General features: G+C 48.5%; 1 protein-coding gene across 1 annotated transcript; it reads right to left on the bottom strand.

Annotated features, from left to right (window-relative positions):
* Window positions 1–10,980: 10,980 nt before the first annotated feature.
* ZC3H12D (zinc finger CCCH-type containing 12D) lies at window positions 10,981–49,391 on the bottom strand. The gene is made up of 6 exons (XM_003732757.6): window positions 49,221–49,391; window positions 39,160–39,534; window positions 23,827–23,966; window positions 17,459–17,693; window positions 13,810–13,916; window positions 10,981–12,797 (listed from the first exon to the last, which is right to left on the bottom strand). The coding sequence occupies exons 1-6, from the start codon at window positions 49,265–49,267 to the stop codon at window positions 11,905–11,907; spliced, it is 1,797 nt and encodes a 598-aa protein (XP_003732805.5). The 5' UTR covers window positions 49,268–49,391; the 3' UTR covers window positions 10,981–11,904.
* Window positions 49,392–60,834: the final 11,443 nt, after the last annotated feature.

Below are 60,834 nucleotides of genomic sequence, written 5' to 3' on the forward strand. Positions count from 1 at the left end.
TGTTTTGCTGAGATCAGTGGGGAGAGGCAGCTCAGAGGCTGAAAAGCAGCCTGGAATCCTAGGTCCACCAACCCCTTGCTTTCCCCCAATGTAGCCCAGGCTCAGTTCATTCTCCCAGCAAAAGAAAGAGACCAGGCTGGGCATGGTGGCTGACGCTGGTAATCCCAACACTTTGGGAGGCTGAGGCAGGTGGATCACAAGGTCAGGAGATCAAGACTATCTTGGCCAACATGGTGAAACCCTGTCTCCACTAAAAATACAAAAAGTAGCTGGGCATGGTGGCTTGTGCCTGTAGTCCCAGCTGCTCGAGAGGCTGAGGCAGGAGAGTTGCTTGACCCCGGGAGGTGGAGGCTGCAGTGAGCCGAGATCACACCACTATACTCCAATGTGGGCGACAGAGTGAGATGAAAGAAAGAAAAAAAGAAGGAAGGAAGGAAAGGGAAGGAAGGGAGGGAGGGAGAGAGGAAGGAAGGAAGGAAGGGAGGGAAGGAGGGAGGGAGGGAGAGAGGGAGGGAGGGAGGGAGAGAAGGAGGGAGGGAGGGAAGGAAGGGACCAAAACACTGCTGGCAGGCATTCACAGATTCGTGCATAGGTCTGAGGCCTGTGCCAACTAAGCACATATTTTGAATATCCCTCTTTTCAACAATTAAAACTTATTTATCTTGTCCTTTCTGCTAATTGACAAGATTCTAGCATCTATTTCTGTAACAATTATTAGGCCACCAAGGTCCCTCCTCTGGAGAGAAACCCCAATTAGGGGCCTTCAAATGCTAACCAACCAACCTTTCATGCAAATTAGATTTCCTTTTTTTAAATTTTATTTTCTTCCTTAGCCATGCATGAGCATTTTTTTTTTTTTAAGTTGGAGTTTTGTTCTTATTGCCCAGGCTGGAGTACAATGGCACAATCTCGGCTCACTGCAACCTCTGACTTCTAGGTTCAAGTGATTCTCCTGCCTCAGCCTCAGAGTAGCTGGGATTATGGGCACCTGCCACCACACCCAGCTAATTTTGTATTTTTAGTAGAGACAAGGTTTCTCCATGTTGGTCAGGCTGGTCTTGAACTCCCAACCTCAGGTGATCTGCCTGCTTCAGCCTCCCAAAGTGCTAGGACTACAGGCATGAGCCACCACGCCCGGCTCCTAGATTTACTTACAAATTCATGTATACTACTATTTACACTGAATTCTTTTTAGCTTAAGTAGCCATAAGGACAGTACAAAACCGACCTTGAGCAAGTGTCTTCCGGCACCTCTTCTGTGAGATGGAATGAACGGTGCGCATCCCAAAGGCTGTTGTGGGGGTCCCAGGGTGATTCAGACGGCAGGGCACGAGGAATGTGCACAATAAACCCAAGCTTTGCTTTGAGCCAGAAGGCAAGCTCTGTGATGGCAGCATTGTCCCCAGGTCCTAGAACGGAGGGCACATAGCAAGGGCCTAAAGTAGCGTGCTAGATACATGAATGAATGAACCAGGACATTTTTTCAGAAATTCATAAACTGACAGAAAGGCCCCGGGGCCACAAAATCCCCCTGTGCCTTGAGCAAGTGACTCGGCCTCCCAGGACAGGTGTCTCCTCAGGACCTCTGAGTTTCCTCCAGTCTCTATTCCACCGTGAATGGACAAAGGCACGCACAAAAGTAACCGCCCTCACCCACTGGCCCGAAGAACAAGGCCCAGGATGGTTCAGGACCGCTAAACCTGCCCCACCAGCCCTCCTTCCCTGCAAACCAGCCCAGCTGCCCACGGGTGCTGTGGCACCAGCTGCACTCACAGACCGTAAGGAGGCTGTCTCGTCAGAATTAATGGTAATAATAATTCATCCGCCCTTCCTCAGCCCCTTAGCTGTGGAGAGCCAGGAGCCCAAAAGCGGGTGGGAAGAGGCCAGGCGGTGGACGGCAGGGCAGAGTGAGACAGGCAGCTCTGGGGACTCTCCCCCCGGGATTCTCAATGAGGACTGCAGGCCAAGGAATATGAATGACACGGCCCAGGGCGTCCAAGGGATAACTGCCATTCTGTATGAAATACGAGGCTGAGCCCCTCCCAGGGTGTGAACCCTGATGGCAGGGGCCAGGCGGTCAGGTCTTACTAAGGAAGAAATAAGGAAACCTCTTGGCACTGAGGCTCCTAAAGCACTCTGGGTAAATAAACAAAGGAAAACCTCCCCACGACCCCAGGCAGAGCTTTGACAACAAATCAAAGGTCAGCAAAGCCATAAATCAACTGCCTCTGCCACAAACAGATCATGAAGAGCTATTTAAAAATGCTGGGCCAAAAACAAAAAAACAACAAAAAAAAATTCCCTGGAGCCGAATCAATTCAAAGAGCTCAAACAGAGAACAGGGAAATCTTCCTCCTCCTCTCCCAAGAGACAGACCATGAGGCCCCGGTGCCAAGTACCCACACTGAGGGCTGCCTCCTTGCCCTGGTGAGAGCACAATCCCTAATGCCAGACCCCGGACAGTGTTCGTGGCCTTGGGGGCTGCAGGGTGACAGGTCTTCCTTCAATAGCCCCTGTAGCTTGCAGGCAGGCAGCTTCCGAGAGAAGCCTCCCAAGATGCTTCACTCCCCACCCTAGGAGCCAGGGCCCGCACAGGATTTTCTAGCAGCGCAACCATGCGCGGTGGTCGCCTGGACTGTGCACGTGGGTTCAGGTCTGACAGCCCTGGTGCTACCCAGGGACCTGGCCCATGAGGAGTTTTTTTTTTTCTACGAAATATGCATGCGTACGTGCAGGTACATATGGAAAGCAGCCTGAAGGGATCCACGTTGGTATTATCAGGTGGCACTGTAAGATGCCTGCATTTTACAATGGCTGCATTCTGGCCAACAATGTTTGACAAAGATGACTGAATTTTCTGAATAATGAATGTGTATTTTATACTTTTAACTACAGCATTGTTTAGTAACAGTTTTTTCATGTTACCAAAGTTATTAAATACAGAGATTTAGAAAAATAGAGACCGAAAAGGGGAGAGTAACCATAATCCCACTCCCCGGATATCTTCTGATGATCTTTTAGTGAATTCCCTTGGTTTTTCTCTATAATAAACATTTTTAATAAAAAAGAGATTATATGGAATTTTTTTTTTTTTGAGATGGAGTTTTGTTCTTGTTGTCCAGGATGGAGTGCAATGATGAAATCTTGGTTCACTGCAATCTCTGCCTCCCAGTTTCAAGCAATTCTCCTGCCTCAGCCCCCTGAGTAGCTGGGAATACAGGCATGTGACACCACGCTCATCTAATTTTTTGTATTTTTAGCAGAGATGGGGAGCCTCCATATTGATCAGGCTGGTCTCGAACTCCCGACCTCAGGTGATACACCCACGTCAGCCTTCCAAAGTGTTGGGATTACAGGCGTGAGCCAAGGTGCCCAGCCAGGACATTCATTTTTATAGCCTACTTCTCTACTTCACAATACACGCTCAACACTTTCTAGCTCACCAACATCCTTCTGCAATATCACTTTAATGCCCTATGCTATTCCATTAAGTGGATGTACCATGCTTCGTTTAACCATTCATTCTTTCAGGACTTTCAATCGGCAAGTATTTCTCTCTAAGCCTCCAGAGGCGAATTGTCATGAGTTCTATTCTCCAAATGTTGACCACGTGCAAACAGTGGGATCGTGCTTTCTTGTCCCTAGAAGTTAGGTGTTGCCATGTGACTTGTTCGGGCCAATGAAACAGAAGCAGCAATGACCTCTGGGCAGAAGCTTCAGGGCCAGTGCACATTCCCTTTCTCAGTTGTAGCTCACTGCGAGGCTGGAGACAGAAACTGCTCCCACCCAGGTCTCTGCATGCAAGCCCCAGCCAACCTACAAGGGACATCCAGCACAAACCAATAACCAGCTCAGTGGTCTGACCCAGTGGGAGTCAGGGCTGCATTGTTTCTACGCATCTCACTTGTCCTGACTGACCAGCCTCAGGGCTGATGCAGGAACAAGGCTGAGACGGAATCCCGCCCCTCCAAGTGTGCATGGCCAAGATGGAAAGTCCTACATGCAAGGGAAGAGTTCAATAATGCACTATAGGGTCCCTTTCTACAGGTGTGGAGACAAAAAACTGTGAAAATAAAGACACAAGACATAGAGAAAAGAGAGTGTGGGCCCAGGGATCTACTGCCAACCAAAGCATGGAGTCTGGCATTGGCCCCGAGTGCCTGGACATTCTGACTTTTATTGAGTACAAAGCAGGTGGCAGGTAGGTAGGGGGAGGCAATGGTGGTCGGTGATAGGGTCAGGTAAGTCACGTGTCTTGGAGGCAGGGGCTCAGGATTTTCAAGTAGCCAAGGCAAGGAGAAAATCTAAAGTGTCAGCACTTATTTCATATTTGTCAAGAATATCAAGGCATTAAAATTTATATTACTATTACTAATTCTTATCTTAGAAGAAAGAGAGGCGCCAGATGCAGAAGCAGAGCATGAGAGTGGGCATGGAACGTGCACTGAAGCACAGCATCACGTAGAGACAATTAAGCCCCTGGATGTCGGCAGGCTTCCCTGACAGCTGCCAGGCCTACCACAAGAGCTTGGAGAAGTGGCGTTTTCTCCTAACTCCCCCGAGGAAGGAGACGTCTCGGCCATTTTGGATGCCTCCTTCCCTAGCTGGCTAAATGGCCGGTGTTTCCACAGCACTGGCGCAGCCGCTCAGCCAAGGTGCCCTCAGCAGCAGCCCTTACGCAGGCGTGACAGAGGACTTAGAGCATCTTGCCTTAGGGCCACCTCTTTCCCAATGCCACTTTAGATCCACACTTCATGACCTGAGACTTATTAGTAAAACTAAAGATTATATAATTATATATACGTCTATATTTATGCGTACATGTGAATAGCTATGGGATTATGATTATATATAAGAATAACTATGTAACTATATCTCTAATTCTTTTCTAATTCAATATTTATATGAGAACAGACAGGCCTCAGACCCTTGCCTCAGCTCTTGCAGGGTTTCCCCCCAACAATGCACAACAAGTAACCGTTAAAGCAAAACTGTAGCCAGGGAGCCACAGAGCAGTTCTGCCCTGAAAGGACAGAAGCATTCTGAGAAGAAGTGGGGCTCCTGGCGCTGGAATGGCCTGGACAGACGCGCTGGAGGAAGGCTCAAGGGGAGGGCTCTGAAGGATGGGGAGGCTCTAGGGGCATGGGGATTACAGATGGAGAAGGTGGGAGAGCAGAGGGGACATGTTGGAGCAAAACACAGCCCAGAGGATTGCAGAGGGGGCAACTGGTGTGAAGTCAGAGCTCCGGAAAACTGAGCTGGAGACAGCCCCTGTCTGTGAGAGAACAAGGGGCCAGATGGGAAATCACCCCTGTTAGAGGAGGAACCTCAGCCCCTCCTGTGCTTCTTTTTGGGGGAAATGCTCTGTAACTGCTTCATTCAAGAATGGTCTCCATGAAGCCTAACTTTGGAGGCTTACTATGGCTTGGTGTCATCACACTTATTTTACATTCTGGAGTAAGACTGATGGCAAAGTCAAAACCATTGCAATTTGCTAATTCTATTTGAGTAATCGCTCTCAATAGCCAGCCACAGGTCCTGACCACACTTCAGCCTTGTCAGCCAGTGCCACTCAGCCAGTGTCAGTCAGTGAGTGTCAGCCAGTGTCAGCCAGCCAGTGTGTCAGTCAGCCGGTGTGTCAGTCAGCCAGTGTCAGTCAGCCAGTGTGTCAGTCAGTGTGTCAGCCAGTCAGCCAGTGTCACTGACTTTGTCTGTCAGTCTTACTCCTGAATGTCACTCAGCCAGTGTGTCAGTCAGCCGGTGTGTCAGTCAGCCAGTGTCAGTCAGCCAGTGTGTCAGTCAGCCGGTGTGTCAGTCAGCCAGTGTCAGCCAGCCAGTGTGTCAGTCAGCCAGTGTGTCAGCCAGTGTCAGTCAGCCAGTGTGTCAGTCAGTGTGTCAGCCAGTCAGCCAGTCAGCCAGTGTCACTGACTTTGTCTGTCAGTCTTACTCCTGAATGTCACTCAGCCAGTGTGTCAGTCAGCCCATGTCAGTCAGCCAGTGTCAGTCAGCTACTGTCAGTTGGCCAGTGTGTCAGTCAGTGTCAGCCAGTGTCAATGTCAGCCAGAGTCAGCCAGTGTAAGTCAGCCAGCATGTCAGTCAGCCCTTGTCAGTCAGCCGGTGTCAGTGTCAGCTAGTGTCAACCACTGTCAGTCAGCCAGTGTCAGTCAGTGTCAGCCAGTGTCAAAGTCAGCCAGTGCCAGCCAGTGTCAGAGTCAGCCAGTGTCAGCCAGTATCAGTCAGTTTCTGTCAGCCAGTGTGTCAGTGTCAGCCAGTGTCACTCAGACAGTATCAGCCAGTGTCAGCTAGTATCAGTCCACCAGTGTCAGTCCACCCATTTCAGTCTGCCAGTGTCAGTCAGCCAATGTGAGTCAGTGTCAGTTGGCCAACATTGTAAGAGTCTGTCAGCCAGTTGGTCAGTGTTCACCAAGCAGTCTGTCAGTGTCAGTCAATTAGTGTCAGCCAGCCAGTCATTGTCAACTGGTCAGACAGGGTCAGTGAATCAGTATCAGCCAGGCAGCCCATCACAGTCAGTCAGTCCATGTCACCCAGCCAGTTAACAAGCACAGTGTTCAGATGGCTTCTGAGCACTGGGCCCATTTGCCTTTCTGTTCATTTACCTAGCACCTTTCCTGTTTCTGGGCATTGGGATAGGTGTGCCATCCCTCCATGAGGACAGAGAGCTGTCCCCAAGAACTCAGGACAAATTAATTGCCCAGCTGGGTCAGGCCCCCAGCCCCATTAATGTGATTCCAGGAGCTTCTTGATCTTAGAGGGCATCTGTTCAGAAGTGACTCAAAGTCACCTTCTGACTCTGCAGAGCCTCTTCCTCCCCGACAGGGGTTTTTGGTGGTATGCCACCGGAGGGGTCCTCTGACCACAGTCCCCACATTGGCGAGGTTAACATGATGATAGCTCTGGCTCTGTGGCAGTGGCCCTTCCACTTTCCTCCCACAGGAGACCATGCTGTCTATGGATGGGCAAAAACAAGGGTTTCCTAACCTAGCTGCCCCTTTCTCAAATAGGACCAGGGTAGAGGGTGGAGGAGGGCGGGGGCCATCCTGAACCTTGTCGCAGTGCCCAGGTTTGCACATTGCTGTGGCCATGCATGTTGTCTGCTTAAACAGTGTCCCCGCTTCTTTGAGGGCACTGCTCCTCTCCCTTCCCCAAGCTCCCACCAGCCATGTGGGTTTGGCCATGAGGTGACAAGCCCAGATATGTCCTCATCCTAGCCAGAGGTGGGCCCGAAATCCGGGCTGAACCAATTGTAGTACTTCCTTGTCCCATGGTGATTGGTCCAGGATGGGCACGTGACCCAAGGCATGCCAATCAGAATCCTTCCCTGGGATCTTTCTGAAACCTTCTCTTGAGTCCTTTAGTTGGAAGAATGTGTGCTTCAGCCGACCAGGAGAATGGCTCTCATTGTGCAGGAAAAACCTTGGAAGGAGAGAATAAACAGAAGGAAACAGGTACAGGATTTAACAGACAAGAGTCCTGATGGTTTTGAGGCTCTAATTCCAGTCAGCTCCACAGCTGCCTTCCACCGCTGGCCTCCTGCCATTTGGTTTTGTGACCCACACTTGTAGCCAAGAGCCTTGGCTAATACAAACTAGAATAACTCTAGAGCTACCCCGACTGACAGAGCTCCCTCATTTGGAAGTGGACGATTCAGAGCGTGATTTGCCTGAGTCCCTTGATTTCTCCCCTCTATCCCCTTCCAGGAAAAGCCAAGGGAGACCCACTTAGTCCTCAGGTAGCTGCAGCAGGCAGACCCTCAGGTAGCAGTTGGGGACCAACACCTGCTCCGATGCCATGGCCTTTTCTAGCTATGAAGTACATGCGTCTTGGCCTCTGACTTCCTTCAGTTTTGTTCTGAGTATACTCAGCACTGAGAATGTTCTCTTGCTTGTCTTTTAGGTAACTCCAGGCAGGCTAGATTCCTAGGCATGTGACCTGTGCATTTGCACAGGGCCCTACACTTAGAAGGAACCCGTGTTTGGTTTCATACTCTGCTGGCATCGTGAAATTGTTACACATTTTGAACAGGGAGCCTTGCGTTTTGATTTTGCACAGAGTCCCACAGATTATGTCGCTGGTCCTGGCTCTGTACAATCCCTCCTGGTAGGCTCTGTGATTCCAAGGAATTGCTCCAGTTCCCAGAACCCCTCTCTTAATTGCCCCAATCTTGTGTCTTCTTTACCTTAATGCCTCCCTCCCCCCACCCCTGACTTCTATGGCCTTCTCTCCACCCCACCCCATAGGTGGACATTTTCCCCAGAAGCCAGAGCCTCTCTGGCCTCATCTCATGCCAGCTGCAGTTGGGGCACAGCTCCTCAGCTGAGCCCAATGTCAAACCAAAGCTGGATCCAAAGCTGGACCCATTTTATCTGGAAGAATGCCAACTAGAGTGGCTTGTCTTGCTTCTACCCTTCAACCCCTGACATTCTGCAGTTCTGCCCCAATCCCCCTTCCGGAGGCCTCTGGAAAGCTGCCCCAGGGCAAACCCAGGACAGCACAAGCCTCAGGTTTGATCAGTCGAGGAGAGCTCTGCAGCAGGTTTAAACTAGAAGAGCGGCTTCTATAAGAAGGCTTCATAGTTGTAATGAGGATTTTTGAAGTCTAGGAAATGGACAAGCAGCCTGAGTCCTTGGGAACAGCCTGCTGCAAATCCAGCAAAGGGAGGGCCTCGCTGTGGCCTCACTGCTTCCCCTGGAAAAGGTGGATTTGAGCCCCTCACATCCCCCCAGGTGGAACAGCACGGACCCACAACTGCTGAGACCAGTCACAGCCTCAGTCTTCTTCACACCCACTTTGTCTTTTTTTTTTTTTTTTTTTTTTTGAGACAGAGTCTCACTCTGTTGCCCAGGCTGGAGTGCAGTGGTGTAAGCTCAGCTCACTACAACCTCTACCTCCCAGGTTCAAGCAATTCTCCTCCCTCAACCTCCCAAGGAGCTGGGATTACAGGTGTGTGCCACCACACCCAGCTAATTTTTGTGTTTTTAGTAGGGACAGGGTCTTACCATGTTGACCAAGCTGGTCTCAAACTCCTGACCTCATGAACCAGCCAAAATGCTGGGATTGCAGACGTGAGCCACCGCGCCCAGCCTACACCCACAATTTTTAACAGGACAGACGAATCTAGAGGGAAAGCCAGTAGGAGAAACTAATAGACAATTTGACAATAAATAATCCAGCTGTGGTAAAACTGATTTATTTTTGAAGCACAGTAACAGCTATGCAACTAGGAACATTTTATTTACCTGTCCCATCTATGTTTTTGTGTCACAAAGACATATACTAAGACTTTGGAAAAATTCCAAAGGGGATTACACTTGAAACGTGCTGCGTTTTCACTTTTTTGTGTGTACTTGTCTTATTCACAGTGAACCAAATAAAATAGCTTTACAGCTTACTGAAACTCAGACTTATTCTCAAAGGAAGCAGTTTAAACATTTTCAACTGAAAATCAGCAACACAGTGATTCTACATCAGGAGACTGAGCCGGGAGACAAAAAACAGCTCTAATAGAAAGCGTGTCAAAAAGTTAAAAATAAAAATAAAGGCCCCATGCAGTGGCTCATGCCTGTAATCCCAACACTTTGGGTCTCTACAAAAAAATAGAAAAAATCAGCAGGATGTGGTGGTGCACCTGTAGACCCAGCTACTCAGAAGGCTGAGGCTTGAGGATTGCTTGAGCCCGGGGAAGTCGAAGCTGCAGTGAGCCCTGATCGCACTACTGCACTTCAGCCGGGGTGACAGAGCGGAACCCTGTCTCAAAAAAATAAAATTGAAATTTGAAAAAAAAGCCCACACATATCATGAGGAAAATCCAACTTATTTACAAAGAGTGGACCATCTTCAGGACTGAGATTCCAATATGATGTGGTAAAATTGTGGGTGCACCATCCTCTTTGGAAAAAAGGGGGTGAGAAACAGATCTGGCTCAAGCCATGCTAAGAATCTGGTTTAAAAAGATCAAAGGAGTCTCACAGAGAAACCTGACATCACTGTACTCCCCAGGGGTGTCATTTAGCGTGAATGAAAGGGCTAGGAACGCACTTTCCCTGCGGTGCCCCCCGGGCCTGCCAACATTTCATGAAATCTGGTAATAAACTGGCAAGAGTTCTCTCTGCACCAACAGGCTGCAGGGAGCTTGTGGGGCTGGGGGCTGATCTTCCCCTGGGTAGTGCCTTATGCTTGCCCCGAAACTGTCAAGCTACCAAGCTCTCTAGTGAACAAATTAGCCATAGTCTGGCTGGCATAGGGCTGGCATGGGGCTGGCATGGCCAGAATGGGTGGATACTGCCAGGAGCGGCCAGAGCCCCTGAGGATTCGGGGATTGACACTCTGGCAGCACCATCTCACTTCTTAGCCATTGCAAATGGGTAGGCCCCTTCTCTTCAAACTCAGAACAGGAGCTGACTGGAAGAAATGGCACCAGGAAGATGGCAGTAAACTCTATGACTGGGCTCATGTCAGCTTTCTGCTGACCTGTAGATTTCAGAACAAAAGTCCAGACTCACCCAACCCCAGTTTAGCTGTGAAGTGTGGCTCTCATGCTTACAGTCCCAGTTACTCAGGAGGCTGAGGCAGGAGGATTGCTTGAGTCCAGGAGTTTGAGGCTGCAGTGAGCTATGATCATACAACGGTACTCAAGAGTGAGACTCTTTTTTTTGGCTGTCTCACTCTGTTGCCCTGGCTGGAGTGCAGCAGGATAATCTCAACTCACTGCAAGAGATTCTGGGTTCAAGAGATTCTCCCACATCAGCCTCCTGAGTAGCTGGGACTACAGGCACATGCCACCATGCCTGGCTAATTTTCTATATTTTTAGTAGAGACAGGGTTTCACCATGTTGGCCAGGCTGGTCTTGAACTCCTGACCTCAAGTGATTTGCCTGCCTCGGCCTCCCAAAGTGCTGGGATTACAGACGTGAGCCACCGCACGAGGCTGAGGCTCTGTTTCTTTTGAAAAGAAGGAGGAGCAGGAGGAGGAAGTGGCGGCAGTGGATACTCAGTACAGTTGAAGGCTTGTTCTAGAAACTGCCATGATGAATGTCTAAAAAAAAAAAAAAAGGAAATACTTAATCCTGAGCCAAAAGATGTGGCTAAGTGATGTGTGTGCGTGTGTACATATGTGAGACTGCATACTTGTGTGTGCATGTATTTGTGTGGTGTGGTGTACGTGTGTGTGTGAAGGGGAGTGAAGGCCCCAGAAGGTGGCCTTGGGACAAAGCAATCCTACCACTCATCCCCAGCAAGATACAGCCATGCAATTCGGAGCACAGCAGAGCCCACACCTGAAGTCTGGGCTCCCCTTGCCGGTGGAGTTAGCAATAGCTAACAAGAAAACTTCCAGATGGCAAACCTCCGGTGGCCACCTGACTGCTGTTTCCAACATTATCTGATGTAATGAAATTCAAGACCATTCACCAGTCTTTGTCAAACTTCTGACCACGACCCACACTAAGGTTAGTTACATGACTGCCAAGGGGATAGGAACACAGGCTAGGTAACAAGAGTTCAGACTCGGCCTGATTGTGCAGGGTATGCTCTGACCTGTCCCAGTCTGCTGTATTTGTGGGGGTGACCCACTAAATTGATTTTGTGACCCACTTGTGGATTCCACTGCAGCTTGGAGCTGCAGTCTCCGTGCACGTGGAAAATCACTCCCTCTGCGGAAGTAGGGGGACCTCCCTGAAGCAGGCCCCAGCCTCAGTGAGGATCACCAAATGCCACCAGGCCCCCACCCAACCCCGCTAAGGAGAAGGAAGCAGGCGTCCCTGACCATCTTTAAAGAAACGGGGGCGCCACGGTGGGCCCACTCAGGTCAAGGCTGGCAACCACTGGTCCACCCGTCCAAGATGCAAGGTGAGGCCGGGTCATTCCCTGCAAGAGCGAGGTGGTCCTTTAGGGCTTGCCCAGGGATGCCCGCGTGCTTTGGGATCTCTGCACGAGGAGGATGAGCCTGGCGAAGTCGGAGAGCGTGGGGAACGCGGCCATCACGCGGTCCACGTGGTCGCGCGGAAAGACGCTGTAGAGCGCGAGGCGAGCCTGGGTGCGCGCATCCCCCTCGCCGTCCTTGGCAGAGTACCCTGAGAGTCCCCCAGTGGCGCCATCGCCCCAGGCCGGCTCCGCCCAAGCCAAGCACCCCGGGAAGCGGTCGGAGCTGGGCGGACGGGCCCATGGGTCGTCGGGCGGCCTGCGCCAGGGCAGCAGATCCCCCTGCAGATCCCTGGGGCGGTGTTCGCCCCGCGGCTGGAGCTGCAGGCCGGGCGGGGGCGGGAGGTCGCCCAGGGAGAACGGGTTCTGCGGGCTAGGGAGGCTGGGCGGGCCTGGCCCCGGCGCCCCAAGGCTGGGCAGCTCGGAGGTGGCAGCGCCGCCCGCCCGCGAAGACGGCGAGACCCGGGGCACCAGGCCACCCGCGGACATCCAGTCGGGCCCGCCCAGTCGGGGCGCGAGGCTGCAGGCAGGGCCCGGGGGAGGCGGCCCCAGGGTCCCCGGGTCAGGCGGCCCCAGGGTCCCCGGGTCGTCGCTGAAGGCCAGGCGAGAGAAGCTCCCCCGCAGGGCAGCGAGGTCCAGGGACCCCCGCGCTGGCGGGAGGCTGTGAGCAATCGGCTCCCGGGGGACCGCCCGGGCTCCTGCAGGGCCGCCCGGGGCGCTCGGAGGCCGCGGCTCCTCGGCGCCAGCGTCAGGCCGGGCCCCAGTCTTGGCGCGGAGCTCGTCGGCCACTGCCAGCTGCGCATGGTGCGGCCTCTCCGGGTGGTAGAACTTGCACTTGATGCCGTAGGTGCATTTCTTGCCTGAAAGGGGCAGGGACAGAGAGGGCGCGGCGTGAGGCCGGGGGCGCAGAAGGGCGGCACTGCCTGGTGCATCTAGAGAGTGCAGGCCCGCGGCCTCTCGGTGGAGATTCCTCCAGGCAGGCCCCCAGGCCGCCCGGGACTCCGGGCTGCTGGGCACACTAATCCCAGGGTCCGCAGAGGAGTGCCGATCCCAGGTCCCTTTGACCAGGGACTAAGACCAAATCTCTGGATTCAGACTTTAAGCCTCCACTTCCCCAGGGACCCCGTGGATAGGGCCAGGCTTAGGGAGAGGGCGGTAGGGCGTGGGTGCTCAGGGCATAGGACTGCGCATGCAGTGCCACCTCAGTCCCCAGCGTTCTCCATGTTCCCTGTGCTAACCCTTGCCCTCTCCCTGCACGCTGTTCTAACAGAGTCCTGAACAAATTATCAAGCGTTACCATCCAAACCCAGGGCTTCTGAGAGTGAAAGTGGGCAGGAGGAGCCAGCCTGAATGTATGTACGGTCACCTAATTATAAAAAGAAATGACTGAATGTCAACCAAGTCTTACTGAACTTGAAGACATCAGATAACTTGGTGAAGCACGTCACTGAAAGAGCTGGCTAGAAGACTGGCGTCCTCAGGACGCTGGGATAAATGCTTAACTCTCCATGGACAGCAGTGACCACAGTCCATAGGTGGAAGGGTGGGGAGCCGGGCAGAGTGAGGACAGAAGCTGCCAGGGGCCAGGTAAAGGGACTGAGACCTGGAGCTGGGTGTGAGTCCAGACTCCCCGTTTCTCAGACACAACTTTGCTATGTGTGAGACCCCTGTATCTGACCCTGGCAAGAGACCCTCGCCCCCGTGCCATCACCGGCCGGGATGTCAGTTCTACAATAACCCTGTCGGGAAAGTTAACTCTCCAGGGTGGCACAGCTGGAGGGCAGAATTCAGGCAAGTGCTTTTGTCTGTGCTTCTGTACTGCTCCCACACAGGGCCCTGAACAGGGCTGGCGAAGCACTGGGCATTACTCACCATAGGGACAATGCTGCCAGGATGGCTCTGGGGGCTTCGGCTTCCTGCTCAGGAAGTTGCTCAGGGTGGGTCCGTGGCGGCCCAGGGGGTCATCAGGAGGCATGAACCTGGAAAATAAGCACAGAGGCAACTGCAAGACCACCTGGGATTTGGTGCCAGCACCTGTACAAAGGGAGCAGGCCCAAGCTCCCTGAGAGCACCAGGAAGCATTCGGCCCGGGCCCACCATCACCCAACGGATGTCACAGCATCTTCAAGCAAAATCTCCCCTTCACACTGAACCCCATGCAGAGCACACAGCACAGCTCTGGGCCTCTTCGGGTGTTTCTCCTGCTGTGATTCAAGCCAGCAGTGTCAGAATCACCTAGCAACTTAAAAATGCAGTCAGCTGAGTGCAGTGGTTCATTCACATGGGTAGTCCCAACACTTTGGGAAGGACCCCTTGAGCTCAGGAGTTCAAGACCAGCCTGGGCAACATAGTGAAACCTTGTCTCTATAAAAAGTTTTTAAAAAGAGGCAGGGCACAGTGGCTCACGCCTGTAATCCCAGCACTTAGGGAGGCCGAGGCAGGCAGATCACCTGAGGTCAGGAGTTCAAAACCAGCCTGGCCAACATGGTGAAACTCCGTCTCTACTAAAAATACAAAAAATTAGTGGGCGTGGTGATGGGCGCCTGTAATCTCAGCTACTCCGGAGGCTGAAGCCGGAGAATCGTTTGAACCCAGGAGGTGGAGGTTGCAGTGAGCCACTATCGTGCCATTGAGCTCCAGCCTGGGCAACAAGAATGAATCTCTGTCTAAAAACATAATAATAAAAGATAATCAGCCAGGTGTCATAGTGAATGTCTTTAGATCCAGCTACTCGGGAGGCTGAGGTGGGAGGATGGCTGAGCCTGGGAGATGGAGGCTGCAGTGAGTCATGGCTCATGCCACTGCACTCCAGCCTAGGTGACAGAGTGAGATCCTGGCAAAAAAGTAAATACATAAATAAATTAATTTAATTAAATTAAAAACACAGCCTCAGAGCTTCACCCAAGACCTGCTTCATCGGAATCAAGTTGTTCAGGAATCTGCATTTGAAGAACTTCCCAGGTGATTTTTACCCAGGAAAATGGAAGCGTAATTGCTCTAAGGGCTCCTCTGGCTTCCCATTGTCCTCAGCAAAAGGTTAGAAACCTCTATGAGGTTAACAAGCAGTTCCAGAAAAGCTGGGCGTGGTGTCCTGTGCCTGTAGTCCCAGCTACTAGGGAGGAGAGAGGATCCCGGGAGGCCAGGAATCCACGCTGGACAACTCTATCTCTAAATAAACAAACAAAAAACCCAGTTCCAGAAGTTTCAGAGTTATATGGGCTCCTTGAGGCTTAGGTCTCATTTCTCCTGGGTTTCACCCGGTGCCAAACACAGCTCTGGGCTGTGAACCTCCAGGCGAAGAAGTTCAGTGGGAACAGGGAGTTTGGATCAGTGAGGAAGGTGCTGCCTGCACATACAGCCTCCTCACTGACTTAACCTCCTCCTCTGCAAACCCTGGGGGCACAGGGTCTGGTCTGCCCTTCACTCCTCCGTGGCATGGAGCCCTAATGAGGAAGGGAATGCACGCTCACGGGCTCAACAAGGAAAATCCAATTCCTCAGAAGGAAAACACCCCTCGCTGGGTAAGGTCCACTTTTTATATGAATGCTTTTGTTTCCAGAGACACTTCCAGGTCATACAAAGGTTCTGCAGAGAGGTTGGGATTATAAATCGGGGAGGAGATGCTTTTATGGGTGGCTGTCCTTCTAAAAGTCCAGAGTCATGCTGAAGGCTCACTCTGCAGGGAGCTGGATGATCCCCAGCCCTGTGTCACCTCTGCAGCTCAGCTCCCAGCTGCACAACTGGCTTCTCAGAGTTGGGCCTTGACCAAGAATCTGGGGAACCGCCCACTGTGGTTATTAAAAGTTCCCAAAGACTTCCTCTCCTGCTCTCTCAGGAGTAGGAGCTCTGCCAAGAGGGCCCTGTGGACGTGCCCAGGGCACAGGGGGGCGCCCCCGTTCACAAGTGGGCGGCAGGCCCTGCCTTCTGGCAGGCCCATAACGGAGGCCAGTGCATCAAAAGGACTTGGCCCTCGCCCCAGGCTGTCATCAGGACAGAGATGGCCATGCCCCTGAGAGCACAGTGAGGATTTCTGGAGCCCACAGTTACCAGACCAGCCAGTTGACTCCAGGCCACAGCTGGACAGTGAGAGCCACTGGCCTTTTGTAGCTGAAATGACAATGGGGGCTCCCACAAGGCGCTGCTGCCATGCCTCTGCCCCTCCACCTCCATGGCTGCACAAGCAGGTGGCTGTGGGGACCACAGTACCCCCTGGGGCACCAGGTCTCAAGAGCAGCTGCTACCACTCCTGGGGCACAAGTCTCTCTGGTCCTCACAGTGATCTCAGAGGTGCTATTACTATTCATCCCTTTTCCAAGTGAAGAACATTCAGCTCAGAGAGGTTGAGTGGTTCCCCCTTGATCTCAGATGGAAACCTCACCTGCCTGCTCCAAAGCCCCAGCTCCTTCTCAAACATCACACTGTGTCCCTGGATCAGAAGTCAGGAGCTGCTTGGCCGTGTGCAGGCAGCCTGAGCCCAGACCCCTCTCCCTATCCCCCTTCCCCGGGCCACAGCCATTCACTCAGGAGTTCCTCTACAACTAGTTGTTGCATGCCTGTGGGCCAGGCAGGATGGGGGCACCGCACATAAGACATACAGTTCCTGCCCCCAAGTTTGTCTCAAACTACGTTCTGAAAAGTCAGTCAGAGGGCCCAGAATGAGGGTCAGGCTAATGCTGCCTGGAACAGAAGTGGAAATGGGAGCAGCAGCTCCGCTGGCTGTGCTCTATCACGCACTGTTCTGGTCTCCAGACCCTCCCTCCTCGCCAGGGTTGGCCCTTGCCCCCTGCTGAGCGGTTTGTGCCTGTGGCCCTGGTGTCCTGCTCAGCCCCCAGCCATAGCCAGTTGGTCTGGGATGAACTGATGCAAGGGAACCTAACCAGCCAGGTTCTCTTGAACGTTTCAACCCAGAGGTATGGAGACAGTCAGGGCCAGGCAGGTGAAGGTCTTTACAGCCCAAAAGAAAAGATTCTGGGCAGGGCTCAGTGGCTCACACCTAAAATCTCAGCACTTTGGGAGGCTGAGGCAGGAGGATCGCTTGACCCCAGGTGTTCAAGGCTGCAGTGAGCCATGACTATGCCACCTCACTCCAACTGGGGCAACAGAGCAAGACCCTGTCTCAAAAAAAAACAAATTCCATTGCCCACTCCCATATGTAATTTAAAACTTTTTTCAAAAAAGACAAAAACCTGAAATAAGTGAAAAGCAAAACAGATTTTGTCCACAATGACTATTTCAGTATCCTGAAGCGTGCCATTCTGTTTTTTGAAGGTAGTGATGCCCTGAGCACATGCTCCTGTGCTCGGCCTCCACTTGGGCATCTCTGTGGTGAGTCAGGTGTGGCGCTGGGAACAGTTAAGGTCAGGGCAAAGCAGCTCCCCTACTGGGGAAGGCACCTGCAGAGAAAGCAGGCCTGGGGCAGCTCTGTCTGTGGGGTTGAGTGACCCCCAAGCCCTACTGCCTGGAAGCAGTGTCACCTCTGCCCCGTCCCCGCCCTCAGTGTCAGGATCCCTGCGGGCCATACCGGTCATTGACGAAGGAGAACATGAGCAGCCTCTGCTCGATGAACCATTTCCACTCGGGGTTCTCGCTCTGCAAGTCCCGGTAGTTGTCGTTGGAGACGATGACGCCGTCCTGCTCGTAGGCCACCTTCACGATGTAGCGGTCGTCGTAGCAGACCAGGCGCTTCCCGTGCACCTTGCGGGATGGCGTGTACACCAGCACTGCCTGCCGCTCCAGCTCCGCCAACACGTGCTGCTCTGCGAGCGGTCGGTGGGGAAAGGGTGAGGGCCTGAGGGCACCGCCCCTGAGAACCACCCCCAACACGAGGCCACCCACCTTCCCACCCATTTCCCCGCCGGTCAGATGAGGGCCAGGGAGATTTTGAGGGGAGGAAGAAAAAGACACCAGATTTTCCTGCCATAATGTTCACTTCTTTCACTCAGTTTGCCTGAAGCCCCAGATCAAGCGGGTGGATGGCTTCTGTCCTGCCTATGTCATGACATGAGTCCAGAAAGTGGCACTTTACAAGGGAGAGTCACTTAGAAGGAGGGTTTCAGCCACAGTCCTTGTCCTTTTGAGGGTTCCATGCCACAGTGCCCCTACCACAGCAAGCAAATAGGTCTCCTGGCAAAAGACATTTCTATATTAACTGGGAGATGCCTGCAGCATGATGGGGAGCCTGGAAGTCCTGCGTGGGCCCCTAGCTGGGAGCCAGGGGTCCATCTTCTCCCACCATACAGGAACCTGCCTGGGACACGCTGGGGATGGAGCACCCCATCACAGACAGATACAGGGACTCAAGAATATCATAGAAAACATCCAGGACTAGGAATCCAGCCTGGAGTCTTGGCCAGGCTCCAGTTCCTAGGCACTTCACCCCGGTTTAATGCCCGTCCAGTTTTATGCTCATAAAACAAAGATACCAATGCCTCCTCTTCCTGTCTCGCAGTGTTTATGAGTGGACTGAGCTCTAGTGAAAGTTCTTGCAAAAACTAGTCAAGAGGTAAACATGTACTACATGGTACAAACATTACAAGGCCTTTCTTATCAGAGGCTAAAATCTGCATTCCAGGAAGGTCAGCTGTTTGATCTTAATTTTGCCGTTAGAGACATGGAGAAAAAAAAAAATCTCTTTGACATGTAATAGTTACTCAGGTCCTTCAAATGTAAGTCCTTTCCCATATGATATAGATTGCTGATTTTTTTTTTTTTTTTTTTTTTTTTTTAATCAGAGTCTCGCTCTGTGGCCCAGGCTGGAGTGCAGTGGCACGGGCTCACTGCAACCTCTGCCTCCCGGGTTCAAGTAATTCTCCCACCTCAGCCTCCCCAGTAGCTGGGACTACAGGCTCACACCACCATACTCAGCTAATTTTTTGTATTTTTAGTAGAAACGGGGTTTCACCATGCTAGCCAGGATGGTCTCCATCTCCTGACCTTATGATCCACTGGCCTCAGCCTCCCAAAGTGCTGGGATTATAGGTGTGAGCCACCTCATCCTGCCAAGTTTGCTGATTTTTTTAAAGGTGCATGAGGCCAGGCAAGGTGGTTCACCCCTATAATCCCAGCACTTTGGGAGGCCAGTACAGGCAGATCACCAGAGGTCAGGAGTTCCAGACCAGCCTGACCAACACGGAGAAACCGTGTACTAAAAATACAAAATTAGCCATGCGTGGTGGGCATGCCTGTAATCCCAGCTACTCAGGAAGCTGAGGCACGAGAATCGCTTGAACCGAGGAGGTGGAGGTTGTGGTGAGCCAAGATGGCATCATTGCACTCCAGCCTGGGCAACAAAAGAGAAACTCCATCTCAAAAAAAAAAAAACAAAAAAGTGCATAATGCATCTATAGTACAAATAACAAAAATAAAGATGCCACACGTGCAGCACCTCCTTTGAGAAAGAGGAGGTGGCCCATGTTTGGAAGTCCCCTCTGCCCCCTCAGTCTGCAGTCATCTCCATTTCCCTTAAGCTCTTAGGATAACCCTAGTTTTAGAACTCTGTGTTTATAATGTCCTTGCCTTTATTATTTAAAATACAGACTATGAGAATCATTTTCTTTCTTGCCCCCTGCCCCGCCCCAAGACGGTGTCTTACTCTGCCACCCAGGCTGGAGTGCAGTGGCCTGATCTTGGCTGACTGCAACCTCTGCCTCAGCCTCCTGAGTAGCTGTGATTGCTGGCAAACACCACTACGCCAGCTAATTTTTTCGTATTTTTGGTACAGACAAGGTTTTACCATTTTGGCCAGGCTGGTCTCAAACTCCTGACCTTGTGATTCGTCCTCCTCAGCCTCCCAAAATGCTGGGATTACAGGCGTGAGCCATCGTGCCTGACCTCTTTTTTTTTTTTTTGAGACAAGATCTCACTGTGTCGCCCGGGCTGGAGTGCAGTAGCACAATCATGGCTCACTGCAGCTTCTACCTTCCAAGCTCAGGTGATCGTCTATCTTAGCCTCCCGTGTAGCTCGGACTACGGGCATGCACCACCAAGCTCAGCTAATTTTTGTATTTTTTGTAAAGCCGAGGTTTCTCCATGTTGCCCAAGCTGGTCTCAAACTTCTAGACTCAAGCATCCACCCATCTCAACCTCCCAAAGTGCTGGGATTACAGGCATGAGTCGCCATGCCCAGCTGAGGTTCATTTTCAGTATAGTTCCACTTTACACAAGTGGAGCGATACTGCACATATGCTTAAGCGGCTTGTCTTTTTCGCTCATCACTGTGTTTGTGAGGTTTGGTTATGTCATATGTTCATCACATTAGTCTTGCATGAAAGCCCCTGGCATAGAAAAGGCAAGGGCCTCTTCATGGTGTATCTCCAAGAGTGAATATGGCTGAGCTGTATGGAAGGCACTTTACAAGGTAATGCCAAATTGTTTTCCAAAGTGGTGATGCCAAGTTACATACCCAAAACAACGTATAAGACAACCTTGCCAACACTTGGCGTTTTCAGGCTTTTGAATTTTTCCCAGTCTAGTGGGTACAAAATGGCCTCCTACTGTGGTTTTATTTTGCATTTCTCTGGGTGCTAATGAGATTGAGCATCTTCTTATATGTTTGTATGTTTATGTGGCCATGTATGTTTTCTTTTCTGTAAATAGCTTATTCAGGCCTTAGTTCATCTTTCTGTTGATTCATTGTTTTTGTCTCATTGATTTGGAGAAGATCTCTCTAGATCTAGGCAGTATCCCTCATCAGTAATGTGTGATACATAACCCATCCCCACACCCTCACCCCAGTTTGAGGCTTGTCTTTTCACTTTTTTGTTTTTTGGTATCTGTTAATGATAAAAGCTTTTATTTAGTATAGTCAAAATTATTCATCTTTTCTTGTAAGTTTGCACTTGTGGCTTATTTAAAAATTCCTTCCTTACCCCAAAGTAATTTATCTACTTTTTCCCATATTATATTTAAGTATTACACTACTATTGAAATTCACCAATCTTGGGCCAGGCACAGTGGCTCCTGCCTGTAATCCCAGCACTTTGGGAGGCTGAGGCAGGTGGATCACCTTAGGTCAGGGGTTCAAAACCAGCCTGACCAACATGGTGAAACCCTGTCTCTACTAAAAATACAAAAATTAGCCAAGCATGGTGGCACATGCCTGTAATCCCAGCTACTCAGGAGTCTGAGGCAGGAAAATCACTTGAACCTGGGAGGCAGAGGTTGCAGTGAGCTGAGATCATGCCACTGCACTCCAGCCTGGTGACAGGTTGCAGTGAGCTGAGATCATGCCACTGCACTCCAGCCTGGTGACAGAGTGAGACTCCATCAAAAAAAAAAAAAAGAAATTCACCATTCTTCATATTCACACCATAAAGAATAATTTGGAGCAACCAGTTCATGACGGGAACTGCACACAAGTATTTATACTCCCTCCCTCTCATAGTCCCAGTGTAATGAAAGGTGAGGCGGGGGGCAGAATCTATAATCACATTAAAAGTAGGTTTGGGGACATCAGCAAACGCAGGATTTTGACATATTTTAGGAAGACAGAAAGCAGAGAGGATCATATTGATTCCACAGCGTGGAGGGAAGCACAGCCCAGAATATGCACAGAAGGCTGGAGTGGAGGTGGGAGCCATTTCCCTGCAGCCTTGGAGCACTCCAGGCGGTGGAGATGGAGTGGAAGTCAGGCAAGTCGGGATGACTAACCAACAGGTGAGCTACTCCCGGGCAGCAGCTCCGGATTATAGCCATAGGGGTGGGAAATGAGTAGCATGAACCGCCACTCATTTCCCATCCCTATCACTATAAAGAAAGTGAAGACACAACCTGGAAGGAGGAAACCTCCCCTGGGGCTGTTGTCCTCCTAGAATGAAACCATTCTGCCATTGGAATAAGTGGTGGGCAGAGGTGCCAGGCCGCCTGCCTGCTCCATGCCGGGTATGCCAAAGTGAAAACTGCCAGTCAACACAAATGGCCTGCACTGCCACTCAGGGAGAAGTTCTCACGCTAGGAGAGGAAACCCACGGCCATTGCACAGATATACAGTCATGCACTGCATAACTATGTTTCAGACCACATGCATGACAGTGGTCCCAGAAGACTGTAAATCCCTCTCATCGTAGCTGTCCTGACCGTGTAGTGTGACACATGACTCACGTGTCTGAGGCAATACTGGTGGAAACACCCTACTGTGCTGCCAGTTGTGTCAAAGTCTAGCACATACAATTATGTCGAGTACAAAACACTTGATCGTAATAATAAAGAGCTTTGCATCTGATCTCTTCTCACAGGTGAGCATCCCTAATCCGAAAATCCGACCAACATGATGTTCAAAGGAGATGCTCGTGGGAGCATTTCAGATTTGGGATTTTTGGATTAGGAATGCTCAGCAGTAAGCATAATAAAAATATTCAGAAATTCAAAACACTTCTGGTCCCAAGTATTTCAGATAAGGGATGCTCAACCTGTATACGAAGCCAAACAACAAACAAGACGTTGTTTGTTTAAACCGCAGTGCTCTGACCATGTGTGGTGGCTCATGCCTATAATCCTAGCACTTTGGAAGGCCGAGGCAGAGGAATTGCTTAGGCCCAGAAGTTAAAGACCAGCCTGGGCAACATGGCGAAACCCCATCTCTACAAATAATACAAAAACTAGCCAGGGCCAAGTGCAGTGGCTCACGCCTGCAACCCCAGCACTTTGGGAGGCTGAGGTGGGTGGATCACCTGAGGTCAGGAGTTCACGACCAGCTTGTCCAACATAGTAAAACCCCATCTCTACTAAAAATACAAAAATTATCTGGGCATGGTGGCACACTCCTGTAGTCCCAGCTACTCAGGAGGCTGAAGCAGGAAAATTGCTTGAACCTGGGAGGCAGAGGTTGCAGTGAGTCGAGATTTCGCCATTGCACTCCAGCCTGGGCAACAAGAGTGAAACTCTGTGTCAAAAAAAAAAAAAAAAAAAAAAAAAAAACACTAGCCAAGTATGGTGGTGTGCACCTATAGTCCCAGCTACTGAGAAGGCTGAGGTAAGAGGATCTCCTGAGCCAGGGGAAAGCAAGGCTGCAATGAGCCATAATAATACCACTGTACTCCAGCCTGGACTACTGAGTGAGACTCAAAAATAAATAAATAAACAAATAAAACTGCAGTGTTCTAATATTTGTAGCTTAAAATATTCCTAACTGATTTAAGAATTTAAAATGAAAAAGCTGGGCACAGTGGCTCACGCCTGTAATCCCATCACTTTGGGAGGCTGAGGAGGGCGGATCACGAGGTCAAGAGATGGAGACAATCTTGGCCAACATGGTGAAACTCCATCTCTACCAAAAATACAAAAATTATCTGGGTGTGGTGGCACATGCCTGTAGTTCCAGCTACTGGAGAGGCTGAGGCAGGAGAATCGCTTGAACCCAGGAGGCGGAGGTTGCAGTGAGCCGAGATCCCATCACTGTACTCCAGCCTGGATGACAGAGCAAGACTCCGTCTGAAAAAATAACAATAATAATTTCCTAGGTCTCAGTTTTCTTCTTCTTTTTAAGTAAAGAGATTAGATGAGGTATTCAGTAAATAAATATTACCTGACCAAATAAATGCTTCTTTCAAATCCTGTAAACTATTAGGAGTGGAATATAGATCCAATCTGTCTTCAAGTGTTAAAAGTTGTCAGGCACAATTATTTTGAGAACTTAATTATTCACACTAAAAGAGTAATTTATTCATTCATCTACTCAACAATTGCTTATCAAACACCTAATTTTGAACTCCCTGTTGAATACCAGGTGTTACACTAGGTGCTGGGTGCTAGGGCAATGGCATTGAACATTCATAAGCAGAGCTTCATGGAGTTTATAGCACAGCGAGGAAGACAAACATCATTGAGTAGAGGTTTGACTGTGGATGTTAGGAGTGCCTAGGGCCTCCCAAGCACACATCCGCTCCAGCATACCTCTAATAGGGGTGTCAGCTCTTGGTGGGTCCTTCCTCCAGGAAGGAACAAAAACTTTGATGTAGGTGTGTCCTCTGTCCCTGAACCAGTCCACAGCCAGCTTGATTCCCCGGCAAGAGAAGGTTTCTTTATTTCCATGGCTACAATGGGAAAACAAAGAAATCTGTAAACACTGCAAGTGTTCCTAAGAGTCATTCCCCTGTGAATTTCCTGGATCATAGTCTCATAATCAAGAGGGGACCAAGAAAATCTACATTTTTGGCCAGGCATGGTGGCTCACTTTGAGAGGCTGAGGCAGGTGGATCACTTGAGGTCAGGAGTTTGAAACCAGCCTGGCCAAGATGGCAAAACCCCATCTCTATGAAAAATACAAAAATTAGCCAAGTGTGGTGGTATGCACCTGTAATCCCAGCTACTCTGGAGGCTGGGGAAGGCGAATCACTTGAACCTGGGAGGTGGAAGATGCAGAGAGCCGAGATTCCACCACAGCACTCCAGCCTGGGCAACAGAGGGAGACTCTGTCTCAAAACACAAACACACACAAACACACACACACACATACACGTACATGAAAATCTACATTTTAAAGATAGTTCATTGGGTCATTCACAAACAATATGCATCAAAAAGAACCAACCACATAGCTTGTGATAGGTATGTAGAGTCTTGGGCTCTGTGATGGCTAATATTGAGTTGGATTGAAGGATGCAAAGTATCATTCCTGGGTCTGTGAGGGTGTTGCCAAAGGAGATTAACATCTGAATCAGTGAACTGGGAGAGGCCAACCCACCCTCATTCTGGGTGGGCACCATCTAATCAGCTGCCAGCATGGCTAGAATAAAGCAGGCAGAAGAAGTAGAATGAGCAGACTTGCTGAATCTCTTGGCCTCCATCTTTCTCCCATCCTGGATGCTTCCTGCCCTCGAACATCAGACTCCAAGCTCTTCAGCTTTTGGACTCTTGGACTTACACCAGTGGTTTGCCAGGGGCTCCTGGGCCTTCGGCGACAGACTGAAGGCTGCACTGTCGGCTTCCCTACTTTTGGGTTTTGGGACTTGGACGGGCTTCCTTGCCCCTCAGCTTGCAGATGAACTATTATGGGACCTTGTGATCGTGTGAGTCAATACTCCTTAATAAACTCCCTTCAGGATGGAGGAAGATTTACCAAGCAAATGGAGAGCAAAAAAAAGCAGGAGTTGCAATTCTCGTCTCAGATAAAATAGACTTTAAAGAAACAAAGATCAGAAGAGACAAAGAAGGACATTACATAATGGTAAAAGGATAGATACAACAAGAAGAGCTAACGATCCTAAATATATATGGACCCAATACAGGAGCACCCAGATATATGAGGCAAGTTCTTAATGACTTACAAGGAGACTTAGACTCCCACACAATAATAGTGGGAGACTTTAACACTCCACTGTCAATATTAGACAGATCAACCAGACAGAAAATTAACAAGGATATCCAGGACTTGAACTCAGACCTGGAACAAGCAAACCTGATAGACATTTACAGAACTCTCCACCCCAAAGCCACAGAATATACATTCTTCTCAGCACCACATCACACCTACTCTAAAATTGACCACGTAATTGGAAGTAAATCACTCCTCAGCAAATGCAAAACAACTGAAATCATAACAAACAGTCTCTCAGACCATAGTGCAATCAAGTTAGAACTCAGAATTCAGAAACTAACTTAGAACCGCACAGCTTCATGGAAACTGAACACCTGGCTCTTGAATGTTGACTGGATAAACAATGAAATGAAGGCAGAAATAAAGAAGTTTTTCGAAACCAACGAGAATGAAGACACAACATACCAGAATCTCTGGGACACATTTAAAGCAGTCTCTAGGGAAAATATATAGCAATAAGTGCCCACATGAGAAGAGTGGAGAGATCCAAAATTGACACCCTATCATCAAAATTAAAAGAGCTGGAGGAGCAAGATCAAAAAAACTCAAAACCTAGCAGAAGACAAGAAATAACTAAGATCAGAGCAGAACTGAAGGAGATAGAGACACGAAAAACCCTTCAATAAATCAATAAATCCAAGAGCTGGTTTTTTGAAAATAGACAGAACACTAGCCAGACTGATAAAAAAGAAAAGAGAGAACTACCAAATAGATGCAATTAAAAATGATAAAGGGGAAATCACCACAGATTCCACAGAAATTTAAACCATCATCAGAGAATATTACAAACAACTCTATGCACATAAACTACTAAACCAGGAAGAAATGGATAAATTCCTGGACACTTGTGTCCTCCCAAGCCTAAACCAGGAGGAAGTCGAAACTATGAATAGACCAATAACAAGGTCTAAAGTTGAGGCAGCAATGAAGAGCCTACCACACACAAAAAAAGCCCAGGTCCAGATGGGTTCACAGCTGAATTCTACCAGACACACAAAGAGGAGCTGGTACCACTCCTTCTGAAACTATTCCAAATAATCCAAAAAGAGGGAATCCTTCCCAAATCATTTTATGAGACCAACATCATCCTGATACCAAAACCCGGCAGAGACTCAACAAGAAAAGAAAACTTCAGGCCAATATCCATGATGAACATAGATGCAAAAATCTTCAATAAAATACTGGCAAGCTGATTGCAACAAAAAGCTTATCCATCATGATCAAGTAGGATTCATCCCGGGGATGCAAGGCTGGTTCAACATACGAAAGTCTATAAATGTAATTCACCACATAAACAGAACCAAAAACAAAAACCACATGATTATCTCAATTGACGCAGAGAAGGTCTTTGACAAAATTCAACAGCCCTTTATGCTAAAAACCCTCAATAAACTCAGTATTGATGGAACGTATCTCAAAATAGTAAAAGCTATTTATGACAAACCAATGCCAATATCATACTGAATGGGCAAAAACTAGATGCATTCCCTTTGAAATCTGGCACTGGACAAGGATGCCCTCTCTCACCACTCCTATTCAGTATAGTACTGGAAGTTCTAGCCAGAGGAATCAGGCAAGAAAAATAAAGCGTATGCAAATAGGAAAGGAGGAAGCCAAATTGTCTCTATTTGCAGACGACATGATAGTATATCTAGAAGACCCCATCGTCTTAGCCCAAAAACTCCTGAAACTGATAAGCAACTTCCGCAAAGTCTCAGAATATAAAATCAATGTTCAAAAATCACAAGCATTCCTCTACACCAATAACAGACTTAAAGAGAGCCAAATCAAGAACGAACTGCCATTCACAATTGCTACAAAGAGAATAAAATACCTAGGAATACAACTCACAAGGAACATAAGGGACCTCTTCAAGGAGAACTACAAACCACTGCTCAACGAAATAAGAGAGGAAACAAACAGATGGAGAAACATTCCATGCTCATGGTTAGGAAGAATCAATATAGTGAAAATGGCTATACTGCCCAAAGTAATTTACAGAATCAACGCTATCCCCATCAAGCTACCATTGACTTTCTTCACAGAACTGGAAAAAACCACCATGAACTTCATATGGAACCAAAAGAGAGCCCACATAGCCAAGTCAATTCTAAGCAAAAAGAACACAGCGGGAGGCATCACACTACCGGACTTCAAACTATACTACAAGGCTACAGTAATCAAAACAGCATGGTACTGGTACCCAAACAGAGATATAGACCAATGGAACAGAACAGAGGCATTGGAGGCAACACAACATATCTACAACCATACGATCTTTGATAAACCTGACAAAAACAAGCAATGGGGAAAGGATTCCCTGTTTAATAAATGGTGTTAGGAAAACTGGCTAGCCATGTGCAGAAAGCAGAAACTGGACCCCTTCCTGACACCTTACACTAAAATTAACTCCAGATGGATTAAAGACTTAAACATAAGACCTGGCACCATAAAAACCCTAGAAGAAAATCTCGGCAAAACCATTCAGGACATAGGAGTAGGCAAGGACTTCATGAACAAAACACTAAAAGCATTGGCAACAAAAGCCAAACTAGACAAATGGGACCTAATCAAACTCCACAGCTTCTGCACGGCAAAAAAACAGTCACTAGAGTGAATCGGCAACCAACAGAATGGGAAAAAATTTTTGCAGTTTACCCATCTGACAAAGGGCTGATATCCAGAATTTACAAAGAACTCAAACAGATTTACAGGAAAAAGCAAACAAACCCATTCAAAAATGGGCAAAGAATATGAACAGACACTTTACAAAAGAAGACATATATGAGGCCAACAAACATATGAAAAAATGCTCATCATCACTGGTCATCAGAGAGATGCAAATCAAAACTACATTGAGATACCATCTCACGCCAGTTAGAATGGTGATCATTAAAAAATCTGGAGACAACAGATGCTGGAGAGGATGTGGAGAAATAGGGACACTTATACACTGCTCGTGGGAGTGTAAATTAGTTCAGCCATTGTGGAAACAGTGTGGCGATTCCTCAAGGACCTAGAAATAGAAATTCCATTTGACTCAGCAATCCCATTCCTGGGTATATATCCAAAGGACGGTAAATCATTCTGCTATAAGGACACATGCACACAAATGTTCATTGCAGCACTGTTTACAACAGCAAAGACCTGGAACCAACCCAAATGCCCATCAATGATAGACTGGACTGGGAAAATGTGGCACATATACACCATGGAATATTATGCAGCAATCAAAAACGATGAGTTCGTGTCCTTTGTAGGGATAGGGATGAATCTGGAGAACATCATTCTCAGCAAACTGACACAAGAACAGAAAATGAAATACCACATATTCTCACTCAATGGCGGGTGATGAACAATGAGAACACATGGACACAGGGAGGGGAGCACTACACACACTGGGGTCTATTGGGGGAATAGAGGAGGGACAGTGGTGGGGGAGCTGGGGAGGGATAGCATAGGGAGAAATGCCAGATGTGGGTGAAGGGGAGGAAGACAGCAAATCACACTGCCACGTGTGTACCTATGCAACTATCTTGCATGTTCTGCACATGTACCCCCAAACCTAAAATGCAATAAAAAAAAAAACTCCCTTCATATATACATCTATCCTATTAGTTCTTCCCTCCAGAGAATTCTAATACAATCTCCAAGGAAAACACATTCTGAGGACTAACAGACAAGGCCTTCTCTTTAACTGAAGCTAAGAAAGATCAACATAAGACCATTAGAAGTAGCCACCTACAGAATTATTCTCATCCTGAGAGATGCTTGTAAATGTGTTATTGCGTTTCCCAAGCCCAAGGAAGAAGGCGAATACCCCTCAGATTCTACGGAAGACATCACTGAAGGCAATAAGGAGAGAGTGATGCGAGATCAGGCAGGGCCTTGCAGACATCATGGAGGATTCCCTTCTTCCACTTAAGAGGAATTAAGAGACATGGAAGGATTTTAAGATTGGAAGTAGCTGTGATGTGACGTGATTATGTGATGACGTGATGTAATGTGATGTGATGTGATGATGTGATGCGATGACGTGATGTCATGTGAGGTCATGTGATGTGATGTGAGGTGATGATGTGATGTCATGTGATGATGTGATGTGATAATGTGATGTCATGTGATGTGATGATGTCATGTGATGTCATGTGAGATGTGATGTGATGATGTGATGTCATGTCATGTCATGTGATGCGATGTGATGTGATGACGTGATGTGATGATGTGATGTCATGTCATGTGATGTGATATGATGACATGACATGACGTGACGTGATGTGATGTGATGATGTGATGTGATGTGATGTGATTACCTGATGTGATGGTGTGATGTGATGTGATGATATGTGATGTGATGTGATGATGTGATGTGATGTGATGTGATGATGTGATGCGATGTGATTTGATGATGTGATGTGATGTGATGATGTGATGCGATGTGATTTGATGATGTGATGTGATGTCATGTGAGATGTGATGTGATGTGATGATGTATGTGATGTCATGTGATGTCATGTGAGATGCGATGTGATGTGATGTGATGATGTGATGTGATGTGATGTGATGTGATGTGATGTGATGTGATGATGTGATGTGATGTGATTGATGTATGATTCAAAAAGCCCAATCTGGCAGCACAGAGGACAGTAAATTGGAAGAAAGCAAAAGCAGACGTAAGGTACCAGTTCAAAATCTGCTGTTATGGAAGCAAAAAATGTCTGGGCACTGTGGCTCACACCTGTAATCCCAGCTCTTTGGGAGGCTGAGGTGGACAGATCACAAGGTCAGGAGTTAGACAAGTCTGACCAACGTAGTGAAACCCATCTCTACTAAAAATACAAAAATTAGCCAGGCATGGTGGCAGGTACCTGTAATCCCAGCTACTCAGGAGGCTGAAGCAGGAGAATCACTTAAACCCAGGAGGCAGAGATTGTAGTGAGCCGAGATTGTGTCATTGCACTCTAGCTTGGGCAACAAAGTGAGACTTGGTCTCAAAAAAGAAAGCAAAAATTGATGGTAACTTGGACTAAGCTGGTGGTGGTGGATGAAGGAGAAGAGTAGGTGACCTTGAGAGATATTTAGAAGGTCAGATCTCCAGAACTCAATGACTGATTGTATGTGGGAGTGATAGAGAAGAAGGCATCAAAGATGACTCCAGATCTCTGGCTTATGTAAGAGGATGGCGGACTATTCTGACACCAGGAATTCTGGAAGGGAACAGGGCTAGAGGGAAAGATCATGAGTTTTATTTTAGACACATATTAAGCAGTTAACATTTCCACTTAGAGGAAATGTTAACAGCTAGGGTTCAGAGGATAGTTCTGAGTGATTAAAGCTGTAGGTCATCTCTGCATAAACAATAGCTGAAGTCACAGCATGGACAGAATTTCGGGCTCGCCTGGAGAGAAAGTGAGCAGCCTGGGCTGAACCTGGAGGAACTCTGCGACCTTGCAGCTGGTTCTAGGTAGAAGAGGGCTATATCACAGGGGACTCAGAGGGCACGGATCTGAGAAGCAGGAAGAAAACCAGGGGGTGCGCCTCAGGAAAGCCGAGGGAAAGGGCCGCCGAACTCTGCTCTGAGTGACTGGTGAAACCTGAAGACTCCTTCAGACTCAGTCAATGGGGTCAGTGGGGTTTTGCTGGAGAGAGACAGTGGATAGATTGGAGATATTGAGAAGGCAAAATCAATTTGACTTGTCCATGGATGAGACAGAGCCTGGCCTCAAATTAGATCATTCCCCTCCTCTTCGGCCTTCAGATCCCAGTGTCATCCTCGCTTCCTCAGAAAAGCATCCGCGACCCCCTAGACTCCATCAGATCCCTCTCATGAGCTCCCACTGCACCCTCCCGCTCCTTCCTGGCACTGGGGAACGTTCGCACCCATCCAGGGGGTCACCTGGGTCTCCCTTCTCTAAACCATGAGATCCTCTTGCTCACCAAGGAATTCTCAGTGCTCGGCATTGTGCCTAATAAGTGTAATGACTGAATTTAAAAGCTGTTAAATAAATGAATGGCTGAGAAGAAACTCAGCTGAGAAGCAGTTGGAGGAGTAGCCCGGGCAAAGGGGAGAGTTGACCGGAAAGATCCAAACACAGGCATGACTGACATGATCTAGGGACCAGAGACAGGTGTGTGGCTGGAGCACGAGGAATGAGCTCCGGCAACAGGTGGAGAGCTGAGCCAGGAGGGAGGAGAGCAGGGATGAGTTCTCAAAGAGCCCAGGGCCGCCATGCCACTCATGCCCTCTCCAGAGAAGGCTGGCAGCCAGCCCAGGAGCAGACAAGGATGATGCTTTGAATTTGCATGACTGCTCTCTTTTGTGTGCGACCTTTCCTGCTATTTTCTCAGGGCAGATTAGGGCAGTTACAGGTTTATAAAAGAAAAAGGAAGTCTTTAGAAATGCTCATCACGATTACTGGAAGTCAGGCTTTATGGAGATACAAGAGAACTTCCTAAATTCCTTTAGCTCCAGTAACATATGAGGAACCAGGCGGGGTTTCCTCCAGTTTTAAGAAGATAAATATCTTGATTGGGATTGGGTGCAGTGGCTCACGCCTGTAATCCCAGCACCAGGCCGAGACAGGTGGTTCACCTGAGGTCAGGAGTTCGAAACCCCGTCTCTACTAAAAATACAAAAATTTTGGTAGAAAAATACAAAAATTTTAGCTGGGCATGGTGGCACAAGCCTGTAAGCCCAGCTACTCAGGAGGCTGAGGCAGGAGAATTGCTTGAACCCGGGAGACGGAGGTTGCAGTGAACAGAGATCGAGCCGCTGCACTCCAGCCTAGGCAACAGAGAGAGACTCTGTCTCAAGAAAAAACAGACAGGAAGAAAACAAATATCCCTTTCGCTGTTGAGGCTGAGCTCTGAGGCTTGTACAGTGAGAAGAAAATATCAATGGGGATGTCTGTGGTAAAAAGGAAGAGGAAGGGTGGGCATGGTGGCTCGTGCCTGTAATCCCAGCACTTTGGGAGGCCGAAGCAGGCGGATCTCGAGGTCAGGAGATCAAGACAATCCTGGCTAACAAGGTGAAACTGTCTTTAAAAAAAAAATTAGTGGGGTGTGGTGTCATGCACCTATAGTCCCAGCTACTCAAGAGGCTGAGGCAGGAGAATCACTTGAACCCGGAGGCAGAGGTTGCAGTGAGCTGAGATTGTGCCACTGCATTCCAGCCTAGGTGACAGAGCAAGACTCAGTCTTAAAAAAAAAAAAAGCCTGGCATGGTGGCTCACGCCTGTAATCCAATCACTTTGGAGGCCAAGGTGGGCAAATCACCTGAGGTCGGGAGTTCAAGACCAGCCTGACCAACATGGTGAAACCCCATCTTTAAAAAAAAAAAAAAAGGAAGAAGAACCAGATCGCTGGTCCCTTCCAGCCCAGCAGAAGCTGAAAAAGAGGGGAGATGGAAGGAGGAGGAGGTCCTCACCCGGCATCCCCACTCCAGCTCCATCCAGCCCAGCCATAGGAGACAGGGAGATGGAGGAACACCAAGACCCTGTGAAAAAGAGACTAAAGCATAGGCTAAACCTTTGTTTTTCAGCACAGCCTGGGCAGGTTGCAAGCCCCTCAAAGAAATGTGGTTTTTGCAGGGCTGCCTTGGAGAACATGGCTGGAGAAGTGAGCCTGAAGAAACACCCCATCCCTCATGTGCTCCCAGGCCTGGTGGACTATCTGGGGATGAACGAGCTGGAGCCAGTGAACAGAGAACATTTTAGTCCAGCGTGGCTCCCAGAAGGCTACTTCCACGTTCCCTGTCCGGAGGCCAGGCCAGCCCAGCCATTGTGCGGCAGAATCCAGAGAGGACCTGAGATGCCTTTTCCAGCCAATACCAGGTCTCCAAGCCCCCAGAGGCCATCTGAGGGAGGGGGCAGAGAGGAACCATGAAGCCTGAGTCTCCCAGGAGACAGAAGAAACGGAGGACGTACAATGAGAAATGTAAGATGTACCCTCCCCTACCTACAAAGGCGGGGAAGAGATCATGCCCATCTTAGAAAATGAGGTCCATTTCCTGTGGCCCCAAAGCAGTAAAGTGAACAATTGATGACAGCCTCCCCGACGCCACCTCCGAGACTCACGCATCTCTTCACTGTAGTCAAGCCCACCCTCAGTTAATTCTCAAGGGAAAATAGCACTGCCACAATGATTGAAAGTTGTTTCCTAATTGCTGCTCTCTATTAGGGATCTCCTTACATATTTGCATTTATCCATTCACAAGCCATCTCTGACACCTTTGGTGGATGCGGGAGGCAGTGTTCAGTAGTGAGAGACAGAGAGTGAACCTGGACACTGGCAGAGCTCTCAGTCGCCCTGGGAGCCCACTCCCCAGCACACAGACAGAAGCGCACTCACCAAAGGCTCATCTGTGTGTTCCTTCACAGGCTCAGTGCGATTCCCGAATATCTACTACAAGGATCTGCACTGCACGCTAAGAATAGACATCACCCTTGCTTCTTGGAGCTCTTTTTTTTTTCTTTAAGAAATAGAGTCTCATTCTGCTACCCAGGCTGGAGTGCAGTGGTGCAATTATGTCTCACTGTAGCCTCAACCTCTCAGGCTCAAGCAATCCTTCCACCTCAGCCTCCTGAGTCACTAGGACTGCCACACCTGGTTAATTTTAAAAATTTGTTGTAAAGATGAGGTCTGGCTATGTTGCCTGGGCTGATCTTGAACTCCTGGCTTCAGGTGATCCTCTCACATCAGCCTCCCAAAGTGCTGAGATTACAGGCATGAGCTGCTGCACTTGGCCTTGGAGCTCACTTTTAAGCTCTGTAGAGAGTTCTGTTTGCCAGGGCACTTTGCACATTTTGCCTCATTTAATCATTACAAGAAGCCCTTGAGGAAGTGACCCTGTCCCCACTTTACCCTGACGAAACTGAAACAAAGCAATGTGCCCAACTCTCTGATCTACGGGCAGCCCTGAAAGCCTAACCCTTGGGCTGCAAACTCTTCCTCCCAGTCTCCTGAAGACCACTGCTTCCCCACAACTCTGTCTACACCCCAGGACCCAGATGGCAGCTCCTTTGGAGTAATAGTAACCCATAGTTTAAATGCTCATGCTTAGAAAAGGTCCCGCATGGGGGAACGTGGTGGCTCATACCTGTAATCCCAGCACTTTGGGAGGCCAAGTTGGGCAGATCACCTGAGGTCAGGAGTTCAAGACCTCCCTGGTCAACATGGGGAAACGCTGCCTCTACCAAAAATACAAAAAAAAAAAAAAAAAAATTAGCTCAGTGTTGTGGTGGGCACCTGTAATCCCAGCTACTTGGGAGGCTGAGGCAGAAGAATCACTTGAACCCAGGAGACAGAGGTTGCAGTGAGCCAGGATCACACCATCGCACTCCAGCCTGGGCAACAAGAGCAAGACTCCATCTCAAAAAGAAAAAAAAAGGCCCCTCATGCCCTTACTAACTAATACTGTGAACCAGCTCATCAGGCAGCAAGCTGAGAGCCAGGCCCTGGGAAAAGGAGACAGGAGCTGGGAGTTTTGAGTAATGGAAGGTACAAAGAGGAAGTGGGTTGGCACCCAAGGCAAATTTTGCCTGCCTGACAATTGTGCCTGGAGTAGCTGCAGTCAGAGTGCCAGCCAGTTACAGTAACTAGACAATCCAATTGTACACCACTGCATCTTTGACTGTTGCCAAGGAGTCCCTGCAGAGGCTGGGGGCTCCCAAAGCAGTCACATGCGAGGAAGGTTGTGACTGTGGGCGGGAAGAAAGAGAGAAGCAAGGATTCCTTAGGGGTCTGAGGTGTGAAGGGAAACTGCTGTTTCTTATTGGGAGTTCAATTGCAAACACTCTGACCCTTCTCACTGGGAGATCTCTCCCCAGCTCAAGGCAGGGAGAAGAGAAGGTGAGCAGAGGCTGCTCTGGGAGCTTTCAACTTACAAGAAATGGGTTCAGACAAGCAGGAACCCAAGGCTAATGTTGGACAGAACAGATTCAGGGTCTCAGAAGCAGGTCGGATCCCCAGCCCTGTCATAAGCCACCACCCTTCACTTTCTGGCCTCTGGGAGCCCACAGAGAGGGTCATGATGAAAACTGAGCCATGATTTCAAGCCTAAACTCTCTCTTCCTTGGAGATCCCTTACTCCAGCACAAACTGGAGCCTGCTGGGTGTCCTGAGAGTGTAAAAATGTAAACAACAGCCAAACCAAGAAGCCCTGTGCACTCCAAAATGAGTCACATTTACATGAAACCCTCCTCTGAGGCAGTAAGAGGATGTGAAATTATCAGGTGGTTTCCCCCTAAGCTTGTATTTCAAATCCTGCCTTTTCTAGATTTGCCTATGGAATGTAAAACAGGTCAGACACTTGCGAGTCTGCCTGCCCTGGGCAAGTAACTGCTGCAACTGCTTGCTGGTGAGAATTCATGCTCTTCCCACACACCATGATGCCATTTTGAACATGCTTTCAATGAAAGCTGCCTTCTTTTTAAAAAGTTGCTGGGGGCCAGGCGCGGTGGCTCACGCCTGTAATCCCAGCACTTTGGGAGGCTGAGGTGGGCAGATCACAAGGTCAGGAGATGGAGACCATCTGGCTAACACGATGAAACCCCGTCTCTGCTAAAAAATACAAAAAATTAGCTGGACGTGGTGGCACACGCCTATAGTCCCAGCTACTCGGGAGGCTGAGGCAGGAAAATCGCTTGAACCCAGGAGGCGGAGGTTGAAGTGAGCTGAGATCGCACCACTGCACTCCAGGCTGGTCAACAGAGTGAGACTCCATCTCAAAAAAACAAAAAATGAGAAAAAAACAGATAATGAATGATGCCAGTAGTCCCACTTAAAAGTACCCATTTCTGTAAAAAGCAGGCCAGTGGCCCACTCTGTCAACCTCCAGAGAGCAGCAGCCAGGCCTTCTGGACTCAGCCAAGCATGACCAATGGCCTTGGGCTAAACATTCTGAAGCGCGGAGGAAAGAAGCCCACAGAAACTTCTACCAATTGTGGCATGGCCAGGAAGCACACAGGTGGGTGTCAGGGTTTGATTCAAGCCAGTATTGACCATAGTCAAGCCTGTCAAGTCTCCTCCTGTGTAACGGAGAGGATCAGATACAAGGACTGATGGCCTGCTCTAACATTCTCTGTGCTTACAGGGCCTAGTGCCTCCCAAAAGGCAGAGGGAAAAGAAATCCCTGGCCTTTAATAAAGCATAGTATTACCTGTAATTTCTCATTCTATGTCAGTGGTTTCTAATATTTAGGGGATTACAGGTCCTTTAAGTAGCTACTGAAAGCTATGAATCTTCCCCTAGAGAAACATATATGTACGCAGACATGTCAGGTTGTGCATATCATTTCAGGCCATTGCTGGCTTTGAAGATAGAAGGGATCATGAGCTGAGGAACGAAGTCTCTAGAAACTGGAGAAAATAAAAAACGACATCCTCTAGGACTTCCAGAAGGACACTTCCAGGGGACAGAGCCAGAGCCAGGAGCAGGCACACTGAAGAACACTCCCGTCAACAGAAGCCACACTTGTCATCCACTCAAGGTGAAAAGAACAGGTGTCCCACTCAGTCTTTTAGCCCCTCCCCATCACTGCAAGGCCAGACAGTGCATGAAGCAGTATTGCCTTCAAAAACAGAAAATGGCAATGTCTGCAATACTACAAAACCTCAGTGAAAGGGAATTTTCAGAAACCGTGTTTCTGAGGTTAATCGAATTTTGAGGTCAACGGATAACAACGAGACACCCCTTTGGGTTTCAGTCATCCACTGCCTGTGAAGGGTGAGCATCCGCTTAAACCTTTCATGACTGAGGATATGGCAGACCTTGAGGGACATGAGTTCTGTTGAAACTCCCATTGGACGAACTCAATAGATGTCATTGTGGAAGGGGTAGAGGAGAGGGTGGAACCTCACACCCCACTGTCCCCAGAACTTGCCTTTAAAAGGAACAAATTAAGTCCCATGATGGGGTGGTGGCTGTACAATTTGTCTCTTTTTCCTGACCACTGGGATCCAGAGGCAGGGGAAGGGGATGTTTGTGTGTGTGTAGACGCATTGTGTGTGTGTGTCCATATGTGCACACATACAGAGCATAGGTACATGTGTGCTGGTTGACTCGGGTGTTTCAGAGGTAGCCAGTGTATGAGAATATTTACGCTCTGACACATTCTTCGTAGTAAGTCTGAGTAAGGATTTCAATGTGTAACCGGCACAGATTGAGCATGAGAAAATTAAACTGATTGTCATCGTGGGAGGTGGGGGACAGAGGTGGGGGGATTAAAGGATGTGCCCAGGACACATTATGGTCATGTGCAAACAGAAGATGTGGCTTCAGTTTGACTCCAAGCAGCAACCGAGACTCCCATAAGAACAAAACCCTGAACCGCTATCTTACTATAACAATTTCTAAAACATGCAAGTTTCTAAAACATGCAATTTCTAAAACATACATGTTTCTTGTAGCCCCTGAAATAGTCTTTTTACTCTACAGCCACTCTGCTGTTTGATTTGGAATCACAGAACTCATACAGCCTTAAGGCTGGGAAGGTCTTAGATTTAAGCATTTAAAGCCTTCTTTCTATGGATGCCTAGAGAGAGAGGTTTCTCACTCAGATCATACAGAGGCCAGGACGCTCACACAACCCCTCCTAGACTTTCTAGGACCCTCAGAACCTACTGGAGTCTTAAAAATCTTCATAGCTTCCCAGAGATCTTAAATTGAGCAGGATTTCATAGGTTTACCTATCTGGTGCCTATACATGACATGGGTGAGAATGTGACAGAGACCCCATGGGCCAGTCCCTAAATCCCAGGAGGAAGAGAGGGCTCCATCGCCTGCTGATGTCATCAAGGCCAGGGAGACTTACTGATGAAAAGTTGGAAAAGAAAAACAGAAAACTCACAGTACACACCATAAAAAGTGCAGGGACAACCCCGGAGGCTGGACCATCTGGGTTGAACCATTGCAAACCTAGGTCCTGCAGCACCAAATCCAAAAGGGAAACTCAGATGCTCTGTCGACACATTTGGCGCTGCAGAGAATGGCTTTTCTGGATTCCCACCGACGGCAGGTAACTCAGCTTTTGAAAAGGGAAGCACATATATTCACAGCTGTGAGTGAAGCATTTCCTATGGCTCCGCCCTTTGCGGGGCTGTAACAAAGCCAAGTGGTAGAATAACCCACCTGTTTGGGTAATGCCCCACTTCACCCAGCAGGGTGTTGGTGGAGGCTACAGAGATTCCGTCACAGAGGAGCTCAGCCAAGACAGGCAGATAACAACTTGGGCATGAGGCTGGCACTCCCAAAGCCCACAAAAATGCCAACACACGAATGTTCACACAGCCGCATCTGCAGCTCAGGACGCCACAAACAAATCTCTCAAACTTACCAAGGGAACCGCAACAGCGCCTCCCCAGCAACCCCAGCAGAGGGCTTCCAGCGCCCTGCAAGCACACCTGCCCACGTGATGCTCCGAATGTCGACGGAGTAGAAGAGGTATCTGTGGGCCTCTTTCACAGAAGAGGAAATGAGTGCTGCAGCTTTCCCAGAGTCACGCAGCTGGTTAGGGACAGACTCCCAACAAAAACCACATCTGTCAACACCTGACCCAGGGCGCCTACCTCATTACCACACCTTCCCCAAAAGAAGGCTCTTCCTCTGGGTTATGATCATTAACAACTATGCTTGTTGAAACTTACTCTGTGTCAGGCGTGTCCTAGGCATTTTGTGTATAAAAACCCTCTATGGAGGTTTCATCCCCATCGTATGGATGGAGAAAATGAGGCCCAGAGAAGTTAAGTGACTTGCTTAATGCCACACAGCTACTATGAGTTGGCACAGGGATTCAAAGCCTGATCCATTGTCCCCAAAGCTCTTGGGATCAAACCACAGAGAAGAGGGACAGTACTCAGGGCTCTTGTAATAGAGGCCTCCCCAGCCTCAACTACAGGACGAAGGGAAGCTACCTCATTGCCACGTTGCTGCCATCAATCACTATGGGTCGCAGGGAACTAGCCGGGCCTCCGATGTCCTCTTCCAGGGCTGTTCCCGGGCCCTGCTGGGCTGAATCCGGGACCCCACAGGAGCCCCGAGGCACTAGCCTAGGTGCAGCCGGGTGCTCCAGGGACCCCGGGCGGCTGCCCATGCAGATAAGCTCCTGCAGCACGTCGTTGACCAGGGTGCCCTCGCCCAGCTTGCCCAGCACCCGGAGCACGTCCTCCCGGTCGTAGCCCAGCTTCTGGAAGAACTCCATCTTGCTGGGGTGCTCCATGCTGTGCCCAGGGGCCACTGGCGCGGGTCCTGCCCCAAGCTTCCTCCTCTCAGAGCCCTGCAGGCATGAGCTAAAGAGAAAAAAGGCATCCATCAGGTGTTTTCTGGGCAGACTGGGGCAAGGGCAAGGGATGCCTGTGCTGGCTCCCTCCTGGCCCTGCTGTCAGGAATCGGGTGGATCCCAGTCTGCTTGGGGATTTTCAGCTGCTCAGTGTGGTTGCGGAGCTGCAGAGGCGATCATGCTGCTTTCACAGTACGCTGTCTGAGGCCTTTACCTCACACTGCCTGGCAGGGAACCCCGACCACACACTGGGGCTGAGCATGCACCCAGCACTCTGGACAGGCCAGGCGCCACCTGAAACAATGAAACTGACCCCAGGGGCACTGGCCCCTTCTTACTGCCAAATTCAACAGCATTTTCACAGTCCTCGCCTTATGCAAACTCTCCGCCGCTTTTGAAACTGGGAACCACACCTTGACTTGTTATTTTAAATAAAAAAAAGTATAGACTGCCCTTTCTTGAAACTATCTGCTCCCTTAGGCTGTATAACTTGGCCTGATTCTCCTCCTACGTTGGTCCAGCTCTTCCCCTCTCCTTCAGTGTTGGGGTGCCGCCCAGGCTCTCACCAGCCCCTATATTCTGATGGGCCCCACAGCTGCCTGTCTGGCTCACACCCCCCACGAGCACCAGGCTCAGTTGTAAGTCTGGGAGATAAACGTCATGCATGCTATTTAAATTAAGTGCTGTGGGAACTCAGAATGCTGTCATTCAACAGACACTTGCTAAGTGACTACTTCAGTGGTTCCCAAAGTGTGATTTAGGGAAGCTTGAGGGACTCCAAGATTTTTCCAGGGCATCTTCAAAGTAAAAACTAGTTTGAGGCTGGGCGCAGTGGCTCACACCTGTAATCCCAGCACTTTGGAAGGCCGAGGCGGGCAGATCACGAGATCAGGAGTTAGAGACCAGCCTGGGCAACATAGTAAAACCCCATCTCTACTAAAAACACAAAAATTATCCAGGCATGGTGGCAGGCACCTGTAGTCCCAGCTATTCAGGAGGCTGAGGCAGGAGAATCACTTGAACCCGGAAGGTGGAGGTTGCAGTGAGCCGAGATCACACCACTGCACTCCAGCCTGGGCAATACAGCAAGACTCCGTCTCAAAAACAAAAACAAAAAAACAAAAAAAAAACCTATTTTTATAAAAATCCCAAGACGCAATTTGTGTGCTTAACTCCTATCCTCTCCTAAGTGTACAACAGAATATTCCACAGACTACATGTCGTGCGATACTGCAACAGTTTGAATGCAGAAGCAGGTATGAGAATCCAGCTGTCTTCTATTAACCCAAACATTAAACAGATTTACAGAAATATGAATCAGCGCCGCGCTTCTTACTAATTTTTTTTGTTTTGGAAAATAAAGTTATTTTTCATGAAGATATGTCATTAGGTCAGTGTAATTGGTTTATTATTATGTAAAAATAAACGACTTTTTTCAAGTTCTTATTTTTTTATTTCTAATAAAGTATATATCCAGCGACAGATAGAATCCACATAAATAAAGGCTCTTTGGGACCCTTAATAATTTTTAAGAGTATAAAGGGTTTCTGAAACTAAAGTTTCTTCTTAAATCTAGAGCTGTTCCAACAGATATTTCCACGTAGCTGACTCCATGCAGGTGACCTATAGACATGCCCTCCTTCTCCCAGGGCGCCAGTACAGAACGTCCAGTTCTTTACTCCCTCAGCCTGGCCCTCTCAAGTCTACCTCCTACTGTCCCCTGCCCCACACACGCCTCAGTCCTGCCGTCTTCATCCCACACCCCAGGACTGCAGCACCCTCCATCTAGCTTGTAGCCACCACTGTATTTCTAAAATGAGTCTGATCATGTTAGCCACCTGCTTAGAAATCTCCTCATTGACTACAAGAAAGACACCAAATTCCTAGGCAGGCTGCTGAGCTTGTCACAAAGTAGCCCTGATGCTGCCTACCTCACTGCCCATCCCAGCCCACCTGACCCCTTCTCTAGAGCCTTGCGGCGCAGGCAATCCAGAATGTTCTCACACCAAGCATGCTGGCTCCTGCCTGTAATCCTTGCACTTTGGGAAACCGAGGTAGGAGGATTGCCTGAGGCCAGGAGTTCAAAAATAGCCCGGACAACATAGTGAGACACCATCTTTATAAAAAATTTAAAAAGTTATCTGGGCTTGGTGATGTGTGCCTGAAGTCCCAGTTACTTAGGAGGCTGAGACAGGAGGATTACTTGACCCTAGGAGGTCGAGGCTGCAGTGAGCTGTGATCACACCACTGCACCCCAGCCTGGGTGACAGAGCAAGCTCCCGCCTCTTAAAAAATAAAACTCAACTTAAAAAAGAAACAAACAGGCTGGGTGTGGTGGCTCACACCTGTAATCCCAGCACTTTGGGAGGTCGAGGTGGGTGGATCACAAGGTCAAGAGTTCAAGACCAGCCTGGCCAAGATGGTGAAATCTCGTCTCTACTAAAAATTACAAAAAAAAAAAATTAGCCAGGTGAGGTGGCACGCACCTGTAATCCCAGCTACTCAGGAGGCTGAGGCAGGAGAATTTTTTGAACCCAGGCGGTGGAGGTTGCAGTGAGCTTAAATCATGCCACTGCACTCCAGGCTGGGTGACAGCGAGACTCTGTCTTAAAAAACAAAAACCAAACACACAAAAAAACAGAATGTTCTCAGCACCGTGTTTCTCAATAGGTTTTCCTCTCTACCTGGAAGGCTCTTTTTGTCTTGCAAACATCAAGATTCAGCTCGATGTTATTGAGAGCAGTCATCCCTGAGCCTACAGACGGAATGAGCAGTTCGGCCATCTCATCTACTGCAGCACTTTGCTCACACCTGTCTTATGACACAGTGAATTTTGAGACTTTTGAGATTTCAAAAACTTTTGAGATTTCACAGAGAATTCATCTATTTCTCAAGAGACTGAATTACTCAGGCATCCTGACCTATTGCCTCAGAATCACCAGCACCAGCATGATGCCTAGTATATCTGAGGAGTTCAATGGACTTTTTTTTTTTAGAGACGGGGGTCTCACTATGTTGCCCAACCTGAACTTGAACTCCTGGGCTCAAGTGATCCTCCTACCTTAGCCTACTACGTAGCCAGGACCACAGGTGTGTGCCACCACACCCTAATAGATTTCTAAAAATAAATGTCCAAAGCTAAATTTATCTTCTTTCCTCAAATATTTTTTTCCTTGGACTTCCAATCTTACTGAATGGCATCCCCCAGAGGCCCAAAGAAGAAATCTCAAAAGTCCCCTTTCACTCCTCTCTTCTCCTCACCTCTACATCCCATCGGCCAATAATACTGCTTCCCGGACATTTTCCATAATCACCCTGCTTCTTACACTCACACCCTGGTTCCTCCCCCTTACACTCACACCATTTACACTCACACCATTTTCACACACACCATTTACACGCACACATTTACACACACCATTTACACGCACACCATTTACACTCACACCATTTACATGCACACCATTTAAACACACACCATTTACACGCACCCCATTTACACTCACACCATTTACACGCACCCCATTTACACTCACACATTTACACGCACACATTTACACACGCCATTTACATTAACACCATTTACACACACCATTTACACACACCATTTACACTCACACCATTTACACTCACCATTTACACGCACACCATTTACACTCACGCCATTTACACTCACACCATTTACACGCACACCATTTACACTCACACCATTTATACTCATACATTTACACGCACACCATTTACACTCACACATTTACACGCATACCATTTACACTCACACATTTACACTCATGCCATTTACACTCACACCATTTACACTCACACCATTTACACTCACACCATTTATACTCACACATTTACACGCACACCATTTACACTCACACATTTACACACACACCATTTACACTCACACCATTTATACTCACACATTTACACGCACACCATTTACACTCACACATTTACACACACACCATTTACACTCACACCATTTATACTCACACATTTACACGCACACCATTTACACTCGCACATTTACACTCACACATTTACACTCACCACTTACACACACACCATTTACACTCACACCATTTACACGCACACCACCCCAGTTCATTCACTCCTTTGTGTAGCAAACATTTGCCACTCACCGACTCAACACCAGCACTGTGCTGCATCCCAGCTCTATGAAAACAAAATAAGACAACCCAATGTCAACTCATTCACAATCAATTCAAGAAAACAGACAAAAAATGTAAACAATGAGCCATAAATCATGAAGATAAACACATACTTTTAATTAGAAAAATGTGCTTTCAACGTGGTACATAGATATCATAGAATACTATGCAGACATAAAAAAGAATAAAATCATGTCCTTTGCAGCAGCATGGTTGGAGCTGAAGGTCATTAACCTAAGTGAATTAACACAGGAACAGAAAACCAAATAGAACATGTTCTCAACTATATATAAGTGGGAGTGAAACTCTGAGTACACCTGAGCACAAAGAAGAGAACATAGATACCAGACCCCACTTGAGGATGGAGGGCAGGAGGAGGGCGAGCACTGAAAAACCACCTATCAGGTACTAAGCTCATTAACTGGGTAAGAAAATAATCTGTACACCCAACTCCCACCACATGTAATTTACCCATGTAACAAACATGCACACGTGCCCTTGAACCTAAAATAAAAATTGGAGCCCGGGCACAGCAGCTCATGACTACAATCCCAGCACTTTGGGAGGCTGGCCTAGGTGAGTGAATCACTTGAGCCCAGGAGTTCAAGACCAACCTGGGCAACATGGCAAAACCCCTACTCTACAAAAAAAAAAAAAATTAGCTGGGCGTGTTGGCTCACACCTATCGCCTCAGCTACTCAGGAGGCTGAAGTGGGAGGATTGATCGAGCCTGGGAGTTGAAGGCTACGGTGAGCCATGATTGTGCCTCTGCACTCCAGCCTGGGCAGCAGAGCAAGACCCTGTCTCAAAAAAATAAGATAAGAAAGAAAGAAAAATGTTCCATCAAAATACAGGTAAGGATAAGGTCAGGAGTTCGAGACCAGCCTAAACAACATGGAGAAACCTCATCTCTGCTAAAAATACAAAATTAGCCATACATAGTGGCACATGCTTGTAATCCCAGCTACTCAGGAGGCTGAAGCAGGAGAATCAATTGAACCTGGGAGGCGGAGGTTGCAGTGACCCAAGATCGCACTATTGCACTCCCACCTGGGCAACAAGAAATCCGTCTCAAAAGAAATAAATAAATAAAAGGTAAGGAACGTCTTATCTTCCCTTGAGGGGCAGGGGAAGGCCAAAGAACTGTTGGAGAGAAGTGAACTGCACAGTGAAGAGAGGCTGGCTCTTCCGGGGGAAGAAGGGCCCTGTTGCACTCCACACTATCATCACAGTGGGGGCCAACCCACCCTCCAGGCTCTTGGTCACCTCCTCCCTGACTGGCAACCAGTCATTCTCTCTCAGGACAGTGGTCCCCTCAGCTGAGGTCCACCAGCAGCCCAGACTCCATAGAGGAGAAGGACACTCACCCAGCCTGTCAGGCCAGCCTCACACCGGGATCACTCACTGAGCCCAAAAGGCCTCCAAGCAGGCTCTTCCCTCGCCCAGAACATCTGCCCCACTGGCGAACCTTCCTGTCACACCCCAGAAGCTTCTGTCACACACAGAAGCCTTCCCAACCCTGACAGCCCCTTCCACCTCCACCCCTCCCCATGCAGGCGCTGTGGCATTTGTTTTAATTTGGAAGAAAAAGAGAGAAGGGAAGAGGGAGGAGATATAGGAGAAAGAAAAGAGGGTGAGAACTAAGAGAGAGAAAGGAACAAGCGACAGGAACAAAAAGTTCACCTTCCTGTGGCTCAGCCTTTTTGTGTGTGTGTGTGTGTGTGTGTGTGTGTGTGTGTGTGTGTGTGTGTGTGTGTGTGAGAGGGAGTCTTGCTCTGTCACCCAGGCTAGGGTGCAGTGGCACAAGGCACAATCTCAGCTCACCGCAACCTCTGCCTCCAGCGTTCAAGCGATTCTCCTTCCTCAGCCTCCTGAGTAGCTGGGATTACAGGCATGCACCACCACGTCCTACTAATTTTTGTATTTTAGTAGAGACGGGGTTTCACTAAGTAAGTCAAGCTGGTCTCGAACTCCTGACCTCAAATGATCCACCCACCTCAGCCACCCAAAGTGCTGGATTACTTCCTGTGGCTCAGCCTTTGTATCCATGCCCTTCGCGTTACCCCTGGTGGGAAGATGGGACAGATACGACTGTTCCCTTCCTGCCGGTGAGGAAACAGAGGCTCGGAAAGTAACGGCTGCGTGGCTAGTAAACGGCGGAGACGAAAACAATATGTCGTTTTAAGCTGTGTTCAGAACACAGGCAGCATCTTGTTGGCGCAGACGTGGGAGAAATCAAAAAGTGGCTAGGTCAGGTGACTCCTCTTCGGTCACCAAGGAGCGGCTCTGAGGAAAGGGCGACTTTCTTTTGTAACTTGGGTTCGGGGTAACAGAAACACCGGGGGTTTCACCTGGAGGGTGAGGGGAGACCGCTGGGGGCCGCAGTGGGGGACAGCTCCCCTAGGGACCCTCGGGTCGCAGCCCACAGCCCATTTTCTGAGGAGACTGAGAGGGGTAAGCGTGGCCAGGAGAGCTGTTTTCGCACCAGCCGATGGAAAGAACGCGCCTACTTCAGGGGCTTTTTCCCCTGAGACTTTAACATCAACTTGGTTCCTTTTTAACGCTTCTAAATACGAAAGAAACAGTGGCAGAGGTAGGGCGCTGCTCTTAGGAGTCCCCCGGGGCCCTGGGGCCGCAGCCTCCCCAGGGACACGAAGGTCTCTGAGCTGCAGCTCTGCCAGCCGCGTCCCGTTCCTTCCTTCCTATTTTTAAGACCGGAAAGTCTGAACGACTTCATTTCCGTTTTCTTCCTCCATCCTGACTGGAAGTCACACGCAGTCCGGATGATTAGCGGCAACGCTTAGAGAATCTTCCACGTGGCCCCTCGAGGCCTTGGGAGGTCACAGGAGCAGCTTCCTGTGGTCAGAGTAGGCTCCTGGGGGTGGGTTCGGGGTGGCCTGGAAGTGGGGGGGACATGGCTGGAACAGATCAGATCTGTCCATTCTAGAATCAGCCAATCCAGGGGAGGGGCCCAGGTTCTAGTCTGCAGCCTCTGACTGGAAGAGCACTGAGGAAAAGAGAAAAAGAGAAAGAGGAAAGAAGTCGGGCGGGGGCATGGGGGGCAGCGGCAGCCCCCATGGGCGCTTCCTTGTATATTATCACAACGGTGGAAACCCCGTGTCCTGGAAGCCACCTCATTACTCCAAGTGCAGAGGAGGAAACTGAGGCAAACAGAGGCTTTGGTGACATACCCAGGCCTCCACTGTAAATAGGGGAGACCAGACTCCCAAAGATGGTGATTTGCCGAGACCAGAGGGCACTGCCTAGGGCTGCTCAGGTGCCATCCGAAGGCCACTGGCCACCATGAGGCAGCACGGAGCAGAGACACCCGCCCCAGCCCCAAGACCAGTACACTCAACACCTCGCCCCCGCCCCCCACATCTGTTCCCAGGTCACCTCTGCCAGCTCCACAGAAATCCACAAAATCCGGCCTCCCAAACTTGGCCACCAGGTGAGGAGGAAGCTGTCCTGCCCTGAGCTTCTCCATAGAGGCCAAGCAGACAGTTTCTGGTTGAGCTCAGAGCTAGAGGCCCACAGTGGAGCTGTCAGTTCAGTTGGATTTTGAGGAAGTCACAAAGAGGCAAAGACTGCAGTTCATGGGGCAAGTGTTTCTTGTGGCCTTCTTTTTTCTTTTTAAGGGAACGTGTGTTTTTTAAAATTTTTCCTTAAATTGTGGTGAATTATACACAACATAAAATTTACCATTGTAGGCTGGCAGCACAGAGCACATTCACACTGCTGTGCAGCCAACGCCACCACTCAGCTCCGGATCACGTCAGCCTACAGAACTGAAACTGCTCATTAAACAGTAACTTCCCATTGCCCGTCCCCAGCCCCCAGCACTCACGGTACTTTCTGTCTCAATAAATAAATGATTCTAGGCAGCTCTTAGGATCGGAACCGTATAGTATTTATCCTTTTGTCACCGGCTTATTTTGCTCTACCTTGTATCTTCATTTTGTTGTTGTTTTCTGAGATGGAGTTTGGCTCTTGTTGCCCAGGCTGGAGTGCAATGGCGCCATCTTGGCTCACCGCAACCTCTGCCTCCCGGGTTCAGGCAATTCTCCTGCCTCGGCCTCTGGAGTAGCTGGGATTACAGGTATGCACCACCATGCCCGGCTAGTTTTTTGTATTTTTAGTAGAGATGGGGTTTCTCCATGTTTGTCAGGCTGGTCTTGAACTCCCAACCTCAGGTGATCACCCTAAGGTGGATCAGGGATCCACCCACCTCGGCCTCCCAAACTGCTGTGATTACAGGTGTGAGCCACTGGCGCCAGGCCTACATTGCCCGGCCTCCCAAACTGCTGGGATTACAGGCGTGAGCCACTGGCGCCAGGCCTACATCTTCCATACAAACTCTGGAGCTCAAGGAAGCCTCCTACTTCAACCTCCTGAGTAGCTGGAACTATGGGCACACACCACCATGCCTGGCTGATTTTTTTAATTTTTTGTAGAGATGGGGGTCTCACTAAGTTGCCCAGGCTGGTCTCACACTCCTGACCTCAAGGTGCTGATCTCAAACTCCTGGTCCCTTAAAGTGCTGAGATTACAGTCATGAGCCTCCGCTCCCAGCCAATTTCTCTCATTTGTAAGGCTGAATAACATTCCTTGGTGTGTATACACCACATCGTGTTTATCCGTTCACCCATGGACACTTGGGTTGTCTCTGCCTCCGGGCCTCTGCAAATGATGTTGCTCTGAACATAGGTGTGCCGGCCTGGCCTTTTGCTTTCTCAAACTCATCCCCTGCTCTTCTGCACTGCGATGGTATCTCTAAGGTGGACACACAAGCATTTAAGCCCTGACCCACATCCTGGAGCGGCGCTACTGTAGTCCACACCCCAGCCTGTTCATGCGTCAGGGATGGGCACCCCACGGTGGGCATCACCTGGCTTTGGAGAGAAGCTCATAATCTTGGGAGCCACCGCTGAGGTTTCTTATGCTGCAGGGAATCTTCACCACAGTCAGAGTAAGACTTAGTTCAGTCTCCTCATTAGCCTTCATGAAGCCCACAGAGGTATCCTCTGTAAGAGATGCTGCCGAAGTTCCTGACTGCAGTCAGCCAGGAAACTAGGCTTCCCTTAGAGGATAACCAGTCTAGAAGATGCTCTCATGAGTATGCTGGCGGGGCTCAAGTGTGCCAGGGACTGCTACTTTTTCTGATTTCCTAACGTGTAAATAGCTTCAAAGGTAAAGCAGGAGCTTTTACAGAAACCGAAGAGCTTCCCCTGTTTAATCTTTCCCCCCAAAAAACCATCTGGAAATTAAGCCCAATTTTGCTAAAATGAGCAATGATTTCACCTCAAGGAAATTAAAGAGGGTTGTCTTATTTTCTTATTTAGCACTTAAAATAATTTAGAGTGTGAGAAATCAGATTGCTCAGGTCACACTCTCCGAGGACTGCTCTCTTCTGGCCCTCCTCCCGCCCCTGCCCCAGGATTCCAGTCTCTGTCCTCCACCTCTGGACTCAAGTCTGCGTGGTATGGGCCACACTGATGGCCAGGGAACATGCACTCACCAGCAGGGTGTATCCCTCCGGTCTTCACAGTCGCCAGCAGCCTTCATACCAATGTTCTCCTGCCAGTGAGGCCAGGACCCCAGGTGCCACTGCAGTCAGAGGAGGGCAGCCGGCATATGCCGCACAGCCACTAGGAGCCACTTCATGCCAACGCTCCACTTCCTGCACGCCGCAGTCATGTTCAGCTGCAAAGGTAGTTATGCTTTGGGTTTTTTGTTTTTTTTTTAAAGGAAAGGAAGAAAGCAATTAAATGGGAGGGCGGGGAGACTTGAAGTTTGCACTGCAGGATGAGTCACAGAATCAAAGTTCAGCCACCACATGCAAAACAAACCCTCTGTGAGGGCAGCCAGTCTCTGTGAGGGCGGCTGCTGGGGTTGGCTGCACAGAAAGCCAGGAGAGGCTCCATGAGAAGAACAGCATTCAGAGGCCACGGGGAGAACCCTTGGAACAGAAGTTCTCTTGCCTCCAGCTGGGAAGATCATCTGATCCTAGCTGCTCCTGGGGAAAGTCAGTACTCACAGCTAGACACAAACATAGCCTGCAGGAGGAAAGAGTGTCAGGGCAAGGGAGAGAGCAGAGATGGCTACGGAGATACGGGCGCACAGGGGACATGGCGCAGGGAGGACTCGTCCCTGCCTTCACCAAGAGGGAATTCCAAGCAAGTCATGAAGTGCTTCTAACCAAGGCATTTGCCTGTGTCAGAGATAACCTGGCCCTGTGGCTACTGCCCTGCATAGAGCGGGTGGTGGCTTCTCTCCCACTTGGCAGAGAAGTCTGATCCCACCTGACCACAGCATCCTGCAGGCTGCCTGGCCTCCAGCCTCACCAGGTAGCAACAGATCCAGAACTCTGAGACTATTTCCTAAATTTGGTGATGCCCTTCAGGGGTCAGAAGGAAAGAACACAATCAAACCACACACTAGCTCACCTCCCAACAAACCACCATGTCTCTGGCAGTGACTTACTCAAGGACACACAGTCAGCCAGGTGTTTGTGCTGGGAGGTAAGAATGGCACAAGGTAACTGGAATGTGTAGCTCTATTTATTGATTTGCCTCCTGTCTCCCCCAACAAATGTCAAGCAGTATAGATGATTAAAACACATAGAGAGTAGAATAATTAAAAAATAAGGCCAGGTGCAGTGTCTCACTCCTGTAATCCCAGCACTCGGGGAAGCTGAGGCAGAAGGACTGCTTGAGCCCAGGAGTTCGAGACCAACCTGGGCAACATGGCCAAACCCCATCTCTACAGAAAATACAAATATTAGCCAGGCATGGTGGCACACACCTGTGGTCCCAGCCACTCAGGGGGCTGAGGTGGATTGCTTGAGCCCAGGAGGCCAAGGCTGCAGTGAGCTGTGATTGCACCACTGCTCTCCACCTCGGGGGACAGAGTGAGATCCTATCTGAAAAACAAATAAATAAAACTATTTTTTTAAGTTCAATCAGAAATCTTTAGAAGAAGAAAAGAACATCATACCAGAAAGCTGGGTTACAGTAGCCACTGCATTGATTGGAACACTAATTCTAGCTTTGAAATTTTCTGGTACAGTGGATTTTCTAGTAACAACTCCCATTTGGTTTCGTCTGTTTGTTTGTGACAGAGTCTCACTCTGTCACCCAGGCTGGAGTGCAGTGGCACGCAATCTCAGCTCACTGCAACCTCTGCCTCCCCGAGTTCAAGTGATTCTTGTGCCCCAGGCTCCCAAGTAGCTGGGATTACAGGTGCATGCCACCACATCTGGCTAATTTTTGGTTTTTTTGTTTGTTTGTTTTTTCAGACGGAGTCTCACTCTGTTGTCCAAGCTGGAGTCCAATGGTGCGATCTCAGCTCAGCACAACCTCCTCCTCCCAGGTTCGAGCGATTCTCCTGCCTCAGCCTCCTGAGTAGCTGGGACGACAGGCACATGCCACCATGCCTGGCCTAATTTTTGTATTTTTAGTAAAGACAGGGTTTCACTATGTTGGCCAGGCTTGTCTCAAACTCCTGACCTTGTGATCTGCCCACCTCAGCTTCCCAAAGTGCTGGGATTACAGGTGTGAGCCACTGCACTTGGCCAATAACTCCCATTTGTTTAGCACCAATGATATATATGGTACTTTACATCAAAGTGTCCTAATCCCCACAATAGCTTGATGGCATTTAAATAATTATTTCCATTTCCAGACGAGGTCACTGGGATTGAGAAAGGGTAACCAACTTGCCCATGTTCACTCATTAAGTGGTTGAGTGAAGATGGAAACCCAGGGCCTTCAGGCTCAGAAACATGCTTTGCACAACCACACGTTGTCTCCAAGCTCCAAAACCATAAAAAAGGATGCAGAGTTTCCGGGAGAAATAAACACATTCCTGATGTTAAATTTTAGGAGAGATCTAAATCCTTACGTCGAGTAACAAATCCGTCAATATCTTCAGCTCAAGTCCTGTAGGAGAGGCCGTGTTGGTCTTCAAATGCCCATTCTTCACCACAAGCAAAAGCTGAGAGTATATAACCTCATATCTCAACTCGAGGGAAGCCGTTTCTACGGGGAAGCGAGCTGATGCTGTCCAAGAGCCTTGCTCTCTGATCACCTAACTGAATAAAGCAACAGAACTCAGAGACACATAGTGCAATGGCTTCCTTGGATGATCTCTTTCAAACACTAAATGGCCAAACCACATTTTTTGCAGGTATGAGATAGCAACCGATCAAAAAAGAAACTCTGAGGATATTGCCAAGTGCAACCCAGCTGTGCATTTAAAAAAAGATGTGCTGGGCACGGTGGCTTAGGTCAGTAATCCTAGCACTTTGGGAGGCCGAGGCAGGTGGATCACGAGGTCAGGAGTTTGAGACCAAGCCAATATGGTGACACCCCGTCTCTACTAAAAATACAAAATTTAGCAGGCATGGTGGCATGAGCCAGTAGTCCCAGCTACTCTGGAGGCTGAGACAGAAGAATCGCTTGAACCCAGAAGGCAGAGGTTGCAGTGAGCCAATATCACACCACTGCACTCCAGCCTGGGCGACAGAGTGAGACTCTATCTCAAAAAAAAGGAAAGAAAGAAAAAGAAAAGATGGCCCTGGGCAATGAAATGTAGGAATCCTGATGTGTACTCAGCCCCAGGTGAGCAGCACACCTGCACCGGATAGGACCACAGGTGAGCAGCACACCTGCACCGGATAGGACCACAGTGGGCAGCACCAAGCGCTTCTCAAAAGAGATTCTGGAATCTGCTCAACTAGCAGACAAGCAAGCATTTGGTGGAGACCCCCAAAATTCTGCCTTCAATCTTTGAGACTTTATTTAGGCCAGAAAAATGGTTATTAGATTTTCTCTATTAAGAAAAGAGCCGGCCAAGCCTGGTGACTCACGCCTGTAATCTCAGCACTTTGGGAGGCTGAGCCGGGCAGATCACAATGTCGGGAGTTAGAGACTAGCCTCGCCAACATGGTGAAACCCCCTCTCTACTAAAAATACAAAAATTAGCTGGGCATGGTGACAGGCGCCTGTAATCCCAGCTACTCGGGAGGCTGAGGCAGGAGAATCGCTTGAACTCGGGAGGCGGGGGTTGCAGTGAGCTGAGATTGCACCATGGCATTCACTCCAGCCTGGGCAACAAGAGCAAGACTCCATCTCAAAAAAAAAAAAAAAAAAAAAAAAAAGAAAGAAAAGAGCCATGTTACAGTCTTTTTACAGTATCTGATTTAGAGGAACCTCATCTTGAATCCTCCACAGCTAAAATGATCTTGCTGCCATGAGTCCGAGAAGCCAGAAGAATGAAGCCATTGTTGAGGCTACATATTGCACACTTGAACAAGAAATAAGGCCTTCCAGGGGTAACAACAGGTTTAGCTACTACATTGCTGACCCAAAACGAGGCTCTGCCTCTGAGAGATGTAAGAGAAGGCCATGGTGGCTGAGTGTGGTGGCTCACGCCTGGCCGAGGCGGGTGGATCACAGATCAGGAGTTCGAGAACAGTCTGCCCAACATAATGAAACCTAGTCTTTACTAAAGCACAAAAATTAGCCGGGCATGGTGGCACATGCCTGTAGTCCCAGCTACTCAAGAGGCTGAGGCAGGAGAATCGCTTGAACCCTAGAGGCAGAGGTTGCAGTGAGCTGAGATTGCCCCACTGCACTCCAGTCTGAGCAACAGAGTGAGACTCCGCCTCAAAAAAAAAGAGAGAGAGAGAAGGCCACGGCTTCCCTCTTGCCATAGCAGGGGGCCGATGTCCACACATCTCTGGACACTATTAGAGCACTGAGAAGAGTGGGGCAGTGAGCCTCACACATGTTCTTCTTCCGCCCTGTTTAAAATTGGCATTGAATCTGCCCCAAGGCTATTTCTGCTCATTCCAGCCCTTGTGGTGAGACTGAGGTCTGTGCTTTCGGGAAGCGGTCCAGAGATGTTGAAATGGTGGATCGCAGACATGTGGGTACAGATCATCCCACAGAGAAAGACACAAATTCCCAGAGAGATAACTGTCCTAGAGACTGGACACCCTTCCATGGGTCCAAGTGGGGACCCCCTGGCTTGGCTGCCCCTTCTATCGACAGCATCAGTGAACACCACCAATATCATCTGTTGTGTAACCTGTTTTATCAATGAGCTAAAAGAGAGTATATGTAGCTATTTGCAGTGGTGACATGGACACACATGGGTTGGGCCCCACTAAAAACTGCTCAGCTGCTCTCCAATGGCTCATTTACCAGCAGCATGGGAGGGGTCCCCATTTCTCCAAATCCTGCCAGTATCTGGGATTAAGACAATCCCAGTGATTTCTGCCAATCTGATGTGTGAGAAATGGTATATCATCATTATTTTAACTTTCATTTCCTTGGTTGCTAGTGAACTTAAGGATCTTTTTATATCTTTCTTGGCATTGTAATGTTCCTTTTTCACCCTTCGATGCCCATTTTCCTATTCTGTAGACTTTTTTCTTTTGATTTATATTAATGTTTATATATTTTGTTTGTTTTGAGATAGATAGGGTCTTTCTCTGCTGCTCAGGCTGCAGTGCAGTGGCATAAACATAGCTCACTGCAGCTTTGAACTCCTGGGCTCAAGACATCCTCCCGGCCAAGTATCTGGGACTACAGTTGCGCGCCACCACACCCAGCTAATGTTTTAAACTGTTGTAGAAGTGACATCTTGCCCAGGCTGCTCTCAAACTCCTGGGCTCAAGTGATCCCCCTGCCTCAGCCTCCCAAAGTGCTGGGATTACAGGCATGAGCCACAACACACCCCCCCGCAAGTTTTACTTCTTTATAATCAGGTCTTTAATCATGACCCAGGAAATATTTTGATAAACAGTATGATAAATAATCTAAGCTTTTTTTTTGTTGTTTCTTTTTTCTCTTCTTGCATATCTTGGTAGGGTGAGAATCTAAGCTTATAATGGTAGGCAGTTAGTGTCATTAACTCGAAGCCAGAGTGCTTTGCTACTTATTAACTGTGTAACTTTGAGCAAATTATCTAATCTCTGCACTTCAGTTTCCTAATATGTAAAATGGGAATAAATAATCTTACCTACCTCATAAGGATACTGTGAGAATTACATGAATTAGTGTCTGTAAAGGACTTGGAAGAGTGCCTGGTGTATAGAGGCCCACTTTTCTGGAAGCTATAGTTCTCTTACAAAAAGTCCTGGGGGAGCTATGAGATGGTCTGTACTAACACGATACCCATTGCTAGGAAGAGAGACTGAATGAAAAGGCATGAGCACTATGGGAAACAGGTAGAGGAAGCTTGGGTTGAAGGCAAAGAACGAGTGATGATCCACATGTTAAAATGAAGCACCGGCCAGGTGTGGTGGCTCACGCCTATAATCCCAGCACTTTGTGAGGCCGAGGCAGGTGACTCCCCTGAGGTCAGGAGTTTGAGACCAGCTGGCCAACATGGTGAAACCCATCTCTACTAAAAATACAAAAATTAGCTGGTCATGGTGGCAGGTGCCTGTAATCCCAGCTACTAGAGAGGCTAAGGCTGGAGAATCGCTTGAACCCGGGAGGTGGAGGTTGCAGTGAGCTGAGATCGCACCATTGCACTTCAGCCTGGTGGACAAGAGGAAAACTGAGTCTTAAAAAAAATAAAAAACGAAGCACCTACTTCTGGGCTAATGATCTGGGCTTATAAGTGGTCACATTTGAATGCCTGCAACATTCTGTGTTTAGAAAGTTGGGCTCTAGGGCACAGCTCAGTATCTATTCAACATTTTTGCTAACCTCTCGCCAAAGAGCTATGGTAGCTTTTCTTAAGCTGTACAAACACTTTACACCCTATAGTGAGTTAAATTGCACCCCCATGGCCGGGCGCGGTGGCTGGCACCTGTAATCCCAGCACTTTGGGAGGCTGAGGCAGGTGGATCACGAGGTCAGGAGATCAAGACCATCCTGGCCAACATAGTGAAACCCCATCTTTAAAAAGAAAAAGAAAATAAATTGCACCTCCCAAGAGATAATGTTCAAGTCCTAACCTCCAATGTCTGTGAATGTGACCTTATTCGGAAATAGAGTCTTTGCAGATATAATCAAGCTAAGAAGTCATCATACTGGATAAGCGTGAACCCTAAATTCAATGATGGGTGTCTTTTTAAAAGAAAGGACTGAGGAATTTGGAGAGAGACACAGAGGAGACGCAGAGAAGAAGGCAATGTGAAGACAGAGGCAGAGATGAGGATGATGCAGCTATAAGCCAGCGAACGCCATGAGAAGCTAGGAAGAGGCAAGGAAGGATTCTTCCCTAGAGTGGGCATGGCTCTGATGACAGCTCGATTCAGACTTCCAGCCTGCAGAACTGTAAGATAATAGATTTTGTTTTGTTTGAAACAGAATCTCACTCTGCTACCCAGGCTGAAGTACAGTGGCACAATCAGCTCACTGTAACCTCAAATTCCTGGGCTCAAGCAATCCTCCTGCCTCAGCCTCCTGAGTAGCTAGGACTACACACGTGCACCACCACACCTAGCTAATTTCTTAATTTTTGTAGACATGGGGTCTTGTTATGTTACTCGGGCTGGTCTTGAACTCCTGGTCTCAAGCAATCCTCCCACCTTGGTCTCCCGAAGTGCTGAGATTACGGGTGTGAGCCACCATGCCCGGCCTTGTTTTAAGATTGTGGTAGTTTGTTATGACAGTCCTAGGAAACAAATACACGCTTCAAGCCCACAGATACCACCCCTCAGAGCTCTTAATCATGATAATCATCTATTCACAGCTAAGCACACTCCTGCTGTCTAATGGGAAGACAGCGAAGGCGCTATGGAGTGAATCCTTGTGCCTAAAGGACGGGGTGGCAGGCCAAGGGGCAGCTGTCTGCATGTGATGCAGTGTTGCCTGTACCTGCCCGTGCTGGGGCTGTGCAGTGAGAGGGATATCTAGGACAGACCTAAACATTAAGCACACATCATGGTCACGCCTGCTGTGTTATTCCCTATAAGTGTATGCCAGGGGAAAAGACCATAAGTATGCGTTTTCGGTGTGTTCTTAGGGAGTGAGTAGTAGAAAGTAATCAATACAACCATGAAGCATCCCTTATAATGAAGTTGAAAGCACGCACTGCCGCGGTGGCTCATGCCTGTAATTCCAGCACTTTGGGAGGCCAAGGTGGGTGGATCACGAGGTCAGAAGATCAAGACCAGCCTGACCAACATGATGAAACCCTGTCTCTACTAAAAATACAAAAATTAGCCGGGTGTGATGGCATGCACCTGTAGTTCCAGCTACTTGGGAGGCTGAGGCAGGAGAATTGCTTGAACCCGAGAGGTGGAGGTTGCAGTGAGCTGAGATCATGCCACCGCACTCCACCCTGGATGACAGAGTGAGACTCCGTCTCAAAAAAAAAAAAGTGTGCACTGCCACCTGCTGAGATTGCAGTGTTTCCGAGGCCACTTTCCTGCTCTATGTGAGGCACTGTCTCCTGCATGCCAGACATGCCATGAATCCAACAAAAAGCCTGTGCTGCAGGTCAGCCCTCAGCTACGCATCCCATGAACACAGCACAGGCCACCGCTGACCTATGGGCTCTATTCTGATCCTGCTTACACCCTATCGGCTCTACTAAAACAATGTCCATCCCTGGCCATGCTGAAGATATTGGAATTATTTTCTATAATGCCAAAGGAGTGATTATGTAACAAAGACGGTATGACTTGAACATCGTTACTGTTGTCCCCATTCCATGTTCTAGCACTGCGCCAACCTTGATACCAAACACAGAAGAGAAGGTCTCAGCCTATGCCTCATCTCCTCTGGGAAGCCTGCCTGATGTACACCTGCATTTGGGGTGATGTGTGGAATTGATATTGAATGAAATCATGTTCAACGCCCTGGGAGGAATGTGGTGCCAACCCTTAGTAAAGGTCCTACCTACAACACCCAGAGTAACTTTTCTCAACTATCCCAGTGCCACTTCCTTCTTTTCTGGGGCCTAGCAAAGCAAATCCAAGTTTCTCAGTTTTGCATGTGACACTCCCCTTCCCGATTTCCTCTTCCCTCCTGACCCTCATTGCCTTCCTAACCTCAGCTGCAGTCAGATATCTCCCTGCTCTCTCTCAGCACCTGGCTTGTTACCACCTTCATATGCCTTTGCTCCTGACTCAGGTTTCCCCAGCTCTTTCCACCAAACTAAGCAAACAAAACAGAACTTTTCTCTTTTTCAGGAGCCAGAGGTCACTCGTCTTGTTCTAGATTCACAGCAACAAAGCAGCATTGCCTAACTTCTCTTCTTATACAAGCTCTCTTCCTAGAATGATATATTTGCAGCCTTTTTGTGTGTCCAGCTTCCTAGTACTCTAGGCATTTAAGCAGATAACAGCAATACAACTTAATTTTTATTTTTATTTTTTTTTTGAGACTGAGTCTTGCTCTGTTGCCCAGGCTAGAGTGCCCTGGCACAATCTCAGCTCACTGCAGCCTCTGCCTCCTGGGTTCAAGTGATTCTCCTGCCTCAGCCTCTCAAATAGCTGGGATTACAGGTGTACAGTACCACACCTGGCTAATTTTTGTAGTAGAGACGAGGTTTCACCATGTTAGCCAGGCTCATCTCTAACTCCTGACCTCAAGTGATCCACCTGCCTCAGCCTCCTAAAGTGCTATTACAGGTGTAAGCCACCATGCCCGGCCAATACAACTTTTTAATTGCCCACAAAAACATCACTCAAAAACCCTGTCCATCTGTCCATTTGGTGAACAAAGACTAGCAGAGGAGGCAAAAACATAAAATTTTTCAGTCTCCACAGTGCCCCTAGCAAAATTAAGCCTAATTAGTAGTCAAGTGTGGGTAAAATAGGGTAAGAATACAGGTTTTCCCATTAGCAGAAGAGTAATTAAGATGACTTGCTTTAAAAAGAGCTTTGGGCTGGGCATGGTGGCTCACACCTGTAATCCCAGAATTTTGGGAAGCTGAGGCTGGTGGATCACTTGAGGTCAGAAGGTCGAGATTAGCATGGCCAACATGGTGAAACCTTGTCTTGACTAAAAATAACAAAAATTAGCTGGGCATGATGGCAGCTGCCTGTAGTCCCAGCTACTCAGGAGGCTGAGGCAGAAGAATGGCTTGAACCCGGAAGGCAGAGGTTGCAGTGAGCCAAGATTGCCTCATTGCACTCCAGCCTGGGCAACAAGAGCGAGTCTCCGTCTTGAGAAAAAAAAAGAGTTTTGAAAATGAAGGGGATCTCCACGTTCTGTCATTTAATAACAGGAAGCCCAGGCTTCTCTCAAATTTCCCATCAAAACATGGTTTCATAGCAACAGCCACTGAAAGGTAAGGTTCCTGTGATTTCGATTTTACTGTCTATTATGCATTCTTTGTGACTCAGTCTAGATGGGTAAGAAATGTCAAACTTAAGATAAAATGTCTTTAGATGAGTGGAAAACAAAGATGAAATATATTTTTCAGTAACTAAATAGCAACTAATTTATTAAAAGCCACTGGTAAAAGTATGAATGCTGAGTGTATTTAAAGTTTCTTTTATTTAGCCTTTGATAGTTCTGATCAAAATCTTTAAAAATTCAACTGGTAAGAAAGATGAAGCTGAAACTTTACAGTGAAGATAAAATAACTGAGAAATTTTAGGCTCCAAATACAAATAGTTTTTGGGTTTTTTTTTTTTTTTTTTTTTGAGACAAAGTTTTGCTCTGTCACCCAGGCTGGAGTGCAGAGGCTTGATCTCAGCTCACTGCAACCTCTGCCTCCCAGGTTCAAGCAATTCACTTGCCTCAGCCTCCTGAGTAGCTGAGATTACAGGCACCCACCACCACGCCTGGCTAATTTTTGTATTTTCAGTAGAAACGATGTTTCACCATGTTGGCCAGGGTGGTCTCAATCTTCTGACCTCATGATCTGCCCGCCTCGGCCTCCCAAAGTGCTGGGATCACCGGTGTGAGCCACCGTGTCCTGCCCAAATAGCTTTTTAACATAAAAAAAAAAAATCTGACTTCCAACAACTCACTCAATCTTTTTTGGTGGGGAGGGTTTGAGGGGACAGGTTAGCAAAAATGGGTAGAATATATAACTGTAAACTGGCTTTAAGAGTTCACCCAAAACTGGCGGATTTTGGTTTTGTTCCCCTCCCCCGTCCTCACCCCCTCTGAGCCCTTTTCTTTTGTTTTGTTTTGTTTTTTTAACTGGTGTTTTATCTGTGATTCTCCTTCTGCCCTCACCCACGGTTCTCATCCTTGATCAACATCTTTTCTTGCCTCTGTCCCCTTCTCCCACCATATCTCTTAGCTCCTCTCCAACCTGGGAGTGCAGTGGTGTGAAGCCGCAGGCCTGAGATTCCATCTGCTCTCTTTTCGGGAGCCCAGAGCCAGGCAGGAGAAGGGGGCAGCATCTCCAGCCCTCCAGCACTGAGGAAGAATGGGGTTCTTCTCATTTCACATCACCCTTTCTTCCCTGCCCCCAGGACTGGGCCACTTCTGGATGGGGCAGTGGGTCCTAGATCAGCTCGCGCTGAGAATGTAAGAACTACAAACAAAATTTCTATTAAATTTTGTGTCACCAAAAAAAAAAAAAAGAGTTCACCCAAAACCTAGAGAAGCAAAATAGAATAGGAAACATGGCCACTTTACGATAGACTAGCAGTGGCAACATGAAGCCAAGACGGCGCTGTATGTAATCAAGGTTACTTGATGAACACTATGTTCTGTGCACACATCTTTGTTAAAGCCAGTTTCTCATACTTCATTGCAGCATTTGCAATTAAGGATAGGTTTGCCTTGCAATGAATGATAGGCTCCAACATTCTTACTACTTTGATTTTGCCCACTGGATCTACTGAATTCAGGCTTCAGATGTGAGTAGGTTATTTCTTCTCACTGCCCCATCACCTGCAACCAACATTTCTCGCTTGCACATTCATTCTTTCACACTACATTTGAGAATCTTCTGTATGAATAATATGTATTTTCCTATATTTTTGTGATAGTTTCTTGTGTATTTAAAATGTTTTCTGTTGATGGCTAAGAGCTATGTACAGTATCGAGGAGATAACTGCTCTTAGCAGTATGGTGAACCAGATATTCTGAATTGTATCCACCCCTCCCACCTCCTCCATACAACATCCTGAACAAATACAGCAATTATACTGTGGGATTTTTTTGTTATTTTTGAGACGGAGTGTCCCTCTGTCACCC

This window comes from Callithrix jacchus, chromosome 4 (assembly GCF_049354715.1).
Source record: "Callithrix jacchus isolate 240 chromosome 4, calJac240_pri, whole genome shotgun sequence".
Lineage (NCBI taxonomy): Eukaryota > Metazoa > Chordata > Mammalia > Primates > Cebidae > Callithrix > Callithrix jacchus.

Coding starts and splice junctions, on each gene's coding strand:
- ZC3H12D (XM_003732757.6), bottom strand. CDS start 49,267: ATGAAGGCTGCTGGCGACTGTGAAGACCGGAGGGATACACCCTGCTG. Junction 39,535..49,220: donor CGGAGGGATACACCCTGCTG/GTGAGTGCATGT, acceptor TTTTCTCTTTAG/CTCATGCCTGCAGGGCTCTG. Junction 13,917..17,458: donor TTCTCCTTCGTCAATGACCG/GTATGGCCCGCA, acceptor CTTATTTTCCAG/GTTCATGCCTCCTGATGACC.